Below are 72,089 nucleotides of genomic sequence, written 5' to 3'. Positions count from 1 at the left end.
TTCCAAAGATGTGGTAATAACTGGGTGCGAGGTCTGGATGTGAAAGAATATCAAGGTGCAGGTCACCGATGGTTGCAAGAGTTGCACGGTCGAGCATTGTCGTGTTGCAAAATGACACCTGCAGTCAGAAGTCCACGTCGCTTTGATATTACTGCAGGCCGAAGCTGATTTTTTAACCTATTGGATTATGACTCACTGGAGACGGTGTTTCTCCTAGTCTTGTAGTGTTCAAAGTCAATGCCTCGTTCATACCAAAAGTGTGTCTGCAAACTTTCCCTGCACGTGGCTGCGTCCGGAATTTCTTAGGTTTGGTTGGTAAGGAGTGGCGCCATTCCTTTCTTGCTCTCTTTCTTTCGGGTTGGTGGCAGTGTAGACGTGTTCCATCTCCTGCAAAGATTCTCGCGAAAATCCCATCACCACCTGCTTCAAAGCGCCGCAAAAGTTCTTCACAGATGTGGCAGCGTCGCTCTTCCAGTTCTGGAGATAGTTGTGGTGACACACATCTTACAGACACTCTTGCAAAACATAAGCATTTCGTGAATGCCTAGTTGACCTGCGTGAATAACGTGCATTATATCCTGCAGTAATGGAGAAATAAGTAAATGTAAGTATTTATAAATAAAAGGTGTTATATTGCGAACAGCAGTAACAAATATTAGTCTCATCGTAAAAAATAGATATCGTTGTATACAAATGTTAACTGCAAAACGTATAAAAAGCAGATATCTTTCTCAGGTTAATTTTATTTTTTAAAATTTCTTTATTTTATAAAACGTCTTCGAAAGCTTGTTAGCATTTATGATGTGATTATCGTTTACTTTTAGGCTACATGTGTCTTCAGCGCAAACGTAAATATCACTGAATTTGCGAGCTTGTTGAAAAAAATGGTTCAAATGGCTCTGAGCTCTATGGGACTCAACTTCTGTGGTCATCAGTCCCCTAGAAATTAGAACTACTTAAACCTAACTAACCTAAGGACATCACACACATCCATGTCCGAGGCAGGATTCGAACCTGCGACCGTAGCAGTCGCACGGTTCCGGACTGCGCGCCTAGAACCGCGAGACCACCGAGGCCGGCGAGCTTGTTGAAAAAACCACTTACAAATGACCATGTGAAAAAAACACGATCTGGTATATACAGTCCTGCCCTATGCAGCGTCTGACATTCTGCTTTGTTAATGGTCATAGTGAAGGCTACTTTTATTGGTAACTGTTTTATTAGCACTTGGAAAGGCATGTTGGATCGGAAAGGGTAAGATTAATGCGAGCAGTTTTATCGGAGTCAATTAATTTAGCAATGGCCTAAGTAAGCTACCTCTAATATTGAACCATTAATTAATCCATGATTAGCGTCAAGAATTCTACTTAAAATAGTAGCATTTTTCTTTGAAAGCATTGTATCAGACTTGTCGGCGATTGCGCTGAGCTTCTGTATCTTGCCATATTCGAAGTTATCGTTCTTCGTCACTTGGTCTGGCATTTCTTCTTCTGCCGTCTGTAATAGGTTCCAATCTTGTGGAACGCCCTCTGGTTGGAGGTCTGGCTCTCAGTCTGCATGTTGTACCTCGTAGCATCTTCATACCAAACGATGACGTACACTATGTGATCAAAAGTATCCGGACACCCCCAAAACCATACTTTTTCATATTAGGTACATTGTGCTGCCACCTACTGCCAGGTACTCCATATCAGCGACCTCAGTAGTCATTAGACATTGTGAAAAAGCAGAATGGGGCGCTCCGCGGAATTCACGGACTTCGAACGTGGTCAGGTGTCACTCGTATCATACGTCTGTATTCCTAAACATCCCTAGGTCCACGGTTTCCGATGTGATAGTAAAGTGGAAACGTTAAGGGACACGTACAGCACAGTAGCGCACAGGCCTACCTCGTCTGTTGACTGACAGAGACCGCTGACAGTTGAAGAGGGTCGTAATGTGTAATAGGCAGACATCTATCCAGACCATCACATAGGAATTCCAAACTGCATCAGGATCCACTGAAAGTACTATGACAGTTAGGCGGGAGGTGAGAAAACTTGGATTTCATGGCCGAGTGGGTGCTCAAAAGCCACTCATCACGCCGGTAAATGCCAAACGACGCCTCGCTTGGTGTAAGGAGCGTTACATTGGACGATTGAACAGTGGAAGAACGTTGCGTGGAGTGACGAATCACGGTACACAATGTGGCGATCCGACGGCAGGATGTGGGTATGGCGAATGCCCGGTGAACCTCATCTGCCAGCGTGTGTAGTGCACACAGTAAAATTCGGAGGCTGCGGTGTTACGGTGTGGTCGTGTATTTCATGCAGGGGGCTTGCACCCCTTGTTGTTTTGCGTGGCACTATCGCAGCACAGGCCTACATTGATGTTTTAAGTACCTTCTGGCTTCCCACTGGTTTTGGGGAGGCGGGTAGTAGCAGTCTACAGATTATTACTGCTACTTTCTGGCGTTTCTATACCAGTATGGTGCTGACTGTTGTTGTATGAAGTGGTTTGCACATGTGGGGTTTCTGTTTCCACTTAGCACTGCCTTAGGTGTTCAGCTTGCCTTATTCTAGGCTTCATATTTGTTTTTCAAACGTTGCTGAATGGCAGTCATTGAGGGTCAGTTGACGAGTGTGTCTTCGGAACTTCAAATAAATACAGCAGAATAGTGTGTTTGTTATCTTGTTGTTCATGAATCATCTCGAGTGTGTAACAGGACGTTTCTCCCTCAATTTCATACATTCGAAAAAACTTTTCTGGTTATTGCGGTAACTGAGTGCAGTGCCTCCTGCGTTATTTTCGAGACAGCTGTAGTTCTCTCAGATGGGTTCGGCGTCTTTTAATAACAAAAGCCGTAGTGCAGCACTCGTCTCCAAGCACGGAGACGTCGTGGTGTCCATCTCATCCTAGCAGCTGAAAATCCAACCTAATTCACACACAGAACAGATTCTATTCTACATCTACATCTACATTTATACTCCGCAAGCCACCCGACGGTGTGTGGTAGAGGGCACTTTACGTGCCACTGTCATTACCTCCCTTTCCTGTTCCAGTCGCGTATGGTTCGCGGGAAGAACGACTGTCTGAAAGCCTCCGTGCGCGCTCGAATCTCTCTAATTTTACATTCGTGATCTCCTCGGGAGGTATAAGTAGGAGGAAGCAATATATTCGATACCTCATCCAGAAATGCACCCTCTCGAAACGTGGACAACAAGCTACACCGCGATGCACAGCGCCTCTCTTGCAGAGTCTGCCACTTTGTTAAACATCTCCGTAACGCTATCACGCTTGCCTAATAACTCTGTGACGAAACGCGCCGGTCTTCTTTGGATCTTCTCTATCTGCTCTGTCAACCCGACTTGGTACGGATCCCACACCGATGAGCAATACTCAAGTGTAGGTCGAACGAGTGTTTTGTAAGCCACCTCCTTTGTTGATGGACTACATTTTCTAAGTACTCTCCCAATTAATCTCAACCTTGCACCCGCCTTACCAACAATTAATTTTATATGATCATTCCACTTCAAATCGTTCCGTACGCATACTCCCAGATATTTTACAGAAGTAACTGCTCCCAGTGTTTGTTCCGCTATCATGTTGTTGTTGTTGTTGTGGTCTTCAGTCCTGAGACTGGTTTGATGCAGCTCTCCATGCTACTCTATCCTGTGCAAGCTTCTTAATCTCCCAGTACCTACTGCAGCCTACATCCTTCTGAATCTGGTTAGTGTATTGGTTCAAATGCCTCTGAGCACTATGCGACTTAACTTCTGAGGTCATCAGTCGCCTAGAACTTAGAACTAATTAAACGTAACTAACCTAAGGACAGCACACACATCCATGCCCGAGGCAGGTTTCGAACCTGCGACCGTAGCGGTCGCTCGGCTCCAGACTGTAGCTCCCGGAACCGCACGGCCATTCCGGCCGGCGGTTAGTGTATTCATCTCTTGGTCTTCCTCTACGCTGCCCTCCAGTACTAAAGTGGTGATCCCTTGATGCCTCAGAACATGTCCTACCAACCGATCCCTTCTTCTAGTCAAGTTGTGCCACGAACTCCTCTTCTCCCCATTTCTATTCAATACCTCCTCATTAGTTATGTGATCTACCCATCTGATCTTCAGCATTCTTCTGTAGCACCACATTTCTAAAGCTTCTATTCTCTTCTTGTTCAAACTATTTATCGTCCGTGTTTCACTTCTATACATGGCTACACTCCATACAAATACTTTCAGAAACGACTTCCTGACACTGACATCAATACTCGATGTTAACAACTTTCTCTTCTTCAGAAACGCTATCGTTGCCATTTCCTCCGCTATCATATAATCATACAATAAAGGATCCTTCTTTCTATGTATTCGCAATACATTACATTTGTCTATGTTAAGGGTCAGTTGCCACTCCCTGCACCAAGTGCCTATCCTCTGCAGATTTTCCTGCATTTCGCTAACCTAACCTCCGTGACCCACCAAAAGAAAAACTGACGAAGGGGATGGGACGTACTGTAACCACGCTGTCGGCCGGTGCTACCGGACGACCTCTGGCGACGGCGTCTGGCAACTGTTATCGGTGCCACTGCGAATGGAGCCTAAAAACGGAAACAGTTACTCGGCAGAACAGCCTGAAGCACGCCACTTGCAACCTCCCCCTCTCTTATCGACCTTAATGACAGTAAAAAATTAAACCGCGTGGTCCGCAGCTCGTGGTCGTGCGGTAGCGTTCTCGCTTCCCGCGCCCGGGTTCCCGGGTTCGATTCCCGGCGGGGTCAGGGATTTTCTCTGCCTCGTGATGACTGGGTGTTGTGTGATGTCCTTAGGTTAGTTAGGTTTAAGTAGTTCTAAGTTCTGGGGGACTGATGACCATAGATGTTAAGTCCCATAGTGCTCAGAGCCATAAACCGCGTGTACCTAATGGAAATTTGGGAAAAGCAATCGTCACCGAAGTTAATCTGTCGGTGAAGAGAGAGGAAAGGGTTACATCTAAATGAAAGGAAAAATGCAAATGAAACTGGTGGAAATTAATTCTGAAAAGGGGTAAAGTTAATAAATAAAGTAAATGTGCGGTCGTTACGTTAACAATTAACTGGCGTTAATTAAATATTTGAGATTTGGGGAAAATTACGGTCGCCAGTCCTACGGACAACTACTATAATAACTGAAAATAAAAGATTAATGCACATATAATTAGCACTAAAAACGTGGCAACTGAAGGTTGACACGTGCTGTGTGAAAACTGAATGTTTGTCAGAAGTAATAAATTTCGCTACACTCTGACTTAATTTAGCAAAAGAATTAATAAAACCGGAAAATTGAAAGTTAATTTAGTGACTGAAATTAATAGTGAACTTTGTTTCTGAAGCACTACGAAATTCAATAAAATAAGGTTAGTCTTGGGCTACCTCAACAATCATTTCAAAACCTACTTGAATCTACGCAATTTAGAAATAAGAGATTTAACTTTGAACTTGAATTAAATGATTCTGAACAATTAACAATAGTAAAATTTAGTACGTACCAAACTGAGCTGCAGTCACAGGTAAGCTAAAATATGGTAACAAAACTCGCAGTCTTAATTTGTGCTTGTGTAATCTAAATATTGTAGCCAGCTCATGCTAAATTGCTGTAATTTGGTGACACAAATTGACCAATTTGAAAAGCTGAGGCCTGCCTTGTTGGTTGATTGAAGGTTTGCAATCGTCGATCGGGGAGGTGGCGACAGTCACTCATTTGTCGGCCGTCGCTGTTGCAGAAGCTGGATGTTGGCGGGCCTTCTTCTCGACACGGTCATCAGGTGAAAAGGGCTCTCGATGTGCGCCAGCTAATGCTTCCCGTCCGCGACACCGTGTCAGAAACTATCATAGCAAGTCGAGCGCAATTACATGCTGCCAAACCCCGAAAGCGCGGCAACTCGCGGGAGCGTCACACAACACACCTGCTCCACTGCACTACTCCAGCCAGACTCCCCTCTGGCCGCGCTCCACGCGACAGACTTAACACTACCAAAGATCCTAAACACTTTGGTTCTCCACACGACCTGTCGATGTAATCGTTCGATAGCATGGTTTTACCTAGGCCAGACTCAGCGTAAAAATACAAATAATATTTACAAAACAAACCAATTATGCATCGACATAAATGCATAAATATACACACACAGTAGAACAATTACAATATATAAAGACACAGAAATGTCATATCTTCAGGTAACAAAATAAGGAAAAAAAATTATAGTACAATAGATGGAAATAGTAGGATATGCATTTCCGGCGTTAGACACTAAGGAACAGTAAGGCTGGAGATGACAACGCCAGTACAGATTCGTCATCTGGATCACGGTGACGCGCGACACGTGAATAGCGGCGCTCGTCCCAGACGCTGTGGCGTGCCCGCGTCGGCGCCTCTCGCTGACGTAACGTGCAGAGCGATACACGGGGGGAGCTGGCAGCTGGCAGCGCTCAGTCAGCCGCGGGCCGCGATGGCGGGAGCGCGCAAGCTGGTGATCGCGCGCCCATTCGGCGCCGAGCCGCTGCCCGAAGACTTCTGCCTGCAGGAGGAGCAGGAGCTGCCGCCGCTGCGCGACGGGCAAATCCTGGTCGAGGCGCTATACATCAGCCTCGACCCGTTCGAGTGGGCCTTCAAGCATCTGCACAAGGTCGGCGCCACCATGATCGGCTCACAGGTACCGCACTCGATTCGACCGTTCGCTTCGAAAGCAAAAACAGTCAACTTACGAAATAATAAATACTTAAGTAATGTTTACTACCGCGTTTCGGCAGTATGCCGCCATCGTCAGAGGTATTGAAGTTACATGTGCATTACATTAATTTGAAGTATGACGAGGACCGAGTGAGGTTATTTATTTATTTATTTATTGTTCCGTGGGACCAAATTAAGCAGAAGTCTCCATGGTCATGGAACGAGTCAATACATGAAATCATAACACGATATTAGAAACAGATAAAATGAAATATAAAAAAAACATATTCAGGTGACAAGTCGTAAGTTTAAATAAAGAAAATCAACAATGTAACACTGGAATTTGCTTAATTTTTTAGCTCTTCCAGGAGCTCCTCGACAGAATAGAAGGAGTGAGCTATGAGGAAACTCTTCAGTTTAGACTTAAAGGAGTTTGGGCTACTGCTAACATTTTTGAGTCCTCGTGGTAGCTTATTGAAAATGGATGCAGCAGAATACTGTACTCCTTTCTGCACAAGAGTCAAGGAAGTGCATTCCACATGCAGATTGGATTTCTGCCTAGTATTAACTGAGTGAAAGCTGCTAACTCTTGGGAATAGGCTAATATTGCTAACAACAAACGACATTAAAGAAAATATATACTGTGAGGGCAATGTCAGAATTCCCAGACTACTGAATAGGGGTCGACAAGAGGTTCTCGAACTTACACCACATATAGCTCGAACAGCCCGTTTTTGAGCCAAAAATACCCTTTTTGAATCAGAAGAATTACCCCAAAAAATAGTACCATACGACATAAGCGTATGAAAATATGCGAAGTAGACTACTTTTCGTGTTGAAGTGTCACTTATTTCAGATACTGTTCTAATGGTAAATAAAGAAGCATTTAGTTTCTGAACAAGACCCTGGACATGGGCTTTCCACAACAGCTTACTATCAATCCGAACGCCTAGGAACTTGAACTGTTCCGTCTCGCTTTTAATATGCCCATTCTGTCTGATCAAAATATCGGTTCTTGTTGAATTGTGAGTTAGAAACTGTAAAAACTGAGTCTTACTGTGATTTAGCATCAAATTATTTTCCACTAGCCACGAACTTATTTCATGAACTACATTATTTGATACTGTTTCAATATTACACACTAGATCCTTCACTAACAAGCTGGTGTCATCAGCAAACAGAAGTATTTTTGGAACATCTGTAATACTAGAAGGCATATCATTTATATAAATAAGAAACAGCAGTGGGATGGTTCCTTTGAAATGGAACGGCCGATTTCCTTTCCCATCCTTCCCTAATCCAATGGGACCAGCGACCTCCCTATTTGGCGCCCTCTCCCCCACACCAACCAGCCGAGTATGATGAGGGATGAGGTGAAGCAGTGGTTAGCACACTGGGCTCACATTCGGGAGGACAACGTGAAACGTCACCTTAGAAAAATTCATGAATGATGGTGCTGATAAACCTCTTACGTTATTTGATTTTCAAACAGCCGAGCAGAACTGAACGTACTCAGACATTTCTCTCTTTACTTATTCTGATCAACACTAAACTGACACACAATACTTTTAGCGCAACGCAATCTGACTTTCAAAAATCCCTACAAAAGAATGGCCCTGACTAACAATAACCTATGCCTTTCATGAATCACTTACCTCACAAAAATCTTAGTTTCTCGAACTACTGCAATACAGCGAGCGCCAATACTGCCGGCTAAATAAAATATTCTAACTACTGAAGGCACTAACTACTGATAGGCATAGTTAGCAAATGACAGATTTTGATAGAGAACAAACAATGTATTTACCTTAATAGTGTTCAAAATTCATTATATATATATATATATATATATATATATATATATATATATATATATATATCAGTTCATGACATCCAGTCTTACAAAAAAATGGTTCAAATGGCTCTGAGCACTATGCGACTCAACTTCTGAGGTCATCAGTCGCTCATCAGTCGCCTAGCACTTAGAACTAATTAAACCTAACTAACCTAAGGACATCACACACATCCATGCCCGAGGCAGGATTCGAACCTGCGACCGTAGCGGTCACGCGATTCCAGACTGAAGCGCCTTTAACCGCACGGCCACACCGGCCGGCCCCAGTCTTACAAATTTACTCTTTCTGATGGACACACGTCCAGATCATCCGCTCTCAAAATTCCGCCATCTCACTCCCCACATCCACCACTGCTGGCGGCTCGCCTCCAACTGCGCAACGCTACGCGCTGTTTTCTTTTCTTATCTTTTATTTTGCCTTTGAGTGTGTACTCAATTTAGCCATCGACAACACATAGTGATAATGTACACATAATTGAATAAACAAATACAGAAATGCATATTTACAAGAATAAAAAGCTTAACTGTTACAGTTTTGTACATAATGTTTTAAAAATTGAATTGAATTGAATTGGAAAATAATTAAAAGTGTCTTGGCTTACAATTCACACCAATTCTGAAATATCTTCATCAGGAAGACATATTTATAATTGATGTACACCATTAAACCCTACAGATTGTAACCAGTACTCATGATGAAGTTAACTATCACATTATATAGACGAACGTCTGTAGTACACAAAAAAGAAGAAGCTGATTGAGGAAGATGATAGCCCATACTCAGCAATGTCTTCAGAAAGACCATCCGTTCACGGTCAAATTTGGGGCACATAAATAAGATGTGGTTGACATCAGCTTCCGATTCAGGATCACACTCACATGCTGGTGAACTGTAAACGTTGATCCGATGTAGATGTTGTGGGAAAGAGGCATGATTGAGGCGGAGTCTTATGGTGGTAGAAATCGTAGATCGGTCCAGATGTGTCCTCATGAACCACGGCTGTGAAGGAATCCGAGGTTGGAGCACTGCGTAATAACCGCCTTTTGTCTGTTGAGAAACGTTCCACATTTCCTGCCATTGTTGTCTTGCGTGATCCTTGACTTCACGTAAGTAGTCTGTATAAGGAAGGTGCAGATCCAGGACGGTGCCTAAGGTTGCCGCTTGTTTGGCTAATGCATCAACTTCATCATTATAGAGGATACCAGAGTGGGAAGGTACCCACAACAAATGGATCGTCCGGCCCGTGGGTGTACAGCGAATATATTCAGATATCACATGCAAGATATAATTGTTGGTTGTTTTGTTCCATCGACTGTACTGAATGTTTTTAAGAACGCTTTGCGAGTCAGATACTATTAATATCTTGGGGAAGGAAGTGCTCTACGCGCTGTTAACAGCCAACTGCCCAACACTACAATAGCAAATGCCAAAAATGCAAACCAGCCACAGACTGCACACAGCACAGTCAGTGATTTTCATACCGAGCGCTACATGACGTTACCAACATAGAAACCTAAACAGCCTACTTACAAACGTTTCAAAACCTGATTCAGGTTCCCGTGATTTCCCTAAATCGCTTCAGGCAAATACTGGGATGGTCCCTTTGAAAGGGCACGGCAGATTTCCTTCCCCATCCTTCCCTAATCCAATGGGACCAGTGGCCTCGCTATTTGGTTCAAAAATGGTTCAAATGCCTCTGAGCACTATGGGACTTAACATCTATGGTCATCAGTCCCCTAGAACTTAGAACTACTTAAACCTAACTAACCTAAGGACAGCACACAACACCCAGTCATCACGAGGCAGAGAATACCCCTGACCCCGCCGGGAATCGAACCCAGGAACCCGGGCGCGGGAAGCGAGAACGCTACCACACGACCACGAGCTGCGGACTTCTGCTATTTGGTGCCCTCCCCCAAACCAACCAATCGAGTATGATGAGGGATGAAGGAACCCACCCCGTTGTCCTTAGAATCCAGTATGCTGTCCTCGGTGGAGTGTGCAGGGACAAAAAAATAAGCAGAATATACAAACTGAGTAGTCCATGGGAAAGATAGACAACATCAAGGAGAGGGTGAGCTCAGGAGCGCCGTGGTTAGCGTGAGCAGCTGTGGAACGAGAGGTCCTTGCTTCAAGTCTTCCGTCGAGTGGAAAGTTTATTTTTTTATTTTCAGACAATTATTAAAGTTCAGGCACTCACACATAATCAACTTAGCTCTCCAAAATTCCAGGACATGTTCAGATTTGCTTGGACATATGCAGGATTTGACGGTCTACACATGGAAAAATTTGAAAACGTTAAAAACATACGTTTTGGCACAGCACAGGGAAAACTGTGCGACTGTGAAACTGTTGCATTCATTTGTTGAGGTCAGATATCCTTGATGTTGCCTATCTTGCGCATGGACTACTCAGTTTATATATTTTGCTTATTTTTTTCATAGTTCCACACAACTTCTTCCTGTTTTCTCGATTGATCTGTGTTCAGTTTTTCAAGGCCTATCCACTGTGCCAACTTATAACTAAATCTGAGGGGGGGGGTACGATGGGGAGGTTCCCTTGTTAGTGTTTTCACTGTCCCCGTTAATACATATTGATAAAACTAACATCAGGCTAGGCTAATTTGCGAGCGCTCTGTCGAATGGGCACCTAAAATCCCGGTTTAAAAATTGTTTAATTTGTAACCAAAAACAAACGAACGCTTTCTGTTATCGCTGGCCACCGCATGAGAGAGATGATTAGGAGGCATTATTTGGGCTCACTGCAACCACACAATTCAAAATAAATGGAAGTTTGCAACAACATGGAGAAACAAAGAACGAAACTACACTACTGGCCACCGTAAATGCAACACCAAGAAAGACAAGAGGTAGCACAACAAGATTTATTTTGTAGATAACATGTTGACCAAGTATCAAATGATTACGTTTACAGACGTCTGTGACATGTGGTTCCTGCCAGAATCAGTAGCCAGAGTAGCCACCATTGTTGGAGATCACCGCTGCCACACGTCTCGGCATTGAGTCAAAGAGACGTTGGATGTGTTCCTGGGGTACAGCAGCCCAAGCAGCTTCCACACGTTGCCAAAGATCATCTGGTGTGGCAGCTGGGGATGTAATCTGGGACACTCGTTGAGCAACCACGGACCACATGTTTTCTATCGGCGAAAGATCCGGAGAGCGAGCCGGCCAGGGAAGCAATTCAATCTGGTTATTGACGAAGAACCTTTGGACAATGTGTGCCACGTGTGGCGCGCATTATCCTGATGAAATATGACTGTGGCCGAGCCCTGAAGGCAAGGAAGGACAACTGGCTCCAGCACCTCGGATATGTAGCGCCGGCTATTTAAAGTACCGGCAATGCGTACTAGAGGCGTGCGAGAGTAATATCCAATACCGCCCCATACCATAATACCCGGTGCAAGACCAGTGTGGCGGTGCATAATACAGCTGTCCAGCATCCTCTCTCCACGGTGTCTCCACACTCGAATCCGACCATCGTGGTGCTGCAGACAGAAGCGTGCCTCGTCAGTAAAGACAACATTCCATTCTACCGTCCACATCCGTCTGTCATCACACCATTGGCGACGGAGACGTCTGTGGTTCTGTGTCAATGGTAGACGAAGCAATGGACGTCTTGCGGACAGACCACTCTGCTGTAAACGGCGTCGAATGGTACGCGCAGACACTGGATGATGCGTTACAGACGCATGTGCTGTGCTATGGTTCGGGATGTCACTGAGCGATCCGTCACTGCCATGCGCACAATTTGCCTATCAGCACGTGCAGTGGTGCACCGAGGTGAATGCGATCGACCACGTCGGTCCGTCGTACCCTCCTGCATCCAACGGTCACATATCCGCATTACAGTTGTTTGGTTTCGTCCAACACGACTAGCGATTTCTCTGTATGATAATCCACAATCTCGGTAAGCCACTATCCTTCCTCTGTCGAACTCGGATACTTGATCAAAAGATGTTCGCTGTTGTCTAAGAGGCATAACTGATCGTCTTGTGAAACAACCACAAGGTAAATACACGTGCCAAACGTACACTCGTCGAAATCGCCAAGCCTTAAATGGCGCTATGAGGTGGCGCCACAGGCGCGCGTGATGTGCGTCTGCGCTGAAATTCTAATCAGTTGCATATCTCATCGCTGCAAACCCATGGTGTAAATTTCACTTGATTCGGATGCTTCCTTCACGGTGTTGCATTTACGGTGGCCAGCAGTGTAGTTAGCGTCGAAAGTTCACTGCAGCTGACGACCCACCAATACAAATCAGAAAAGCACAGTAGAATAGACAGCATTTTCAGCGTCCACTGTCGATATAACATTGTGTTCTCTGGAATTAGCGACACCACGTTGATGTTGCAGTATGCAGTCCGAAGAGTGGTATGATACTGCTCTCTGTCTGTGTGATATAGAGTGCTTCGATCCCACATGAATGCTTACAAAACAATCGTTCTGTCCGTGAACCACTTGCGATTGGAATAGGAAAGGGGAAACAGAGTGGCAAAGAATTGGGTGGATTGCGGATTATGTGGATCGTAGATGATGCTAACGATGCGGCTGTTATGCAGGAATGATGAGTGTAGCTGCCTAATTCCACAACTTGACAACTGCATCAATCCTGCCTTGTTAGAGTCGGTGACCGAAACAATAACAGTGGTCCATATTAAGACCCACGTAGCATTTGAGAACGAAAAACGAATATGATGCGTAAATTGTCACATAATTCCATCCTGTTCTTAAACATCTTTTGCTGTCATTTGTAAAAAAAGAAAGGTCTTCCCTCCAATTGATGTTATACGATTGTTAAATTAGTACCCGTGAATATATCGTATGTTCGGTTTTCTTTAAACTTTCCACTTATATAATGTCAGCAATACTGAACAGTTAATTTGCCTCTCCTGACCCAACTGCTATAACATCATGGCGAGGCGACAAAAATACAGACCCACAGTATCAGCGACGAATGTTTGTTAAAATTACAGACCTCATAAAATAACCCCTACATCGATAATCGTGATCACCAAATCGCGTGATTCTGGAGGTACTACACACTATTGTTCTCTCGATGGATAAGTTATCTGCTATCCACAGGGAGGGAAGAAATTCTCACAAACTTCAGGCAAGCGTACGTCGAAATCACGGCCTTCTCCGGCTAACACGCTTTGTCATTTCCGTTCTCATTGTTCTTTAGCTACTAACACCAACGTCTCTCTCGCAAGCTCTGCCAAGCAAACACAAAAATAGAAATTAAATTCCTCTGTGCCGTGATGACACACAAGAAACATTAAGATTCTGTACCATTAGTCATCTATAATTACAAATGTCATCACGAAGTCCACTCAGGATCTCTTGAGTTATCTCCTCTCAGTTCTCGCAGATAAGAGGTCCGCCTACAGCTTTCACACAATCTTATCGCACAGGCAGCAGTCTTGCATACTAATCACGGCGTCGTTGTCTTTCCAACTTCTGTTTCAGATGTAAAGTCAAAATTTCGCATTTTTAATTCTCTTGCTAGCAATTCTTTATCACATGTTTGGAACACGTAGCTCTGCAAACAAAGCAAAACGTAACACTCACGTGTACAACAAAATTTTGTAGGCATGTCATTCCATTAATGATACACATTAGGTTTAAACGGCCAAACCATCCACAGTCTGGTGTTTCCATAAGAACTGGAAATTTTTTCCTGTTGTTGCCATTTAAGTAATGCAGTCATCAATCCGTGTGTTTATAGGAAGAACACCGTGTTTTACTAACAAGGGAACCTCCCCATCGCACCCCCCTCAGATTTAGTTATAAGTTGGCACGGTGGGTAGGCCTTGAAAAACTGAACAGAGATCAATCGAGAAGACAGAAAGAAGTTGTGTGGAACTATGAAAAAAAAAATAAGCAAAATGTACAAACTGAGTAGTCCATGCGCAAGATAGGCAACATCAAGGATAGTGTGATCTCAGGAGCGCCGTGGTCACGTGGTAAGCGTGAGCAGCTGCGGAACGAGAGGTCCGTGGTTCAAGTCTTCCCTCGCGTGAATAGTTTAATTTTTTATTTTCAGACAATTATTATTTGTCCGTCCCGTCCGATGCGAGGTAACTGCGCCGTAGTATTGGGACGCTACACCTAAACAAACATCGAAACGCACGACGTCAGTCGACTATAGCGCACGGAAGAGAGAGTATTCCTGCTAACGAGGCTCCCTGCCTGGCAGTTGACTGTTCGCTACTTTCGACGAGAGTGCATTAAATACGTGAGATGTATTCCGTGGGCAATATGAATCCAGCAAATATAGCTCGCGACTTCAATTACAAAGTCAATGAATATTTTCCGAACTGTAAGGAATCGGTTGACCTATGACCTTGCGATCAAATATTTTCGGTTCCCATTGGAGAGGCACGTCCTTTCGTCTACTAATGGCACGGTTTTGCGGTGCGGTCGTAAAACACACCCTAAACATATTACAGTGAACAGAGACGTCAATGAACGAACGGACAAATGGTAACTTTGCGAAAATAAAGAAAGTAAACTTTTCGCTCGAGGGAGGACTTGAACCAAGGACCTGTCGTTTCGCAGCTGCTCACGTCAACCACGGAACCACGGCGTTCCTGAGATCACACTATACTTCATGTTGCCTATCTTGCGCATGGACTACTCTGTGTATTTTGCTTTTTTTTTTTTTTTCATAGTTCCACACAACTTCTTCGTGTTTTCTCGATTGATCTGTGTTCAGTTTTTCAAGGCCAATCCACTGTGCCAACTTATAACTAAATCTGAGGGGGGTGCGATGGGGAGGTTCCCTTGTGAGTATGATGCTAACTGATGTGATATGCTTCTGCCGTCCCGCGATGTACGAACTGCTTCGGCCGTCTACTGATAGGGTGAACTACAGCCTAAACTGCGGTCCGAACAACGATGGAAATCTATTTTCTCATAGAAAATATAAACTGCTAGAAGAAAATAATCCTAGAACCAGACGAGAACCTAATCTTGGACCTGTGGCGGTGCCTGACAATTCTCTCATTCCACGAAGTGTGTTAAATGTTTCGAAAGTAAACAAAGGGCATTCCATATACACCCAAGTTCATATCGAGTCGCCTTCCTTATGTAAAGTAATTATTCGACTGTTCATCTTCTGTAATGGTAAAAAATAATCTTTTCTCTCAGATATATTATCCGTGTAGAAATTAATAGGATGTAATTTTATTTGTGAAGCCAAGCAATCACCTCTCAAGTCTCAATGATTGTTTGGCGGGCTGGCATTCTCTGTGCTGAATAATGGGGATGGTGTACTCTCTTCAGTCGGATAAGAAACAGCAGTAACATTTTTTTTCCTTTTACCTCTTGAAAACACTTCGAATCCTAGTAAATGAATGTTCTTTGTTATCAGAATGACCGGAATATAGTAGAAAAACACGGTCTAGTCGCATAATGGGACCACCACCTAATTTCGAAGTCAAGGTGGAATAATCATTCCAGGTGGCAGGTGGTAGCACGAGCTGTGGGATGTATACAAAGCGTGCAGGGAGGGGGGGGGGGACGCCGAAAACAGTGCAGTCGCTGTAGTACGAGGGTAATCCCAAAAGTACAGTCTCCTATTTTTTTGTAAGTACATAGACCTGTTTATTCCTACAATGGTTTACATCAGTTTACAGCTTGAACATTTAGCCATTTTTCGACATAATCACCATTTCTGTCGAAGCATTTTGTTGTAGACGCTGTGGCAGTTTCTGTATGCCCATGTCATACCATCTCACCGCCATGCTGTTCGAAAAGTTATGAGCTGAATCGCTTTCCGGCCAAATGTTCTTTTAACTTAGGGAACAGGTGATAGTCACTGGGCGTCAAGTCAGGACTATAGGGTGGGAGGGTGATTATGTTCCATTGAAACTGTTGCAGGAGAGCAACGGTTTGCCGAGCGATGTGTGGGCGAGCGTTGTTATGGAGAATGTGTACGCCCTTGCTCAACTTTCCTCTTCTCCGGTTCTGAATTGCCCGTTTGAGTTTTTTCAGTTCCTCATAGCACCCGTCAGCGTTAATTGTGGTCCCAGTGGGCATAAAATCGACCAACAATACCCCTTTCCGATCCCAAAAAACGGTTGTCATGACTTTACCGACAGACTGTGTTTGCTCGAATTTCCGCAGCTTTGGCGAAGAAGTATGCCGCCACTGGTGTGATTGTTGCTTGGTCTCAGGTGTAAAGTGGTATGCCCAGGTTTCGTCACCCGTGACAATTGAGTCCAGAAAGTAGTCCTGTTCGGCTGCAAGGCTGTGAAGAAATGCGCGAGAAGCATCAACTCGTTGCAAGTGGTCCTCAGTCAGCATGCGTGGCACCCACTAGCGCATACCTTCCGGTAGTTCAATGTTTCCGTTAAAATTCTGTGAGCGGTGCTTCGGGAAACCTCAGGAACCAATGTGCAGAGATCATCCAGGGTGATCCGCCGATCTTCACGCATGCTTTGCTCAACCTTCAACACTGTCTCCTCAAAAATTGACGGTCTCCCGCTCCTTTGTTTGTCGTGAATTTCGGTCCGACCAGCTGCAAACTCTCTACACCACTTACGAACATTTTTGACATCCATGCACGACTCACCATACAATTCCATCAATTGGCGGTGGATTTCAATCGGCGCAGTGCCCTTTGCGTTCAAAAACCGAATAACTGTGCACAATTCGCACTTGGCGGTAACATGCAACGGGAGCTCCATTCTCAACGGCTGCCAAGCCAAGACTGAGCGCCTCAGAGCGGCGTGCGCATGTTTACACACAGCGCGTGAAGCACTCTTCATAACAGTGTGACCAACTGCCACACAAACAGAGTTCTGTACTTATAAAAAAAATAGGAGACCTTACTTTTTGGATTACCCTTTTAATGCGGACACGGAGTGTCCAAAGGGCGTGATCGTTGGCTTTCGGCACAAGGGTGGAACCATTTCCGAAACGGCTAGGTTTGTAAACTATTGGAGTGCCGTCGCGGTTAAAGCATACCGTGCATGGCAAAAGGGCGCTATCCAAAACCGGTACCGAAGCAACTGTGGTGCACCACGGGCGATAGAGGACGGGGGTCAACGACGGCTGCAGAGATGTGTACTGGCGAACAGACGTGCAACATCTGAGCATCTGACCGCCCAGATGAACCATGGGGGCTATTAACAGTATCTCCTTAGCGAACGTTCAGCGAACGTTTCTGCACTGGGTCTAGGGTTCATGCACCCATGGTGATCGATGTTCGGTGGCGACGAAGGATCGGGATTGCACGCCAATACCCCAACTGGACGTCCACTGAATGGCGACAGGTTGGGTTTTGAGAAGACTCACGTTTTATGCTCCACCGGACAGATGGCTGTCGGCGTGTACAGCGTGAAACGTCTGAAAGCAAATACCCTGCAACAGTCGTCGGAAGGGTCCAGGCCGGAGGAGGGAGCATTATGGGATGGCGAATGTTTTCCTGGCACTATCTGAGCGATATCCTCACGAAGGCACAATGGATCAATGCAAGTATGCGTCCATTCTTGGGCCCCATGTCAACGCCTGCATGCAGTTTGCTTTTTCCTCGGTGCGACGGCATCTACCAGCGGGATAATGTAACGCATCACACAGCTTGCAATGTTTGTGTGTGGTTCAAAGAGGTCTGGACGAGTTATCGTACTCCCCTGACCACCAAATTCCCCGTACTTAAACCCAACCTTAGCCGGCCGAAGTGGCCGTGCGGTTAAAGGCGCTGCAGTCTGGAACCGCAAGGCCGCTACGGTCGCAGGTTCGAATCCTGCCTCGGGCATGGGTGTTTGTGATGTCCTTAGGTTAGTTAGGTTTAACTAGTTCTAAGTTCTAGGGGACTAATAACCTCAGCAGTTGAGTCCCATAGTGCTCAGAGCCATTTGAACCATTTTTTAAACCCAACCGAGAATTTGTGCGACCACCTCGATCGCGCTGTTCGCTCCATGGATGATCCTCAACCGAGAAACCTAGCGCAATTGGCCACGGCATCGGAGTTGGCGTGACTCCCATCCCTGTCGGTACGGTCCAAAACCTCACTGAGTGTCTTCCTGCCATAAAGAGGTGCACATGTCACAACACATGCTTCTACATCTACATGATTAATCTGCAATTCACATTTAAGTGCTTGGCAGAGGGTTCATCGGATCACAATCATACTATCTCCCTACCATTCCACTCCCGAACAGCGCGCGGGAAAAACAAACACTTAAACCTTTCTGTTCGAGCTCTGACTTCTCTTATTTTATTTCGATGATCATTCCTACCTATGTAGGTTGGGCTCAACAAAATATTTTCGCTTTTGGAAGAGAAAGTTGGTGACTGAAATGTCGTAAATAGATCTCGCCGCGACGAAAAACGTCTTTGCTTTAATGACTTCCATCCCAACTCGCGTATCATATCTGCCACACTCTCTCCCCTATTACGTGATAATACAAAACGAGCAGCTCTTTTTTGCACCCTTTCGATGTCCTCCGTCAATCCCACCTGGTAAGGATCCCACACCACGCAGCAATATTCTAACAGAGGACGAACGAGTGTAGTGTAAGCTGTCTCTTTAGTGGACTTGTTGCATCTTCTAAGTGTCCTGCCAATGAAACGCTACCTTTGGCTCGCCTTCCCCACAATATGTGGTCTTTCCAACTGAAGTTGTTCGTAATTTTAACACCCAGGTACTTAGTTGACTTGAAAGCCTTGAGAATTGTACTATTTATCGAGTAATCGAAATCCAACGGATTTCTTTTGGAACTCATGTGGATCATCTCACACTTTTCGTTATTTAGCGTCAACTGCTACCCGCCACACCATACAGTAATCTTTTTTAAATCGCTTTGCAACTGATACTGGTCTTCGGATGACCTTACTAGACGGTAAATTACAGCATCATCTGCGAACAGCCTAAGAGAACTGCTCAGATTGTCACCCAGGTCATTTATATAGATCAGGAACAGCAGAGGTCCCAGGACGCTTCCCTGGGGAACACCTGATATCACTTCAGTTTTACTCGATGATTTGCCGTCTATTACTACGAACTGCGACCTTCCTGACAGGAAATCACGAAATAAACTTCACCGCAATTGTAAATATGTAAATATTAAGCAACACCACCATGTCAAACAAGTAGTCAGTAGCATCAGAAAAGTAACTTAAAGTGTGAAACGTCCCCTTGGAAAATTAATGAATTACTGAGCTGATAAACCTCTTACGTTATTTGATTTTCAAACAGCTGAGAAGAACTGAACGTACTCAGACAACTCTCTCTTTACTTATCCTGATCAACACTAAACTGACACACAATATTTTTAGCGCAACGCAATCTGACTTTCAATAATCTCTACAAAAGAATGGCCCTGACTAACAATAATCTGTACCTTTCATGAATCACTTACCTCACAAAAAGCTTCGTTACTCAAACTACTGCAATACAGCTAGCGCCAATGCTGCCAGCTAAATAAAATATTCTAACTACTGAAGGCACTAACTACTGATAGGCATAGTTAGCAAATGAAAGATTTTGATAGAGAACAAACATTGTATTTACCTTAATAGTGTTCAAAAGTCATTTTATATATATATATATATATATATATATATATATATATATATATATATATATATGACATCCAGTCTTACAAATTTACTCTCTAATGGACACACGTCCAGATCGTCCGCGCTCAAAATTCTGCCATCTCTCTCCCCACATCCACCACTGCTGGCGGCTCACCTCCAACTGCGCAATGCTACGCGCTGTTCACATCCAACTGCCCAACACTACAATAGCGAATATGTCAGCAATGCCAAACAGCCACAGACCGCACGCAGCACAGTCAGTGATTTTCATACAGAGCGCTACGTGGCGTTACCAACATAAAAACCTAAACAGCCTACTTACAAAAGATAGGCAACCAGTGAAGGATCTACGTCTCCTGGTGGGCAGCAACGCACGGCCCGGGCAGAAGGATCGTAATTGTGGTCCCTCGCACCAGAGCCCATCCCGACAGATACTCTACTGTATATCGGGGAAAACCACTTTCCGGGCTGGGTGTGGTTGCTTGTGTAACCGGGAGGCGCTAATCCCCCGACTGCTGACAAGAACAAACAACAATGACATGGGGTGCCTTTTGTTGTTTCTTTCTTTGGCACTATGTTAGTTTAAGTATGGTAGTCATATAAAAGGAATCTGTGAGTGGCGGCCAGTGACTTGGAATGACCTTCAAGACCCTGGCCGCCACTCACATACAAGGTGAAGCGAACTTCTCATTCTCTGTAACTTCCTACCCTCTTTTTAAATTCTTCTTAAATTCCAAATGATTTGTATTTCACTTTCCCATTTCCATTATGTTACTCGTATTTGTAACTTTATTATAATGCTGCACAACAAAGAAAAACAACCGAACATATCAAACAAACAGAGCGCGCCTCCACATGGCGGGACACTGGCAACGGTGTGAGGAGTGGGTCGGGGTCAGGGTGGTGTCCCGACAGCCATTCCTGGCCCCGAACCCAGTCACAGCGGCCAAGTGGCACATTGCGACCCACCATAAGAAATCAGAAGGTGGGTCAGAAAACACAAGCAGCAAGTGAAAAAAAAAGTGAAAGTGGTCCACGCTGCAAATGGTCTTTTTCAGCCTTTTGGCAGGTAGTCACGTTAATGTGACTGGACAGTGCATCAGTAAAGCCACATCCTGTGCAGCTAGTGATTGTGGGACAAAGCTTTCAAGAAGTGTCGAGGAGCCCTTTCAAGTTTCAAAGAAAGGTGTTCTGGAAGTCACATCCCTAATGTCTTAACGAATAACTAATGAAGACGACAACCCAGGAGCCGGCCGGAGTGGCAGGGCGGTTCTAGGCGCTACAGTCTGGAACCGCGCGACCGCTACGGTCGGCCGGCCGGTGTGGCCGAGCGGTTCTAGGCGCTACAGTCTGGATCCGCGCGACCGCTACGGTCGCAGGTTCGAATCCTGTCTCGGGCATGGATGTGTGTGATGTCCTTAGGTTAGTTAGGTTTAAGTAGTTCTAAGTTCAAGGGACTGATGACCTCAGAAGTTAAGTCCCATAGTGCTCATAGCCATTTGAACCATTTTTGACAACCCAGGAGGGACAACCGGATCTGTAACAAGGACGGGTAGGTCTTACGGAACTGTTGTCCTTGATAGTCCAGCACCAGTCATCTCAATTTTTTCCTTTTAAACATCTCCAATCCCTTCCAATTTTATTTTCTCCAATCCCTTACCTTCGTCTTAGTTATCTTCTACTTATTACATTATACTATGTATTCTTCCACGTGTGCTGAAACCTCATTGGATTTCGTTACAGTGGAACAGAAGCCAAGCTGTCTCTGTTACATAAGTACGATAATAAAGAATATTGTTTACGCTGTGCGTTACGCGCACAACGACTCAGCGATGATAAGGGGCAACAGCTTTACCGCCGCATTTGACGTGGACAGCACTGGACAACCAACTAGTCCAGACACCCTGGAGTGATGTGAACAGTTGCAGTTACGAAATTAAAAGCGAAGAGCAGAAAAACAATATAGCTTCTAATGTCATTTAATTTTTGAGCACAATGAAATAACATACGGCAAAACTCTGGCAATACGTTTCTTAGGTGACCACACGGAAAACAAATTACTATCGTTCTTAGCTAAAACAGTATAGTAAATAAAAACAATAGTGATGAAAATCCCTAGCTTAAACAAAGAGCAATTGTTCTGCGTGAGGTGTGAGTGACATAAAAGTGTACTGCAGGGACTTCACCATATAGCTGAATACTGAAGCCACCGCAGATACTATTTACAATTACTCCTCTCGTAGTCTCTGAAAACCTTCCACATCCGCATCCGAGGAATACATTTCAGTACTGGAACTGTCATCTGCTACGTTGATAACGTGGCGATCAACAACAGATTGCAGCAAGCTACCCAAAAGACCGCGTTTTCTCTTCTTCTTTCAAGACGTGCTATTGCGTCCGCATTTCGCCATTGTTCGGCAGTGACGTGTGACAGAGCTTCGCGTATTAGTTCCGGTACGTCTGGAACCTTAAATGATTTGTCATTTCTCGCGACAAATCCCTTAACTTGGCTCCAGATCAGTTCTAAACGGTTCAGATGGCAATGGTACGGCGGCAGTTGCTGAAATGCAGTGCAATGTGCAGTGTGTTCGATGCTGTGAAAATTGTTTGTCATGTTTCTACGACGCTTGTAACTGTGGCTCGTGTGAGACCATATACACTCCTGGAAATTGAAATAAGAACACCGTGAATTCATTGTCCCAGGAAGGGGAAACTTTATTGACACATTCCTGGGGTCAGATACATCACATGATCACACTGACAGAACCACAGGCACATAGACACAGGCAACAGAGCATGCACAATGTCGGCACTAGTACAGTGTATATCCACCTTGCGCAGCAATGCAGGCTGCTATTCTCCCATGGAGACGATCGTAGAGATGCTGGATGTAGTCCTGTGGAACGGCTTGCCATGCCATTTCCACCTGGCGCCTCAGTTGGACCAGCGTTCGTGCTGGACGTGCAGACCGCGTGAGACGACGCTTCATCCAGTCCCAAACATGCTCAATGGGGAACAGATCCGGAGATCTTGCTGGCCAGGGTAGTTGACTTACACCTTCTAGAGCACGTTGGGTGGCACGGGATACATGCGGACGTGCATTTTCCTGTTGGAACAGCAAGTTCCCTTGCCGGTCTAGGAATGGTAGAACGATGGGTTCGATGACGGTTTGGATGTACCGTGCACTATTCAGTGTCCCCTCGACGATCACCAGTGGTGTATGGCCAGTGTAGGAGATCGCTCCCCACACCATGATGCCGGGTGTTGGCCCTGTGTGCCTCGGTCGTATGCAGTCCTGATTGTGGCGCTCACCTGCACGGCGCCAAACACGCATACGACCATCATTGGCACCAAGGCAGAAGCGACTCTCATCGCTGAAGACGACACGTCTCCATTCGTCCCTCCATTCACGCCTGTCGCGACACCACTGGAGGCGGGCTGCACGATGTTGGGGCGTGAGCGGAAGACGGCCTAACGGTGTGCGGGACTGTAGCCCAGCTTCATGGAGACGGTTGCGAATGGTCCTCGCCGATACCCCAGGAGCAACAGTGTCCCTAATTTGCTGGGAAGTGGCGGTGCGGTCCCCTACGGCACTGCGTAGGATCCTACGGTCTTGGCGTGCATCCGTGCGTCGCTGCGGTCCGGTCCCAGGTCGACGGGCACGTGCACCTTCCGCCGACCACTGGCGACAACATCGATGTACTGTGGAGACCTCACGCCCCACGTGTTGAGCAATTCGGCGGTACGTCCACCCGGCCTCCCGCATGCCCACTATACGCCCTCGCTCAAAGTCCGTCAACTGCACATACGGTTCACGTCCACGCTGTCGCGGCATGCTACCAGTGTTAAAGACTGCGATGGAGCTCCGTATGCCACGGCAAACTGGCTGACACTGACGGCGGCGGTGCACAAATGCTGCGCAGCTAGCGCCATTCGACGGCCAACACCGCGGTTCCTGGTGTGTCCGCTGTGCCGTGCGTGTGATCATTGCTTGTACAGCCCTCTCGCAGTGTCCGGAGCAAGTATGGTGGGTCTGACACACCGGTGTCAATGTGTTCTTTTTTCCATTTCCAGGAGTGTATATGGTATAAAACAATAGCACAAATAAAAAGTATTTTATTTCCCATATTCCGTCCAAAAATTTGTGTAATGTTTTCTTAACTTAATCCCTGTCAACATTCTTTCATAAAGCACTCATATTTAACAATTAATATTTGCAATGAAAACCGAAATTTTGCGTGCGGCTTGTAATTAGAAACAAAAAGACAGGCAATTTTCATAAAATAATTATAATCAAGTATGTGTTAATTGTCATACAGTTGCTGAATTTCATATTGATTTGATGTAGGTATTCGAAGTGAACGAAAAAGGTCATAGCAGGATTCGAAACAGCGACCCATAGAATTCACGATTACCGGATTCCAATGTCCAGATTAACACACACATTTGCAGATGCCTTATATTTAGTAAACACAGTTTCTCAAAAAACTTCAAAGCCAATTTTCTCTGTAATCTTGCGAAAAACAAAGAACGACCCGTTTCTCGCCACTTTTTACTGTGTCCCGCGCCCAAGTTTCACTACGAAGCAGAAAGCAGCGTCAGGCATTTTCACTTTACGTCTCAACATCGCGACAAACACAGCACAACTAGTCTTTGCACAGGCTACCATCGTATACGATTTTTTAAAGAAAAACTATGTAGCTAAACTATGATTAACAAAACTTTGATGGCTCTTAATGCATTAGTATACGAGGGGCATTCAGTAAGTAATACAACACTTTTTTCCTGAAAACAGATTAGTGTCATTCAGGATTCCAATACACGATATTATTCCCCCACTCTTTTGGCTACAAAACACTATTTTTCTAATTATCTCCGTACAATGCGACGGCCTTACGCCACCTGACTGGGTGGGGCTGTAAGCCCGCATGGTACCACTCTACTGGTCGACGTCGGAGCCAACGTCTTCCTCCAGCAATAACCTCCCTATCATCCATGTACTGCTTCTGACGGAATGAATCGTACACTGGGCCAAACAGATGGAAGGTGCGAGATCTGGGCTTTGAGGCTGGTGATGAAAATAATCCAATAAAGTTTTTTGAGCTCCTCTCTGGAGCGCAGACTTGTGCGAGGCCTTGCGATGTCTTGGAGAAGAAGTTCCTTTGCATTTCTGTGACGACGAAGACGCTGAAGTTGTTTCTTCAGTGTCCTGAGAGTAGCACAACACCCTCCAGAGCTAATCGTTGCACCACGAGGGAGGACATAAAACAGAACAACCCGTTCAGAGTACCAGAAGACCATCGTCATGACGTTACCGGCTGAGGGTGCAGCTTTGAACCTTTTCTGCAAAGGAGAGGTGAAGTGGCGCCACAGCATGGATTTCCGTTGTGTTTCTGGTCCGAAGTGATGAATCCATGTTCCATCGCCCGTGACGATGTACGACAAAAGATTGTTACGATCAGCTTCGTAACGCGCAAGCAATTCCGCACACATGGTCCCTCATTGTTCTGTATGGTCTTCTATTGGGCGGCGAAGAACCCTGCGAGCCTTCACCTTTGAGTACACACAACTGGTGGACGAGTGTGTCAGTACTACCAACAGAGATGTCCAGTTGAGCAATGAGGTGTTTCTTTGTGATCCGTCGTTCATATGCAACGAGAATGTCCGTATGTCCCAACATTGCAGGAGTCACAGCTGTGTGCGGCCGGCCGGCACGAGAGAAATGATGATGATGATTGGTTTGTTGGTCGCTCAACTGCGGGGTTATCAGCGCCCGTACAAATTTCTAACCTTTGCTCAGTCCAACTTCGCCACTTTCATGAATGATGATGAAATGATGAGGGCAACAAAAACACCCAGTCATCTCGAGGCAGGTGAAAATCCCCGACCCCGCCGGGAATCGAACCCGGGACCCTGTGCTCGGGAAGCGAGAACGCGACCGCGCGACGAGAGAAATCGAACATGTTGCGATGATGACAGACCCCTCACACAACGACTCGCCGTGCTTTTGTTCACTGCCAGACCTCCATAGCCATCCTGCAAGCATCGATTAATATCTGCGATGCTCGGTTTTCCGGCTAAAGAAACTGAATGACAGCTCACTGCTTGGAACGCATCTTCATTACAGACGCCATTTTGAAAATCACGTATAGCACCGCCAGCCATCGAACTTCCTGAAACTACATGAGTCCAAGCGGTAATATTCCAAGATGTGCCGCAACAAATTCCGCATTTTTTCAGTCGAAATTTGCGACGAAAAAAATTTGTTGCAATACTTATTGAACGTCCCTCTGATCTTAAAGTTCCATTTACAGTAATATACACTGAAGAGCCAAATGAACTGGTAGACCTGGCTAATATCGTGTACGGCCCCCGCGAGCACTCAGAATTGCCGCAACACACCGTCGCATGGACTCGACTAATGTCTCAAGTAGTGCTGGAGGGAATTTACACTATGAATCTTGCAGTGCTGTCCATAAGAGTACGAGGGAGTGGACATCTCTTGTGAAGAGCACGTCGCAAGACATCACAGATATGCTTAATAATGTTCATGTCCGGAGAGCCTGGAGGCCAGCGGAAGTGTTTATTCAGAAGAGTGTTCCTGGAACCACTCTGTAGCAATTCTGGAAGTGTGGGGTGTCGCACTGTCCTACTGGAATTGACCAAATCCGTCGGAATGCACAATGGACATGAATGAATGCAGCTGATCAGACAGAATTCTTACGTACGACTCACCTGTCAGAGTCGTATCTAGACGTATCAGAGGTTCCAGTCACTCCAACTGCACACGCCCCACACAATTCCAAAAAAAATGGTTCAAATGGCTCTGAGCACTATGGGACTTAACAGCTATGGTCATCAGTCCCCTAGAACTTAGAACTACTTAAACCTAACTAACCTAAGTACAGCACACAACACCCAGCCATCACGAGGCAGAGAAAATCCCTGACCCCGCCGGGAATCACACAATTCCAGAGCCTCCACCAGCTTGAACAGTCCCCTGCTGACATTCAGATCCATGGACTCATGAGGTTGTCTCCATACTCGAACACGTCCATCTGCTAGATAAAATTTTAAAACGAGACTCGTCCGACCAGGCAATATGTTTCCAGTCATCAGCAGTCCAATAGCGGTGTTCACAGGCCGAGCTGAGGCGTAAAGCTTTGTGCAGTGCAGTCATCAAGGGCACACGAGTGGGCGTTCCGCTCTGGAAGCCCATATCGATGAGGTTTCGTTGAGTGGTTCGCACGCTGACACTTGAAGTCCCAGTATTTAAATCTGCAGCAATATGCGGAAGGGTTTCACTTCTGTCAGGTTAAACGATTATCTTCAGCCGTCGTCGATCCCGTTCTTGCAGGCTCTTCTTCCGGCCGCAACAATTTGATGTTCTACCGGGTTCCTGATATTCACGCTACAGTCGTGAAACTGTCATACGGGGAAATCCGCACTTCATCGCTACCTCGGAGATGCTGTGTCCCATCGCTCGTGCGCCGGCTATAACACTGCATTCAAACTTATTTGAAACTTGATAACCTGCCTGTAATCTGGTTTCGCAGGATATAGCGGACCAGGTTATGGTTGTGAAGGGGCCCGTAATTAGTTACCGTTAGTTGCACAAAACACACAAACTTTTATTTTCCTAAGAACCACTTAATTACACATTGCCTTAAAAGTATCAAATTAAAACAATACGGCTGAAGGGCTAGTTAAGAAAACTTGTGACACCTCCTGGGCTGAAGGCCCAAAACCACACCAAAAAACAAGAATGGCTGAAGGCCTGAACACAAGTTATAAAAAAAATTGCTTTAAAGAATACAGGCGGCTGAAGGCCTTACTTTAAAAAAAAATATTTCGCGTAAATACTCGGCTGAAGGCCACACACAAGACATTGAAGAACTCAGGGCTTAGGGCCTGGATAACAAGAATTTCAGACAGAAGAAACTTTGAAAATTTTAGTTATTAAACAAATAAATTTTCAAATTTTTAAGTTAAGTCGGCTGAAGGCCTTATATAAAAATAAAACTAACTATATTAACAGACGGCTGAAGGCCTTGCACAGTACAGTAGACTAAAATGAAAATCACAATCTGAAATCAGCAGAACAGTGGTGTTCAGAAGTGTTCTGACGGTCGTTCTGAGGAGGTTTGCTCTAACATAAGGTGGGGTGAGATAGGCAGTCAAGAGTAAGGTTACGTGATCGGATGGCAACCCGACCCAGGGACGGCTGAACGACCGACCAGCAACTTAATCAATTCCATTCCGCCCGATCAACGGTACGACAACGGAAAATATGAGCCGAGGACGAAGATACCATCAGCATTACGTCTTCCAAAGTGGCGTCTAAGAGCAGCCAAGGCATATTAACAACTTTTAAGAAAAAAATATGAAAGAACAACTAAAAGGCTGTCAAACTACATGCCGTGCCAGACAGCATCAACATAGTGAGGAAAAACACACTGCCGGAAAACTACGCTAGCGATCAGGGCAGGTTACTGGGGCGTTAACGGCCAGAAGGCAGAAAATGCCGCTGGTGCACTTCACTGATAAGCAACAACCAATTTAATAGTTAAAGACCACACAGGAAGACAGCTGCAAAATTTCGCTGACTCCAACACACCATACATTGCTGCTAGCCGGAACGGCCCAGGAGGCAACAACCTGCACTGAACGAAGAGATGTCATACCGGTTGAGGTTTCATAACAGGTTAACTGATCACTCAACTTCAGTGTCCAGGTTCGGTGGGCAACGAACTTTGTAGCTCTCGCAGCCAGCGCCTCAGAATCCGACCGCGCGGGCACGGAGCCAGCGGTTCCTCCCTGCTCTGTCCCAACCGACCAACTGCCACACACAGCGCTATGTGGAAATATAGCGGTCACACCAAAGATGGTACAGCAGTACTAGTATCGATAAGCGCTGCTGCAGCCACTGACACAGGCAAGTCAGCAACTCGTTACGGTAGGAATTCAGCGACACCACTCGATTGCGACAAAATGCCAAAGAACAAACGGCATCAACACGAGCCGGGCACAGCTCACTGCCATTGTAAGCAGCAGTAACCTATCTACCAAATGCACCAGACAATTGTTGTCTTATATAGGCGTTGCCAACCGCAGCACCATATTCTGCCTGTTTACATACACTACTGGCTATTAAAATTGGTACACCACGAAGATGACGTGCTACAGACGCTAAATTTAACCGACAGGAAGAAGATGCTGTGATATGCAAATCATTTGCTTCTCAGAGCATTCACACAAGGTTAGCGCCGGTGGCGACACCTACAACGTGCTGACATGAGGAAAGTTTCGAACAGGTTTCTCATACACAAACAGCAGTTGACCGCCGTTGCATGGTGAAACGTTGTTGTGATGCCTCGTGTAAGGAGGAGAAATGCGTACCATCACGTTTCCGACTTTGATAAAGGTCGGATTGTAGCCAATCGCGATTGCGGTTTATCGTATCGCGACATTGCTGCTCGCGTTGGTCGAGATCCGATGACTGTTAGCAGAATACGGAATCGGTGGGTTCAGGAGGGTAATACGGAACGCCGTGCTGGATCCCAACGGCCTCAGCCGGCCGCGGTGGTCTCGCGGTTCTAGGCGCGCAGTCCGGAACCGCGTGACTGCTACGGTCGCAGGTTCGAATCCTGCCTTGGGCATGGATGTGTGTGATGTCCTTAGGTTAGTTAGGTTTAAGTAGTTCTAAGTTCTAGGGGACTGACGACCGCAGATGTTAAGTCCCATAGTGCTCAGAGCCATTTGAACCAACCCAACGGCCTCATATCACTAGCAGTCGAGATGACAGGCATCTTATCCACATGGCTATAACGGATCGTCCAACCAGTTCTCGATCCCTGAGTCAACAGATGGGGACGTTTGCAAGACAACAACCATCTGCACGAACAGTTCGATGACGTTTGCAGCAGGACGAACTATCAGCTCGGAGACCATGGCTGCGGTTACGCTTGACGATGCATCAAAGACAGAAGCGCCTGCGATGGAGTACTCAACGACGAACCTGGGTGCACGAATGGCAAAACATCATTTTTTCGGATGAATCCAGGTTCTGTTTACAGCATCATGATGGTCGAATCCGTGTTTGGCGACATCGCGGTGAACGCACATTGGAAACGTGTATTCGTCATCGCCAGACTGGCGTATCACCCCACGTGACGGTATGGGGTGCCATTGGTTACACGTCTCTGTCACCTCTTGTACGCACTGACTGCACTTTGAACAGTGGACGTTACATTTCAGATGTGTTACGACCCGTGGCTCTACCCTCCATTCGATCCCTGGGAAACCCTACATTTCAGCAGGATAATGCACGACCGCATGTTTCAGTCCTCTATGGGCCTTTCTCGATACAGAAAATGTTCGACTGCTGCCCTGGCCAGCACATTCTCCAGATCTCTCACCAACTGAAAACGTCTGGTCAATGGTGGCCGAGCAACTGGCTCGGCACAATACGCCAGTCACTACTCTTGATGAACTGTGGTATCGTGTTGAAGCTGCATGGGCAGCTGTACATGTACACGCCATCCAAGCTCTGTCTGACTCAATGCCCAGGCGTATCAAGGCCGTTATTACGGCCAGAGGTGGTTGTTCTGAGTACTGATTTTCTCATGATCTATGCACCCAAATTGCATGAAAATGTAATCACATGTCAGTTCTAGTATAATATATTTGTCCAATGAATACCCGTTTATCAACTGCATTTCTTCATGGTGTAGCAATTGTAATGACCAGTAGTGTATATCTGTGTTTGAATTCAGTGTAGTAATAAGATATCTATTAGGTAAGTTGGAACTACTTCCAAGCGCGTAAAACGCGTGTTGAACTGCTGCTGACTAGTGATCGCGTTTGTGTTTGTTAACATTGGGCTTATGATGAAGGCAGTACAGCTGGCACAGCTCTGGCCTTCCCGCAGCTGGCGCGCATCGTGGAGAGCCGGTCGGCGGCCTTCCCGGCGGGCCGGCTGGTGGTGGGCTGCTTCGGCTGGCGCGACCGCACCGTGGCGGACGTGGGCCCGCGGGCGCACCACCCGCTGTGGCCGCCCGCGCTGCTGCCGCGCGACCTGGGCGGGCTGCCGCCGTCGCTGGCGCTGGGCGCGCTCGGGATGCCCGGCTACGCCGCCTACTTCGGCCTGCTCGACGTGTGCGACCCCCGGCCGGGAGACGTGGTCGTCGTCAGCGGCGCCGGCGGGGCCGTGGGGTCGCTCGCCGGACAGATCGCCCGCATCCACGGCTGCACCGCCGTCGGGCTCGTCCGCTCCGACGAGAAGGTGAGGCGTCGGCGGGGGCCGTGCGCGACTCGTGTGGCGAGCCACCGAGTGAGCGGCGACTCCTGGCCCCGTGTCGTGTGTGAGAGACGACTCCTGGCCCCGTGTCGTGTGAGAGATTACTGGTACTTGCAACAACTCCCCCACTGGTACTAAATGTCTCAGTTTTGCCGGTAACCAGATAGACATGGAAATAAGTCTCCAAGGAATAGAAACGCAACTGAAATAACTCAACAAAGTCCACTCGACCTGATGCCATACCAATTCGATTCTACACACAGTAAGCGAAAGAATTTGCCCCCCTTCTAACAGCCGTGTACCGCAAGTCTCTAGACTAACGGCAGGTTCCAAATGATTGGAAAAGAGCACAGGTAGTTCCAGTTTTCAAGAAGGGTCGTCGAGCAGATGTGCAAAACTATACGCCTCTATCTCTGAGATCGATCTGTTGTAAGATTTTAGAACATGTTTTTTGCTCGCGTATCATGTCATTTCTGGAAACCCAGAATCTACTCTGTAGGAATCTACATGGATTCCGGAAACAGCGATCGTGTGAGACCCAACTCGCTTTATTTCTTCATGAGACCCAGAAAATATTAGATACAGGCTCCCAGGTAGATGCTATTTTCCTTGACTTCCGGAAGGCGTTCGATACAGTTCCGCACTGTCGCCCGATAGACAAAGTAAGAGCCTACGGAATATCAGATCAGCTGTGTGGCTGGATTGAAGAGTTTTTAGCAAAGTCCACTCGACCTGATGCCATACCAATTCGATTCTACACACAGTAAGCGAAAGAATTTGCCCCCCTTCTAACAGCCGTGTACCGCAAGCCGTGTACCGCCGTGTTCTCAATGGGAGACGTCTACAGACGTTAAAGTAACCTCCGCCGTGCCACAGGGGAGTGTTATGGGACCATTGCTTTTCACAATATATATAAATGACCTAGTAGATAGTGTCCGAAGTTCCATGAGGCTTATCGCGGATGATGCTCTAGTATACAGAGAAGTTGCAGCATTAGAAAATTGCAGCGAAATGCAGGAAGATCTGCAGCGGATAAGCACTTGCTGCATTGAGTGGCAACTGACCTTTAACATAGACAAATGTAATGTATTGCGAATACATAGAAAGAAGGATCCTTTATTGTATGATTATGTGATAGCGAAACAAACACTGGTAGCAGTTACTTCTGTAAAATATCTGGGAGTATGCTGACGGAACGATCTGAAGTGGAATGATCATATAAAATTAATTGTTGGTAAGGCGGGTGCCAGGTTGAGATTCATTGGGAGAGTCCTTAGAAAATGTATTCCATCAACAAAGGAGGTGGCTTACAAAACACTCGTTCGACCTATACTTGAGTATTGCTCATCAGTGTGGGATCCATACCAGGTCGGGTTGACAGAGGAGATAGAGAAGATCCAAAGAAGAGCGGCGCGTTTCGTCACAGGGTTATTTGGTAAGCGTGACAACGTTACGGAGATGTTTGGCAAACTCAAGTGGCAGACTCTGCAAGAGAGGCGCTCTGCATCGCGGTGTAGCTTGCTGTCCAGGTTTCGAGAGGGTGCGTTTCTGGATGAGGTATCGAATATATTGCTTCCCCCTACTTATACCTCCCGAGGAGATCATGAATGTAAAATTAGAGAGATCCGAGCGCGCGTGGAGGCTTTCCGGCAGTCGTTCTTCCCGCGAACCATACGCGACTGGAACAGGAAACGGAGGTAATGACAGTCGCACGTAAAGTGGCTTCCGCCACATACCGTTGGGTGGCTCGCGGAGTATAAATGTAGACGTAGATGTAGATGGCCGTATAAGGGGCCCACAATAAAACTGACCCCGCTTTCCCACCCCAATTTTGCGATAGTTAAGTCATTCCGTCCTTGAGCTGACTAAGTGAGCCGACGCGTAGGAATTCTTCCTACCTGCTATGTGGCGATGCGTTCTAGTTTTATGAGTGCTTCCAGAGCAGTAGCATTGCTGCCGGTTTCTCAAAGTGCTATTCTACTGACTATGTTTTACGTAATGAAGCGGGGAGAACTTTTTGTGTAATTTATTTTTACACGGCATGCCATTACGGTGAATTTTTTGATTTGCGGGAAGCATTTGCCATTGGTGTCCAACTGCAGACTGTTAACGAAGGGCCGGCCGCAGTGGCCGTGCGGTTAAAGGCGCTGCAGTCTGGAACCGCAAGACCGCCGCTACGGTCGCAGGTTCGAATCCTGCCTCGGGCATGGCTGTTTGTGATGTCCTTAGGTTAGTTAGGTTTAAGTAGTTCTAAGTTCTAGGGGACTAATAACCTCAGCAGTTGAGTCCCATAGTGCTCAGAGCCATTTGAACCATTTTTTTTTTTTTTTTTTTTTTAACGAAGGTACGAGCGTATGGTATAAGGTCACAGGTAAGTGAATCGCTCGAACACTTCTTAAGTATTGAGGGTTGAACAAAACTTAGACGGTTTTTTGTTCTACTGATTTTTATTTGTATGAACTAGTTTTCGGCTTATTAGGCCATCTTCAGATAACTACTGGCTGTTGTTTACAAGGAGCTAGTGTTTTACGAACCAAACACTCTGGACTAAGATACAACGCACTTACATGCGATCTTTAGCTGTGGTATTGTCTTTGGAATTGTCAAACGGGTGTTTTGACTTTTTGTTCTGTAAAGCCGTTCTTTAACATAAAAGGAGAGTATAAGATGAACATCAACAAAAGCAAAACGAGGATAATGGAATGTAGTCGAATTAAGTCGGGTGATGCTGAGGGAATTACACTCCTGGAAATTGAAATAAGAACACCGTGAATTCATTGTCCCAGGAAGGGGAAACTTTATTGACACATTCCTGGGGTCAGATACATCACATGATCACACTGACAGAACCACAGGCACATAGACACAGGCAACAGAGCATGCACAATGTCGGCACTAGTACAGTGTATATCCACCTTTCGCAGCAATGCAGGCTGATATTCTCCCATGGAGACGATCGTAGAGATGCTGGATGTAGTCCTGTGGAACGGCTTGCCATGCCATTTCCACCTGGCGCCTCAGTTGGACCAGCGTTCGTGCTGGACGTGCAGACCGCGTGAGACGACGCTTCATCCAGTCCCGAACATGCTCAATGGGGGACAGATCCGGAGATCTTGCTGGCCAGGGTAGTTGACTTACACCTTCTAGAGCACGTTGGGTGGCACGGGATACATGCGGACGTGCATTGTCCTGTTGGAACAGCAAGTTCCCTTGCCGGTCTAGGAATGGTAGAACGATGGGTTCGATGACGGTTTGGATGTACCGTGCACTATTCAGTGTCCCCTCGACGATCACCAGTGGTGTACGGCCAGTGTAGGAGATCGCTCCCCACACCATGACGCCGGGTGTTGGCCCTGTGTGCCTCGGTCGTATGCAGTCCTGATTGTGGCGCTCACCTGCACGGCGCCAAACACGCATACGACCATCATTGGCACCAAGGCAGAAGCGACTCTCATCGCTGAAGACGACACGTCTCCATTCGTCCCTCCATTCACGCCTGTCGCGACACCACTGGAGGCGGGCTGCACGATGTTGGGGCGTGAGCGGAAGACGGCCTAACGGTGTGCGGGACCGTAGCCCAGCTTCATGGAGACGGTTGCGAATGGTCCTCGCCGATACCCCAGGAGCAACAGTGTCCCTAATTTGCTGGGAAGTGGCGGTGCGGTCCCCTACGGCACTGCGTAGGATCCTACGGTCTTGGCGTGCATCCGTGCGTCGCTGCGGTCCGGTCCCAGGTCGACGGGCACGTGCACCTTCCGCCGACCACTGGCGACAACATCGATGTACTGTGGAGACCTCACGCCCCACGTGTTGAGCAATTCGGCGGTACGTCCACCCGGCCTCCCGCATGCCCACTATACGCCCTCGCTCAAAGTCCGTCAACTGCACATACGGTTCACGTCCACGCTGTCGCGGCATGCTACCAGTGTTAAAGACTGCGATGGAGCTCCGTATGCCACGGCAAACTGGCTGACACTGACGGCGGCGGTGCACAAATGCTGCGCAGCTAGCGCCATTCGACGGCCAACACCGCGGTTCCTGGTGTGTCCGCTGTGCCGTGCGTGTGATCATTGCTTGTACAGCCCTCTCGCAGTGTCCGGAGCAAGTATGGTGGGTCTGACACACCGGTGTCAATGTGTTCTTTTTTCCATTTCCAGGAGTGTAGATTAGGAAATGAGACACTTAAAGTAGTAAAGGAGTTTTGCTATTTGGGGAGCAAAATAACTGATGATGGTCGAAGTAGAGAGGATATAAAATGTAGACTGGCAATGGCAAGGAAAGCGTTTCTGAAGATGAGAAATTTGTTAACATCGAGTATAGATTTAAATGTCAGGAAGTCGTTTCTTAAAGTATTTGTATGGAGTGTAGCCATGTATGGAAGTGAAACGTGGACGATAAATAGTTTGAACAAGAAGAGAATAGAAGCTTTCGAAATGTGGTGCTACAGAAAAATGCTGAAGATTAGATGGGTAGATCACATAACTGATGAGGAGGTATTGAATAGAACTGGGGAGAAGAGGAGTTTGTGGCACAACTTGACAAGAAGAAGGGACCGGTTGGTAGGACATGTTCTGAGGCATCAAGGGATCACAAATTTGGCATTGGAGGGCAGCGTGAAGGGTAAAAATCGTAGAGGGAGACCAAGAGATGAATACACTAAGCAGATTCAGAAGGTTCAAAATGGCTCTGAGCACTATGGGACTTAACATCTATGGTCATCAGTCCCCTAGAACTTAGAACTACTTAAACCTAACTAACCTAAAGACAGCACACAACACTCAGCCATCACGAGGCAGAGAAAATCCCTGACCCCGCCGGGAATCGAACCCGGGAACCCGGGCGTGGGAAGCGAGAACGCTACCGCACGACCACGAGATGCGGTCAGAAGGTTCAAATGGTTCAAATGGCTCTGAGCACTATGGGACTCAACTGCTGTGGTCATTAGTCCCCTAGAACTTAGAACTACTTAAACCTACCTAACCTAAGGACATCACACACATCCATGCCCGAGGCAGGATTCGAACCGGCGACCGTAGCAGTCGCACGGTTCCGGACTGCGCGCCTAGAACCGCGAGACCACCGCGGCCGGCAGATTCAGAAGGGTGTAGGTTGCAGTAAGTGCTCGGAGATGAAGACGCTTGCACAGGATAGGATAACATGGAGAGCTGCATCAAACCAGTCTCAAGACTGAAGACCACAACAACAACAACAACAACAACAACAAAACGTGCTGCCTTTCTTTGAACTTTTCAATGTACCCAGTGAGTCGTATCCTATAGGGCGCTTACCGCTTTACACAGAGCAAACGACACTGAGCAACGCAGTGGAAGGATCACTTTTTCGGGATCCAGCACTTGTCTCTCATTGCCACGTATAAGTTCGAAATTTGGCTCAAAGGTGTCTACAACCGCTTCAAACAGCAAGGTGTCGACACGTGAGAAATAAAGGGCCAGAGCCCAGAACTTCCTATGAGCTGTCAAGTGGGTTAATATCACATTGGCACTAAACCCAGTTCTACCCAACATCATTGTGGATGTATCACACGATGTAAAGGTCATCACACCCCCTTTTACCCACATGTCACTTTTTTTTTTTAAAAAAAAAGCCTCTGCGCTGAAGATCAAAACCGCAAGTCCCAGCGTTTAAAATCACGCAGCTTTCGTGTGGGTGCGGGGAAAACATTTCAGACACACCGCCGCACAAAATCGACACGAAAAGGCCTCAGGGGTCGACATAGAGGGCGTCGAAGAAACCACCACTTCCTCTGGAGCGTTCATTCCCACTAGAATTGTAAAAGTACTGTAAGGCTACCGTAGACTTTCCTAAGCAAGCTTAGATAACAATAGTTATCCACTTTTCTGGAGACTAGAAATCTACTCTGTCGGAATCAGCATGGGTTTCGAAAAAGACGATCGAGTGAAACCCAGCTCGCGCTATTCGTCCACGAGCCTCGGAGGGCCATAGACACAGGTTCCCAGGTAGATGCCGTGTTTCTTGACTTCCGCAAGGCGTTCGATACAGTTCCCCACAGTCGTTTAATGAACAAAGTAGGAGCATATGGACTATCAGACCAATTGTGTGATTGGATTGAAGAGTTCCTAGATAACAGAACGCAGCGTGTCATTCTCAACGGAGAGAAGTATTCCGAAGTGAGAGTGATTTCAGGTGTGCCGCAGGGGAGTGTCGTAGGACCGTTGCTATTCACAATATACATAAATGGCCTTGTGGGTGACATCGGAAGTTCACTGAGGCTTTTTGCGGATGATGCTATGGTATATCGAGAGGTTGTAACAATGGAAAATTGTACTGAAATGCAGGAGGATCTGCAACGAATTGACGCATGGTGCAGGGAATGGCAATTTAATCTCAATGTAGACAAGTGTAATGTGCTGCGAATACATAGAAAGAAAGATCCTTTATAATTTAGCTACAATATAGCAGGTGAGCTACTGGAAGCAGTTAATTCCATAAATTATCTGGGAGTAGGCATTAGAAGTGATTTAAAATGGAATGATCATATAAAGTTGATCGTCGGTAAAGCAGATGCGAGACAGATTCATCGGAAGAATCCTAAGGAAATGCAATCCGAAAACAAAGGAAGTAGGTTACAGTACAGTTGTTCGCCCACTGCTTGAATATTGTCTGGTCTCGCGGTTCTAGGCGCGCAGTCCGGAACCGTGCGACTGCTACGGTCGCAGGTTCGAATCCTGCCTCGGGCATGGATGTGTGTGATGTCCTTAGGTTAGTTAGGTTTAAGTAGTTCTAAGTTCTAGGGGACTGATAACCACAGCAGTTGAGTCCCATAGTGCTCAGAGCCATTTGAACCATTTTGAATATTGCTCACCAGTGTGGGATCTGTACCAGATAGTGTTGATAGAAGAGACAGAGAAGATCCAACGGAAAGCAGCGGGCTTCGTTACAGGATCATTTAGTAATCGCGAAACCGTTACGGGGTGATAGATAAACTCCAGTGGAAGACTCTGCAGGAGAGACGCTCAGTAACTCGGTACGGGCTTTTGTTGAAGTTTCTGAAAGTATTTGCATGGAATGTAGCCATGTATGGAAGTGAAACATGGACGATAACCAGTTTGGACAAGAAGAGAATAGAAGCTTTTGAAATGTGGTGCTACAGAAGAATGCTGAAGATTAGATGGGTAGATCACATAACTAATGAGGAGGTATTGAATAGAATTGGGGAGAAGAGGAGCTTGTGGCACAACTTTACTAGAAGAGAAGGGATCGGTTGGTAGGACATGTTCGGAGACATCGAGGGATCACCAATTTAGTATTGGAGGGCAGCGTGGAGGGTAAAAATCGTACAGGGAGATCAAGAGATGAATACACTAAGCATATTCAGAAGGTTGTAGACTGCAGTAGGTAGTGGGAGATGAAGAAGCTTGCACAGGGTAGAGTAGCATGGAGAGCTGCATCAAACCAGTCTCAGGACTGAAGACCACAACAACAACAACAATAACAACATAAAAAATCAATTTTTATGGTTTTTCAGTACCATGTGTGCCAACAATTAGAATTATTTAGAATACACATTATTACAAAGTTACAATTTTTTGTTATTTGTTGTGAACACTTGCAATGCACATTAATTGGTGGTTGTACAATAGCTATGTTTTCTTTGGCGGTTACATTTTGTTATTAGAAAATTGTGCATTTAATACATACTAAATATTACACTGTTACAGTTGAGTTACAGTCAGGAATGTAAACACATAAGGGCTATTACATTGTACTGCCGTGTGAATTTATTTCCTATTGGGACACTTCGTGTTTAGTAGCAGGTTTACTTTATTGTGTAAAGTTTAAGAGTGGTGATGTGCTCAGTTGCAATTGGTCATTCAGGACCAGTTGGGGATTTAGGGCCAAGTGTTTGTTGATTTCAAGTGCTTCTAGTAGGCTGAGTTTTCTGCCTTTGTTGGCTTTTTGTAGCACTTCTGTGTGTGTTAGACACTTTTATTCTCCTTTGGGCACATGTTCAGCAAATGTGGAGTCCGATTTACTTAATCTCCAGCTGCGTTCATGTTCAATCAGCCTTGTTGATATGGCCTGGCCCGTTTGACCAATGTACAGTTTATTGCAGACAGTGCAGGTTATTTTGTAGACCCACTGTTGCTTAGTATATTTTGTCCTTGCTGTTGAATAGTAGATTAGCTGTAGTACCTGTTAAATAAAATGATGTTTTATAGTTCTGGGTTTTCAGTGTTTTGGCTAGTTTGTCTGATGTTGTTGTTGTGGTCTTCAGGCCTGAGACTGGTTTGATGCAGCTCTCCATGCTACTCTATCCTGTGCAAGCTTCTTCATCTCCCAGTACCTATTGCAACCTACATCCTTCTGAATCTGCTTAGTGTATTTATCTCTTGGTCTCCCTCTACGATTTTTACCCTCCACGCTGCCCTCCAATGCTAAATTTGTGATCCCCTGATGCCTCAAAACATGTCCTACCAACCGATCCCTTTTTCTAGTCAAGTTGTGCCACAAACTCCTCTTCTCCCCAATCCTATTCAATACCTCCTCATTAGTTACGTGATCTACCCACCTTATCTTCAGCATTCTTCTGTAGCACCACATTTCGAAAGCTTCTATTCTCTTCTTGTCCAAACTGGTTATCGTCCATGTTTCACTTCCATACATGGCTACACTCCATACAAATACTTTCAGAAACGACTTCCTGACACTTAAATCTATACTAGATGTTAACAAATTTCTCATCTTCAGAAACGATTTCCTTGCCATTGCCAGTCTACATTTTATATCCTCTCTACTTCGACCATCATCAGTTATTTTACTCCCTAAATAGCAAAACTCCTTTACTACTTTAAGTGTCTCATTTCCTAATCTAATCCCCTCAGCATCACCCGATTTAATTTGACTACATTCCATTATCCTCGTTTTGCTTTTGTTGATGTTCATCTTATATCCTCCCTTCAAGACACTGTCCATTCCGTTCAACTGCTCATCCAAGTCCTTTGCTGTCTCTGACAGAATTACAATGTCATCGGCGAACCTCAAAGTTTTTACTTCTTCTCCATGAATTTTAATAACTACTCCGAATTTTTCTTTTGTTTCCTTTACTGCTTGCTCAATATACAGATTGAATTACGTCGGGGAGAGGCTACAACCCTGTCTCACTCCTTTCCCAACCACTGCTTCCCTTTCATGCCCCTCGACTCTTATAACTGCCATCTGGTTTCTGTACAAATTGTAAATAGCCTTTCGCTCCTTGTATTTTACCCCTGCCACCTTCAGAATTTGAAAGAGAGTATTCCAGTTAACGTTGTCAAAAGCTTTCTCTAAGTCTACAAATGCTAGAAACGTAGGTTTGCCTTTTCTTAATCTTTCTTGTAAGATAAGTCGTAAGGTTAGTATTGCCTCACGTGTTCCAACATTTCTACGGAATCCAAACTGATCTTCCCCGAGGTCCGCTTCTACCAGTTTTTCCATTCGTCTGTAAATAATTCGCGTTAGTATTTTGCAGCTGTGACTTATTAAACTGATAGTTCGGTAATTTTCACATCTGTCAACACCTGCTTTCTTTGGGATAGGAATTATTGTATTCTTCTTGAAGTCTGTGGGTATTTCGCCTGTTTCATACATCTTGCTCACCAGATGGTAGAGTTTTGTCAGGACTGGCTCTCGCAAGGCCGTCAGTAGTTCCAATGGAATGTTGTCTACTCCGGGGGCCTTGTTTCGACTCAGGTCTTTCAGTGCTCTGTCAAACTCTTCACGAAGTATCGTATCTCCCATTTCATCTTCATCTACATCCTCTTCCATTTCCATAATATTGTCCTCAAGTACATCGCCCTTGTATAGATCCTCTATATACTCCTTCCACCTTTCTGCTTTCCCTTTTTTGCTTAGAACTGGGTTTCCATCTGAGCTCTTGATATTCATACAACTGGTTCTCTTTTCTCCAAAGGTCTCTTTAATTTTCCTGTAGGCAGTATCTATCTTACCCCTAGTGAGATACCCCTCTATATCCTTACATTTGTCCTCTAGCCATCCCTGCTTAGCCATTTTGCGCTTCCTGTCGATCTCATTTTTGAGACGTTTGTATTCCTTTTTGCCTGCTTCATTTACTGCATTTTTATATTTTCTCCTTTCATCAATTAAATTCAATATTTCTTCTGTTACCCAAGGATTTCTATTAGCCCTCGTCTTTTTACCTACTTGATCCTCTGCTGCCTTCACTACTTCATCCCTCAGAGCTACCCATTCTTGTCTGATAGCTTACCTATATATGGTATAGTACACCAGTTGGTTTTTGGTGTAGCAAAGTAATAGAACCTAGTATGTTGTCCTCGACGGCGAGTGTTCATGAGGGACGAGGGTATCGTCAGGAGTGCCCCAGGGAAGTGTGACAGGACCACCATTGTTCTCTACATACATAAATGATTTGGCGGACAGGATGGGCAGCAATATGCGGTTGCTTGCTGATGATGCCGTGCTTTACAATAAGGTGTAGAAGTTGAGTGGCTGTAGGAAGATACAAGACGACTGAGACAAAATTTCTAGTTGGTGTGATGAACAGCAGCTAGCCCTAAATGTGGAAAAAATGTAAATTAACGCGGAACAGTAGGAAAAAAATCTATAGTGTTCGGATACAGCTTTACTGGTATGCTGCTTGACACAGTCAAGTCGTTTAAATATCTGGGAGTAACGTTTCAAAGCGATGTGAGGTGGAACCAGCATGTGAGGACTGTGGTAGGGAAGGCGAATGGCAGACTTCGGTTTGTTGGGATGATTTTATGAAAGAATGGTTCACCTGTAAGAAAACCGCATATAAGACGCTGCTGCCACCTATTCTTCACTACTGCTCGAGTGTTTGGGATCCGCACATCGGACTGAAGGAAGACATCGTAGCAATTCAGAGGCCGGTTGCTAGACTTGTTACCGGTAGGTTTGATCAATACGTAAGTGTTACAGAGATGCTTTAGCAACTCACATGGGAATCCCTGGAGGAAAGGTGACGTTCTTTTCGAGAAAGACTGTTGGGAAAATTTAGAGAACTGATATTTAAAGCTGACTACCGAACGATTCTACTGCCGCCAACAGATAATGCGCTTAAGGACCTAGAAGATAAGATACGAGAAATAAGGTTTCATACAGAGTCATATATACAGTCATTTGTCTCTCGCTCCATTTGCGATTGGAACAGGAAAGGAAATGACAAGTAGTGGTACATGGTACCCTCCTGCATCCACGGTTCCGTGGTTTGCAGAGGATCTATGTAGACGTGGACGAAGATGTAGATGTTTATTTAAGAAACACCGTAAAATGAACTCGTTCATACTGATTTCAAGCCAGATATTAGAGTCCCTGGCGACATGTCTGCAGCAAATCCCAAGAAACGGACAGACAGTGCCTTCAATTCTCACTCGAAATGACAAGGAAGAGTACTGCAAAAACCTGAGCAACAGGTGGGACGTCGTCATAGGAGGCGCGATGGCGCCATGGAAATTGCAACCAACGATATTATAATACATTCGAATGTCTCTAGTGACGATTCATCTAATACAGACACAGCGGAAAATGAGAGCCCATCTCGCACGGACACAGCTGATAATGAATATTAACGTAACACGGCCAAGAGCGACCCTGGAAGTGACTAACAAATTGTCAACCTTCTCCATCCAGTATGTAAACGCTGTGCACATTTAATTACATTGATCTTCTATCAAACATTCTGTTTCTCTATAATTTCATATTTTTTCTGACAACTGTTACGCACTAAGTAGAAATATATGTTTTCATTGGATTCGGCATTCACTACCAATATGCTTCACATCTACTTTCGCTGAAGTGCAGAACACGTGTGTTAGGCTGGCTGGCTGCCCCCCCCCCCCTCCTCCCCCCGCCCACACACACACCGCTCTTCGCCCTCTACCGCCATTACTTTACGTTTGTTCTCGTCCGCGAGCAGCTTGCACGATACAGTGTTGGAGTACTATTTAGCCACGATATTACTGCAGTTGGCCTCCTGTGCCTATCATCTGAAACAAGTTGTGACATTACAGCAAACAAAAATCATATCCACTTTTCCGACCGTCGTAAACACTGTGAAGTCCGAATAACTTGTGGCCGAGCGGTTCTAGGCGCTACAGTCTGGAACCGCGCGACCGCTACGGTCGCAGGTTCGAATACTTCCTCGGGCATGGATGTGTGTGATGTCCTTAGGTTAGTTAGGTTTAAGTAGTTCTAAGTTCTAGGGGACTGATGACCTCAGAAGTTTAAGTCCCATAGTGCTCAGAGCCATTTTTTGAACCGAATAGCTTCACGAGCAAGTTATCTGGACGTTAGCACAACAGTCCACACACTGATGGGCTTCAAGTGGAAAGGTACAACTCACGCACTGACCGAATCGTCCTCATTTCCAGGTGCAATAACATTGTGGTCGGCAAATAATACACTCCTGGAAATGGAAAAAAGAACACATTGACACCGGTGTGTCAGACCCACCATACTTGCTCCGGACACTGCGAGAGGGCTGTACAAGCAATGATCACACGCACGGCACAGCGGACACACCAGGAACTGCGGTGTTGGCCGTCGAATGGCGCTAGCTGCGCAGCATTTGTGCACCGCCGCCGTCAGTTCAAATGGTTCAAATGGCTCTGAGCACTATGGGACTCAACTGCTGAGGTCATTAGTCCCCTAGAACTTAGAACTAGTTAAACCTAACTAACCTAAGGACATCACAAACAGCCATGCCCGAGGCAGGATTCGAACCTGCGACCGTAGCGGTCTTGCGGTTCCAGACTGCAGCGCCTTTAACCGCACGGCCACTTCGGCCGGCGCCGCCGTCAGTGTCAGCCAGTTTGCCGTGGCATACGGAGCTCCATCGCAGTCTTTAACACTGGTAGCATGCCGCGACAGCGTGGACGTGAACCATATGTGCAGTTGACGGACTTTGAGCGAGGGCGTACAGTGGGCATGCGGGAGGCCGGGTGGACGTACCGCCGAATTGCTCAACACGTGGGGCGTGAGGTCTCCACAGTACATCGATGTTGTCGCCAGTGGTCGGCGGAAGGTGCACGTGCCCGTCGACCTGGGACCGGACCGCAGCGACGCACGGATGCACGCCAAGACCGTAGGATCCTACGCAGTGCCGTAGGGGACCGCACCGCCACTTCCCAGCAAATTAGGGACACTGTTGCTCCTGGGGTATCGGCGAGGACCATTCGCAACCGTCTCCATGAAGCTGGGCTACGGTCCCGCACACCGTTAGGCCGTCTTCCGCTCACGCCCCAACATCGTGCAGCCCGCCTCCAGTGGTGTCGCGACAGGCGTGAATGGAGCGACGAATGGAGACGTGTCGTCTTCAGCGATGAGAGTCGCTTCTGCCTTGGTGCCAATGATGGTCGTATGCGTGTTTGGCGCCGTGCAGGTGAGCGCCACGATCAGGACTGCATACGACCGAGGCACACAGGGCCAACACCCGGCATCATGGTGTGGGGAGCGATCTCCTACACTGGCCGTACACCACTGGTGATCGTCGAGGGGACACTGAATAGTGCACGGTACATCCAAACCGTCATCGAACCCATCGTTCTACCATTCCTAGACCGGCAAGGGAACTTGCTGTTCCAAAAGGACAATGCACGTCCGCATGTATCCCGTGCCACCCAACGTGCTCTAGAAGGTGTAAGTCAACTACCCTGGCCAGCAAGATCTCCGGATCTGTCCCCCATTGAGCATGTTTGGGACTGGATGAAGCGTCGTCTCACGCGGTCTGCACGTCCAGCACGAACGCTGGTCCAACTGAGGCGCCAGGTGGAAATGGCATGGCAAGCCGTTCCACAGGACTACATCCAGCATCTCTACGATCGTCTCCATGGGAGAATAGCAGCCTGCATTGCTGCGAAAGGTGGATATACACTGTACTAGTGCCGACATTGTGCATGCTCTGTTGCCTGTGTCTATGTGCCTGTGGTTCTGTCAGTGTGATCATGTGATGTATCTGACCCCAGGAATGTGTCAATAAAGTTTCCCCTTCCTGGGACAATGAATTCACGGTGTTCTTATTTCAATTTCCAGGAGTGTATCTTGTTGTTGGTTTCTTCAAACGTTCAAATGTGTGTGAATTCCTAAGGGACCAAACTGCTGAGGTCACCGGTCCCCAGACTTACACACTACTTAAACTAACTTATCCTGGGGACAACACACACACACACACACACACACACACACACACACACACACATGCCGAGGGAGGACTCGAACCTCTAGCGGGAGCGGCCGCGCAATCCGTGGCATGACGCCTCAAATCGCGCGGCCACTCCGCGCGGCGTTGTGGTCTTCAGGCCGAAGACTGGTTTGATGCTAGTCTATCCTGTGCAAGCCTCTTCATCTCCGGATAGCTACAGCAGCCTTCAAGGAGCAATCAGATGGAAAAAGGACACCCACCACAACAGGACCATGGAACAGTTCCAATCAAAAGCAGTCACCACACTCGGTGAGACGTTTATCTGACTGGGAGACCAGACGAACAGTTCCTGTCTCGTAGAACGCTGTCGGCCGCTGAAGAATCCACAACCCCTCCATTCTTGCACTTCCTCGTCCGACTGAAACCAACGTCCACGCATGTGTTTCTTCAGGTCGCCAAAGATGTGAAACTCACGGTGATACGTCCAGACCGTACGGAGGATGTTGCGATGTTTTCCTACCAAATCGGTGAAGCATTGCCTCCGTCCGATTGGCACTGAGGTGGCGGGAGTTACCGTGCAACAGGATGATTCCTCTACTCGTAGAGTTCCTCGAACGTGGCACTACAGTCACTGCGCAGCGCTATGAAGACACTTCACAGAAAGTACGACGCGTCAAGGAATGCTGCTGGACGGAATCATCCTGTAGCTTGATAGCGACCGATCCCGCACTGCCGCCGGCCAGTGTGGCCGAGCGGTTCTAGGCGCTACAGTCAGGAACCGCGCGACCCCTACGGTCGCAGGTTCGAATCCTGACTCGGGCATGGATGTGTGTGATGTCCTTAGGTTGGTTAGGTTTAAGTAGTTCTAAGTTATAGGGGACTGATGACCTCAGCAGTTAAGTCCCATAGTGCTCAGAGCCATTTGAACCACACTGCCAATCGGACGGAGGCTACGCTTCGGCAATTTGATTGGTTGGTTGGGAAACACTGCAACATCCTCCCAACAGACCAGAGCTTTCAGCGTGCGATTTTGGCATTTTTCGTGACCTGAAGCAAGACATGCATGGACGTCGTTTTCAGTTGAACAAGGAAGTGCATGTGAGGGTTTGGTTGTGGAACCGCCAGCGGCCGACCGCGTTCTACGAAACAGAAATTGATCGTCTGCCTCCCAGTCGGATAAACGTCTCAACGAGTTTGGTAATTGGTTCTGAATTGAAGTATTCCATGGTGCCGTTGTGGTGGGTGATCGATTTTCATTTGATTGCCCCTCACACAACCATTTGTGGCTGCCTCCCTGCAGTATTTTTACTCACCAAATTTCCCTTCATTACTAAAGTGACGGTCCCTTGATGCCTCGGAATGTGTCATCATTCGATCCCTTTTTTTACTTAAGCTGTGCCATAAGTTTCATTTTTTCCGATTTCGTTTCAGTACCGTACAGGTACATACAAATACCTCCACAAAAGACTTCCTAACACCCAAATTTGTCTATGTAATTGTCCGTCTTGGTAGCTGTTATATCTTTATTTTTTAAAACATACGCTTTGACACGTTTCGGCCACAGGTATCATCAGAATCTGTCAGATAAGCAGAACAAATGAGAAATTTTTGCAATAATGACAATAAAACATTGTATAGAAACAAAATGAAGACACACCTCATTTAAAAACACAGTGCACTGTATTTCGAGAGATCCCACGTACAATTGTACCCTGACTAGTGTTCTTCAGTGGAGCAGCCTCTCGTAAATAATACTCTGTGTCCGTTAGTTGGCGTTAAAAGCAACAGGGCTGATCAATGTTAAATTGCAGTTAACGTCTGCAAATTAAGCATACAGTCGTATCTTAAAACAAAAAATAACGAATTTGAATTGTCATCCTAAGATTGGAAGTAACGTCTAGTGGTCCGCCATGGATTTACAAAATATTTAATAGTCAACTCCTGTCAACAGTAGCCAAGTCAAAAGTTTTTTTGAAAAAGGCTTGTATGCAGTACTTTTAAGAAGACAATCGTGTCATATCCATCTACGGGAAACAAGCGAGGAGAAAACTGAATCAGTTATTTAATTACTGAGGAGCTAAGACTCAACTATGTATGTAGCCTGGTGCAGATCGGCGCGTGAGTGCTGTATTCATCCACCTGCGCAAAGTGGCTTCAAAGTAGGGTCATATTATAATACTCGTCAGTGAAACACGTAGCTTCATAAAAATAGAGAATGAGGTCATAAAGAGAATTACAGACATTTTTCAGGATTCTGATAATTTTATAAACTCATTCCATGTATGAGTAGCTTCAGCTCTCTAGTTCCGACGGTTGAAAAGGTGTGTGAAATCTTATGGGACTTAACTGCTAAGGTCAACAGTCCCAAAGCTTACACATTACTTAACCTAAATTATGCTAAGGACAAACACACACACACCCATGCCCGAGGGAGGACTCGAAACTCCACCGGGACCAGCCGCACAGTCCATGACTGAAGCGCCTTACACCGTTCGGCTAATCCCGCGTAGCGGTTCCGACGGAATCTGAGAAAAATGAAAATGAATAAACTAGCACAAAAGCATAAAAGAGGTATAATGAAGGTGAGAACGACCAATAGATTACTTCAGTACCGATGTACACCACGCGTCGGTCTTATGGAAATCGGGGAAATGCCGCGAATAATGAGTATAGTGGGCAAAGGGGCACTGCATCACTAGTATGTGGATAGGGTGAGAAAAATTGGAAATTTGTGGTAAGTTCCTATGGGACCAAACTGCTGAGGTCATATGTCCCTAGGCTTACACATTACTTAATCTAACTTCGGTTAACTTACGCTAACGACAACACACACACCCATACCCGAGGAAGGACTCTAAGCTCTGAGGAGGAGGGGGGGGGGGGGGGGGGGAGTCGCGCGAACAGTGGCAAGGCACCCGAGGCCGCGCGGTTACCAAATGGTTCAAATGGCTCTGAGCACTATGGGACTCAACTGCTGAGGTCATTAGTCCCCTAGAACTTAGAACTACTTAAACCTAACTAACCTAAGGACATCACAATCATCCATGCCCGAGGCAGGATTCGAACCTGCGACCGTAGCGGTCTTGCGGTTCCAGACTGCAGCGCCTTTAACCGCACGGCCACTTCGGCCGGCGCCGCGCGATTACCCTGCGCGGCAATAAGGTGAGGATTTGGGCCCGACGGGAGCAGTTACGCTGACAGCTGTGTCTGGATGGTGCAGCAGTCAGCACATCTGCCTAGTAAGCAGGGGACCTGGGTTTGAATCCTAGTCCAGCACAAATTTTTAACTTGCCCCATTGACTAAAATCAACGTCCACTGACAGCGAATGTCATTAATTCCCTTGTGTCGTAAAAGAGGTCACTGGAAGTAGAGAGTGCTATATTTTTATTGTGCACACCAAATGGGTCTTGTGGATAAGAACAGTCTACTGTCTCCCTCGATAGCCGGCCTCTGTGACCGAGCGGTCCTAGGCGCTTCAGTACGGAACCACGCGGCTGCTACGGTCGCAGGTTCGAATCCTGTCTCCGGCATGGATGTGTGTGATGACCTTAGGTTATTTAGGTTTAAGTACTTCTAAGTCTAGGGGACTGATGACCTCAGACGTTAAGTCCCATAGTGCTTAGAGCCATTTGAACCATGTTTTTCTCTCTCGATACGATATCTGGCGTCATCGGAAAAGGGCAATCAACATGAGGTAATAGAACCAAAATTATGAAATTTGTTAGTGTACCTACTTTTTGATGCAACGTGTTGGTAAAGCAAGTATGAAGGAGTGCCTGGAAAAAAGCATTTTCTTGAATTGGAAAAAAGTATTGATTCTCCACAGAGTGTGAAATATACTTTCTATGCCAGGAAGCGACACCACAATCTGATACCAATCAGCGAACATTCTGAACCGTTGGCTCATGACAGCATGCATCGCTGCTCCATCTAGACGTCAGACTTATCTGGTGACCGTTGTCACCAATTCACAACCGTAGGTTCGCACCAGAGCAGGTGAAGGTTTGTTTTTTGCCAGCGTTTAGCCTTATCAAGCGACGCAACAGCTGTAGGCACTCATCTTCGTTCGATACCGTTTTTTTTTTTATTATTACTCTTATCTACTACCAAGCAGACGCACTCAGATACTTGCTTTTAAATCTAAAACATTATACTAGTTTCCAAAAATTAAGGAGACGTCGCAACTGCAGTATCAAAATATAAAACAACAAGCTGACATGCCCAGCATTGCCGGGTATTAATTTTGCCACTGTTCTATTAAAGACGAAAACAAGAAAATATACTTTGTTTGTAGCGAAGTGTCGAAAAAATTTCATTTCCATGAATTCGTGAAAACAGCTTTGAAATTATGAAACAGTCGTAAAAAGAAACGTGCATAACGTGCAAATGTATAAGTAGTGTATCCAGGTTAAGACACAAGATCCTGGACACTTTTTGTAAGCTGGGCGCAGGTTTTTCCCGCGTCTACAACGCGATTTTCTAAACCTCTCTATGGTAACGCCTTTTCATAGCTCTATAAAAGACCCCATGAACCATGGACCTTGCCGTTGGTGGGGAGGCTTCCGTGCCTCAGCGATACAGATGGCCGTACCGTAGGTGCAACCACAACGGAGGGGTATCTGTTGAGAGGCCAGACAAACATGTGGTTCCTGAAGAGGGGCAGCAGCTTTTTCAGTAGTTGCAGGGGCAACAGTCTGGATGATTCACTCATCTGGCCTTGTAACATTAACCAAAACGGCCTTGCTGTGCTGGTACTGCGAACGGCTGAAAGCAAGGGGAAACTACAGCCGTAATTTTTCCCGAGGACTTGCAGCTTTACTGTATGATTAAATGATGATGGCGTCCTCTTGGGTAAAATATTCCGGAGGTAAAATAGTCCCCCATTCGGATCTCCGGGCGGGGACTACTCAAGAGGACGTCGTTATCAGGAGAAAGAAAACTGGCGTTCTACGGATCGGAGCGTGGAATGTCAGATCCCTTAATCGGGCAGGTAGGTTAGAAAATTTAAAAAGGGAAATGGATAGGTTAAAGTTAGATATAGTGGGAATTAGTGAAGTTCGGTGGCAGGAGGAACAAGACTTTTGGTCAGGTGATTACAGGGTTATAAATACAAAATCAAATAGGGGTAATGCAGGAGTAGGTTTAATAATGAATAAAAAAATAGGAGTGCGGGTTAGCTACTACAGACAGCATAGTGAACGCATTATTGTGGCCAAGATAGACACAAAGCCCATGCCTACTACAGTAGTACAAGTTTATATGCCAACTAGCTCTGCAGATGATGAAGAAATAGATGAAATGTATGACGAGATAAAAGAAATTATTCAGGTAGTGAAGGGAGACGAAAATTTAATAGTCATGGGTGACTGGAATTCGTTAGTACGAAAAGGGAGAGAAGGAAACATAGTAGGTGAATATGGATTGGGGGGAAGAAATGAAAGAGGAAGCCTCCTTGTAGAATTTTGCACATAGCAAAACTTAATCATAGCTAACACTTGGTTCAAGAATCATAAAAGAAGGTTGTATACCTGGAAGAATCCTGGAGATACTAAAAGGTATCAGATAGATTATATAATGGTAAGACAGAGATTTAGGAACCAGGTTTTAAATTGTAAGACATTTCCAGGGGCAGATGTGGATCCTGACCACAATCTATAGGTTATGAACTGCAGATTGAAACTGAAGAAACTGCAAAAAGGTGGGAGTTTAAGGAGATGGGACCTGGATAAACTGAAAGAACCAGAGGTTGTAGAGGGTTTCAGGGAGAGCATAAGGGAACAATTGACAGGAATGGGGGAAAGAAATACAGTAGAAGAAGAATGGGTAGCTCTGAGGGATGAAGTAGTGAAGGCAGCAGACGATCAAGTAGGTAAAAAGACGAGGGCTAATCGAAATCCTTGGGTAACAGAAGAAATATTGAATTTAATTGATGAAAGGAGAAAATATAAAAATGCAGTAAATGAAGCAGGCAAAAAGGAATACAAACGTCTCAAAAATGATATCGACAGGAAATGTAAAATGGCTAAGCAGGGATGGCTAGAGGACAAATGTAAGGATGTAGAGGCTTATCTCACTAGGGGTAAGATAGATACTGCCTACAGGAAAATTAAAGAGACCTTTGGAGAGAAGAGAACCACTTGTATGAATATCAAGAGCTCAGATGGCAACCCAGTTCTAAGCAAAGAAGGGAAGGCAGAAAGGTGGAAGGAGTATATAGACGGTTTATACAAGGGCGATGTACTTGAGGACAATATTATGGAAATGGAAGAGGATGTAGATGAAGATGAAATGGGAGATATGATAATGCATGAAGAGTTTGACAGAGCACTGAAAGACCTGAGTCGAAACAAGGCCCCGGGAGTAGACAACATTCCATTAGAACTACTGATGGCATTGGGAGAGCCAGTCATGACAAAACTCTACCATCTGGTGAGCAAGATGTATGAGACAAGCGAAATACCCTCAGACTTCAAGAAGAATATAATAATTCCAATCCCAAAGAAAGCAGGTGTTGACAGATGTGAAAATTACCGAACTATCAGTTTAATAAGTCACAGCTGCAAAATACTAACGCGAATTCTTTACAGACGAATGGAAAAACTGGTAGAAGCCGACCTCGGGGAAGATCAGTTTGGATTCCGTAGAAATGTTGGAACACGTGAGGCAATACTGACCTTACGCTTTATCTTAGAAGAAAGATTAAGAAAAGGCAAACCTACGTTTCTAGCATTTGTAGACTTAGAGAAAGCTTTTGACAACGTTAACTGAAATACTCTCTTTCAAACTCTGAAGGTGGCAGGGGTAAAATACAAGGAGCGAAAGGCTATTTACAATTTGTACAGAAACCAGATGGCAGTTATAAGAGTCGAGGGGCATGAAAGGGAAGCAGTGGTTGGGAAAGGAGTGAGACAGGGTTGTAGCCTCTCCCCGATGTTATTCAATCTGTATATTGAGCAAGCAGTAAAGGAAACAAAAGAAAAATTCGGAGTAGGTATTAAAATTCATGGAGAAGAAGTAAAAACTTTGAGGTTCGCCGATGACATTGTAATTCTGTCAGAGACAGCAAAGGACTTGGAAGAGCAGTTGAACGGAATGGACAGTGTCTTGAAAGGAGGATATAAGATGAACATCAACAAAAGCAAAACGAGGATAATGGAATGTAGTCAAATTAAATCGGGTGATGCTGAGGGAATTAGATTAGGAAATGAGACACTTAAAGTAGTAAAGGAGTTTTGCTATTTAGGGAGTAAAATAACTGATGATGGTCGAAGTAGAGAGGATATAAAATGTAGACTGGCAATGGCAGGGAAATCGTTTCTGAAGAAGAGAAATTTAACATCGAGTATAGATTTAAGTGTCAGGAAGTCGTTTCTGAAAGTATTTGTATGGAGTGTAGCCATGTATGGAAGTGAAACATGGACGATAACCAGTTTGGACAAGAAGAGAATAGAAGCTTTAGAAATGTGGTGCAACAAAGGAAGGCTGAAGATAAGGTGGGTAGATCACGTAACTAATGAGGAGGTATTGAATAGGATTGGGGAGAAGAGAAGTTTGTGGCACAACTTGACTAGAAGAAGGGATCGGTTGGTAGGACATGTTTTGAGGCATCAAGGGATCACAAATTTAGCATTGGAGGGCACCGTGGAGGGTAAAAATCGTAGAGGGAGACCAAGAGATGAATACACTAAGCAGATTCAGAAGGATGTAGGTTGCAGTAGGTACTGGGAGATGAAGAAGCTTGCACAGGATAGAGTAGCATGGAGAGCTGCATCAAACCAGTCTCAGGACTGAAGACAACAACAACATAAAAGACTATTGTTTTCGCCTACAGAAGTTTGAGCTTCGCAGCTGAAAGCTATCGAAAGCTCTGCCAGGTGTCAGGGGTTTCCTTAACTTCACTCGCTTAGAGGGGTGTCTTAATAGCAAAGAATAAACGTATTAAAACTTCACGGATGATGCGACATTTTCTCACGTATATCAGTGTTTATGACGTCTTGTCTCTTCAGCTAAGTTACGTACAACGATATATTCTGCGGCATATTCGAGACAGACTAATGTGCAGGGAGGTGGCGGACTGGAGGACCAGACTCTACAGGATATTGAGACGAACAGTAGTACAAGCTCCAGGTAAGTGGCCCGCCAACATGTTGTACGTCAAAGTACGGTCATGTGTATCCTACATGACAACAGCTACTACCCCTGCAACGAGTGAAAGGATTATCAGTAGAGGATTTCTCTCTACGGGAGGATTTTGTCGAAGATTTTTACCCCAGACCATCATAATGAGATTTCTGCTATCAGTCCTCTTTACCACCGAAGAAATCATCACCAGAACTGGCATGATCAATCTGTATGATCGACATCTGTGGGATACAGATAATCCTCGGCGAATGGTTGAGGCATTTATCAGCATCGGTCCAGCGTCAGAGTGTGGTCAGGGATTCTTGGCGACCACATACCTGGACCAGTTATTATTCCACAAAGCCTCATCAAAGGAACTTCCCTGGACTTACGCGGAGTGCTCTTCCTGAGCTGCTTGAGAGTGTGCCTTTAGCAATACGACAGGGTACGTAATTTCTGCACGGGGGAGCGCCACCCCACTTCCACAGTATAGTTCACCGACACCTCCACAACTTCACGGACACTGAGCAGGGCGAGAAGGCCCTGTAGCATGGCCTGCTGGATCATCAGACTTAAATCTCCCAGATTTTTACCTCTGGAGGCATCTGAAAAGCGTTTTGTATACTGAAGCAATTCCTGTCGTCAACAGCGTGTTGACGGTGAGAGAGACCGGAACGTGTAAAAACGTGCGACAATCCACAATGCGACGTGTGAATGCGTGCACTGCACCTCATGGAGGCCACCTGCTGTCACGTCGATGCGATGCAGCTCTGTACTGAGTTCCGCGACGATTTGTTGTTGTTGCACGCACTCCGTCCATTTCCGGTCACACGTTCATATGACATTTATTTCCTCCATTTCCAGCCAGGAATTTCGGTGCTGTTAACGTTCACCCCGTATATTGTATATCATATATTAAAGGAAGAGGTGCGTAAAATCACGCCATTATCAGAATGCAACGTTGGGTCAAAATTTCAAAGCAGTTTTCAAGAACTTTCGCAGATTAACGATTTTTAACAATCGACAGTTTACACTTTTATGAATATAGACTGAAAAACAAATTTTTGCTGTCCCTGGAAGCCGTTAGCTAGGTAACCTGTTTCGGGATAGTGGTTTAGTAATGTTATTTGAACGGCCGACGCAGTCGTGTTCTTCCAGTACCCAGAGTTTTGCTGTTGTGTGTCCTCGCTGCCTAGTTAAGAGTCGATAACAGCAAAAGTTGTAGAACTGGAAAGAGACCACTGTGTTGTTAAGGGATACATTGTGCATAAAATGAAAACACAACTCGGCAGAACACTCGGAACTACACTATTGGCAACTTCAGATTTGAAAGTTGGCCTATGAAACGTCCCCTTAGAAAAATTAGTGAATTACTGTGCTGGTAAATCCCTTACGTTATTTGATTTTCAAACAGCTGAGCAGAACTGAACGTACTCAGACATTTCGCTCTTTACCTATTCTGATCAACACTAAACTGACACACAATATTTTTAGCGCAACGCAATCCGACTTTCAAAAATCCCTACAAAAGAATGGCCCAGACTAACATTAACCTATACCTTTCACAAATCACTTACCTCACAAAATCTTCGTTACTCGAACTACTGCAACACAGCGAGCGCCACTACTGCCAGCTAAATAAAAGATTCTAACTACTGATAGGCATAGTTAGCAAATGAAAGATTTTGATAGAGAAAAAACAATGTATTTACCTTAATAGTGTTCAAAAGTCATAATATATATACCAGTTCATGACATCCATTCTTACAAATGTACTGTTTCTGATGGACACACGTCCAGATCATCCGCTCTCAAAAATCCGCCATGTCACTTCCCCACATCCACCAGAGCTGGCGGCTCACCTCCAACTGCACAACGCTACGCGCTGTTAACAGCCAACAGCCCAACACTACAATAGCGAATATTACAACAATTCCACCCAGCCACAGACTGCACACAGCACAGTCAGTGATTTTCATAGAGAGCGCTACGTGGCGTTACCAATAAAAAACCCTAAACAGCCTACTTACACTACACTATTGGCAACTTCAGATTTGAAAGTTGGCCGGCTGTTATGTACGTGTGCATATCGCTATCCATGACTTGTCACCTCAGTATGTATCAGAACCGCCAAATCTCCAAAGTCCGACGCGATCGCTTGCCTCAATATACGCCATTTGTGCTTCGGCGCCTTTGCAGGTGAAGTGGCTGACGGAAGAGCTGGGCTTCGAGCACGCCTTCAACTACCACACGACGGACGTGGGCGCGGCGCTGCGGCGGGTGGCGCCCGGCGGGGTCGACGTCTACTACGACACGGTGGGCGGCGACCTGAGCTCCGCGGTGGCCGACTGCATGCGCGAGCGGGGGCGCATCGCCGTGTGTGGCTGCGTGTCCACGTACAGCGACCCGCGCCCGCCCAAGATGCTGCTCATCCCGCCCGCCGTCGTCCGCAAGCGGCTGCGCATGGACGGCTTCATGTTCACCCAGTGGCGCGACCGCTGGCCGGAGGCCGACGAGCGGATGGCGCTCTGGATCAGGCAGGGCCGGCTCAAGTGGCGAGAGACCATCACCGACGGCTTCCTCAACACGCCGCGCGCGTTCGCCGCCATGCTCAGGGGCGACGCCATCGGCAAGGCTCTCGTCAAAGTCTGACCACAAACTCCAGCGTCGGACAGTGCTCGAATGTACACGCGGCTGACTGACTGTGGACCTCTCACTTTTCCCACCGAGCAGATTCCCGAATGTGAAAGTGACTTGAGCGTAGACTATCGCAGCCATAGGCATCTCGATCTGAGAGAGTGGCGTCGTGCATAAGGAATGTACTCGAACATGGGGGTACTGCAGGTGGCCTTCAAGGAGAAACTGCAAAGTGATGATCTAATGCCAGTACACCGGTGTATATGAGGGGCGTTCGCTAACTAACGCAACACATTTTTTTCTGATAGTTGGCTTCATTCAGGATTCCAGTACACGAGGCCGGCCGGGGTGGCCGAGCGGTTCTAGGCGCTACAGTCCGGAACCGCGCGGCTGCTATGGTCGCAGGTTCGAATCCTGTCATGGGCATGGATGTGTGTGATGTCCTTAGGTTAGTTAGGTTTAAGTAGTTCTAAGTTCTAGCGAACTGATGACCTCAGAAGTTAAGTCCCATAGTGTTCAGAGCCATCTGAACCAGTACACGATATTATTCCCCACTCTTTTAAAAAGCACTCCGTCTTCAGGCCACGAGTGGCCTACCGGGACCATCCGACCGCCGTGTCATCCTCGGTGGAGGATGCGGATAGGAGGGGCGTTGCGTCAGCACACCGCTCTCCCGGTCGTAAGATGGTATTCTTGAGCAAAGCCGCTACTATTCGGTCGAGTAGCTCCTCAATTGGCATCACGAGGCTGAGTGCACCCCGACAAATGGCAACAGCGCATGGCGGCTTGGATGGTCACCCATCGAAGTGCCGACCACGACCGATAGCGCTTAACTTCGGTGATCTCACGGGAACCGGTGTATCCACTGCGGCAAGGCCGTTGCCATTCTCCACTCTTTTGGCTACAGAAATCTGTTTTTCAACACAATCTCCGTTCAATGCGACGGCCTACGGCACATTACTCGGAGGGCATGGTATCACTCTACGTCGCAACCAATATCATTCTGCATCAACATCCTCTTACATCCAACTTACTGTTTCCTGTGGAGTGCATCCTTCACTGGCCCAAACAGATGGAAGTCAGAAGGTGCGAGATCGTTTCGTAGTGATGAGCCTACGTTCATCACCTGTGACCGTGATCCACAGAAAATTGTCACGATCAGTCTCGCAACGGGCAACCAATTCCACACAAGTGCCCTTTATGGTCCTCTGCTAGGTGGCGAGGAAACCAGCAGTCACACACATAGGAGTAACCCCAAGTGGTGCACTAGTACGTTAGCACTACAAACAGAGACGTACAGTTGAGCAGCGAGGTGTTTCATTGCGATCCGTAGATCACCTCGAATGAGAGTGTCCGCACGTTTCAACATTGCAGGAGTCGCAGCTGCGTGTGCCGCCAGCTGGCACGTGGGAGATCAGACGAGTTTGCGCGGTCTTGTGTCGACGATGACAGGTGCCTCGCCGAACGAATCGCTGTGCTTTTGGTAACTGCCAGGTGTCCGTAGACATTGCGCAAACACCTCTGAATATCTGCGATGATCTGGCTTTCCGCCAAGAGAAACTCACTGTCAGCTCTCTGCTTGCAATGCAACTCCGTTATAGACGCCGTTTTGAGGGCTACACATAACACTGTGCCAGCCGGTGTGGCCGAGCGGTTCTAGGCGCTTCAGTCTGGAACCGCTCGATCGCTACGGTCGCAGGTTCGAATCCTGCCTCTGGCATCGACGTGTGTAATGTCCTTAGGTTGGTCAGGTTTAAGTAGTTCTAAGTTCTAGGGGACTGATGACCTCAGATGTTAAGTCCCATAGTGCTCAGAGCCATTTGAACCATAACGCTGCCACATGCTGGAACTTTACGAGACCGTAGGGGCTGCGACGGAAACATTCCATGATGTCCCACAACAAATTCCGCTTTTATTCAGCGAAAATTTGCCGACAAAAAAGTGTTGCATTACTAACTAAACGCCCCTCATATAGTGAAGGAAGTGGAAAGTGTTACCTCATGAAACACTAGTTCGATATTTATTAAACATTGCGAAGATGGTCATGAAAGAATAGGTGTTAAATGATTAAATTTTCATTCAGTCAGGAAATGAATGCCAACACCAGTGTCAGTACGAGGTTCCATCCCCATGCTGAGGAATACTCCCTCGTAATTTTTATGATATGGAAGCAAAAACGAGGAATTTCTTGCCTAGCGTGAAACGCATGCTGATAAAGTAGAACCGTTGGCAAAGGAGAATGGTGATTTTACTGGACATAAATTTCAAGTCATTTATTGACAGACAGTCAGCATATTGTACATCATGGTAAAAACAATTACACAATTGTTGATCATAACTAATGTTAACGTCCACTTGCATTGCATAATATTTGTTATAAAAAAATCTTTCGTCTTGCGAGTCACTAAAAATATTTAGAATTTAGACCTTTATTTATTTTAAACCCACTCTTCGACACACAACTTTATAAACATACGTAACAAACATATATCAATTGACGTCACATGTATTAAAACCCTCATGCAACCTTAGCGTCACTAGCGCACTAAATTTTAACACAGTTAAATGGTGACAACCTCGCATTGATAGCTCTCATACATTTGATCACCTGTCGCTCAGTCCCGGCGCTAACAGCGCAGTAAATATTTAAGAGCAACCAAATGGTGGCACCCTTCGTAAACTAAACTTTCAATGGAACATGAGAGTGCTTTCAATTACTTAACAGACACACAGGTACAATATATGTAACAACTACAAGCCAAACTTAATACTAATCTTACAAAGGGAAGAATGAGGAACAATCTTGGCAACCAAAACAAAGCCCTCATTTGTGCTAGCGACAAATAAACTAACATATGCAGTTTAATAAGACACAAGCTCATGCTAGCAGGCAACACTAAAGTGACGCAACGCATGATACTAACACGGCGCAAAAGCCGCAACAAAAAGGAAGTCGCCATAATAAACCACAACACCAAATCCATGTCGCTCATACACCGATCAGCCATACTGTCTGCCAAACAGTGTCACTCAGCAACTAATCAACAACAATCACTGCAAAGCAAACACTAACGATCAACACTATGTCCACGTCACACTGCTGTAGTAGCAAACAGCAATAAAGAGGAAAGCAGACTAAATAGAACTTGTTGTTGTTGTTGTGGTCTTCAGTCCTGAGACTGGTTTGATGCAGCTCTCCATGCTACTCTATCCTGTGCAAGCTTCTTCATCTCCCAGTACCTACTGCAACCTACATCCTTCTGAATCTGCTTAGTGTATTCATCTCTTGGTCTCCCTCTACGATTTTTACCCTCCACGGTGCCCTCCAATGCTAAATTTGTGATCCCTTGATGCCTCAAAACATGTCCTACCAACCGATCCCTTCTTCTAGTCAAGTTGTGCCACAAACTTCTCTTCTCCCCAATCCTATTCAATACCTCCTCATTAGTTACGTGATCTACCCACCTTATCTTCAGCCTTCCTTTGTTGCACCACATTTCTAAAGCTTCTATTCTCTTCTTGTCCAAACTGGTTATCGTCCATGTTTCACTTCCATACATGGCTACACTCCAGACAAATACTTTCAGAAACGACTTCCTGACACTTAAATCTATACTCGATGTTAAATTTCTCTTCTTCAGAAACGATTTCCCTGCCATTGCCAGTCTACATTTTATATCCTCTCTACTTCGACCATCATCAGTTATTTTGCTCCCTAAATAGCAAAACTCCTTTACTACTTTAAGTGTCTCATTTCCTAATCTAATCCCCTCAGCATCACCCGATTTAATTTGGCTACATTCCATTATCCTCGTTTTGCTTTTGTTGATGTTCATCTTATATCCTCCTTTCAAGACACTGTCCATTCCGTTCAACTGCTCTTCCAAGTCCTTTGCTGTCTCTGACAGAATTACAATGTCATCGGCGAACCTCAAAGTTTTTACTTCTTCTCCATGAATTTTAATACCTACTCCGAATTTTTCTTTTGTTTCCTTTACTGCTTGCTCAATATACAGATTGAATAACATCGGGGAGAGGCTACAGCCCTGTCTCACTCCTTTCCCAACCACTGCTTCCCTTTCATGCCCCTCGACTCTTATAACTGCCTTCTGGTTTCTGTACAAATTGTAAATAGCCTTTCGCTCCCTGTATTTTACCCCTGCCACCTTCAGAATTTGAAAGAGAGTATTCCAGTTAACGTTGTCAAAAGCTTTCTCTAAGTCTACAAACGCTAGAAACGTAGGTTTGCCTTTTCTTAATCTTTCTTCTAAGATAAGTCGTAAGGTTAGTATTGCCTCACGTGTTCCAACATTTCTACGGAATCCAAACTGATCTTCCCCGAGGTCGGCTTCTACCAGTTTTTCCATTCGTCTGTAAAGAATTCGTGTTAGTATTTTGCAGCTGTGACTTATTAAACTGATAGTTCGGTAATTTTCACATCTGTCAACACCTGCTTTCTTTGGGATTGGAATTATTATATTCTTCTCGAAGTCTGTGGGTATTTCCCCTGTCTCATACATCTTGCTCACCAGATGGTAGAGTTTTGTCAGCGCTGGCTCTCCCAAGGCTATCAGTAGTTCTAATGGAATGTTGTCTACTCCCGGGGCCTTGTTTCGACTCAGGTCCTTCAGTGCTCTGTTAAACTCTTCACGCAGTATCTTATCTCCCATTTCATCTTCATCTACATCCTCTTCCATTTCCATAATATTGTCCTCAAGTACATCGCCCTTGTATAAACCCTCTATATACTCCTTCCACCTTTCTGCCTTCCCTTCTTATCAGAACAGAATGCACGATGATCCACAACAAGCAGACAACAACAACACTCCAGCGATTAATGGCTTGGTGGCTATCTATCCCCTAACAATCATAGGTGAACAGCATGCTGACATGGCCCTGTCACTTTCATGTCCACATTCACCGGAATGCGACAGGCATATCATCTCTCCGGGCGTCGTACTCAATACATGGCAGCAAGAAGATGACAGTCAGCCTCCACTCGTCGCCTGTAACTGCACGGCTTCGACTCAGGTGATGTATTCCATACACGACAGCAAAATGTGGAACACAGATTGTGCACGCTTTGCCTGCAGCTCGGTACAACCGTTGTCGCTGAGCGACCGCACCTCCGTGACATCAATACACAGACTGGTTGCTCCCCAACGCACTACGGCCGACAGTGCGTCCATTTCCTCGTCCTCAGGCAGTCTCGGCGAGACTCCATAGCGGCCGACAGCGCTCAGGCTTCCTCGACAGCCACAGAGAACACCAGTCACACTTCACTCACAGCAAGCCTCTCTGGCAACGACAGGCAGATATGTTCCTGGAACGGGTCAAATGCTGTGATTGTTCATGAAGAGTGCTGGTTAGAGGTTGGTTTTTATGTCTGCCTACAACACCCCCAGAGATCCTCATCAGTGCCAAATCAGCGGATTCGCAAGGCCAGCCACAGTCCCACACATTCCTCAATACATTTTTGGTGTAAACTGCAGTGCAGGCTGTTGCATTATCTGGTGGAATATGCCATTTGGTACCTGGGCACGAATGGGATGACAACAGCGTTTACCTTCCTTGCCACATACTGGCGAGCCTTCAGCCTCACTTCAGAAATTATCGGAAGTCTTGTCATATCCAGTGGCTCCCCACACCGTTATTTCAGAAGTTGGAAAGATCTGGGTCTCGAGAATCGCCGCCTCCTATGATCTTTCACCATGTCACCCACATAATATTGTTAGCATCAATCTGATTGGCAGAGGCAGAAGCGAGCCTCATAGCTGTACAGCACAGAATGCCACTCAGTTTGACTCTGGCTCTATAATGCTCTATTATCTGTGTTACGGTGTCAAATACTAAACGTCACATGGAAACCTAACATGTCAATCTAGGTCCCCAATAACCTCTTTCCATGTTCAAATGTGTGTGAAATCTTATGGGACTTAACTGCTAAGGTCACCAGTCCGTAAGCTTAAACACTACTTAACCTAAATTATCCTAAGGACAAACCTGTCCCGAGGGAGGACTCGAACCTCCGCCGGTACCAGCCGCACTGTCCATGACTGCAGCGCCTTAGACCGCTCGGCTAATCCCGCACGGCGCTCTTTACATGTTTCAGCTATTGTCCTCTACCTGTTCGCCATAGCGAGACGAACAAACGTATGATCGTCTTGTGGTGTAGTTCTTCTATAATGGATAATGCCTTATCTTCTAGCCATTCTGCTCTCCCAACGGTAGTTCGTCACCAATTGATGATTCGACTGTTTTCAAAATCCGAAAGATTCCGGTGAGCTGCAGATGCACGTTGTCTGGGCTTGCTGCGTGGCGATCACTATCTGAAAACTCCCAGTAACGTCGGGGATGCCCAGTAGCCATCATGAGCTCACACCATACTTCATCTGTAGGGATGGCTTTTTTATCTACTGAAAAATAATTTCGCATAAGCATGAAAGTTTAATCGCCTTATCCCACTGAAATGGAAATACTGAAGTATCAGTCCTTTACTGTTCTGTTACGGTTTTCATGGTGTAATACTTCGCATTTCCGCCAGCGTGTTGTTCTTCCTCCACGCCCCAAGGGCGTCACGGAACTGGATGACTGATAGGATGAGGGGCCGAACTGCTTTATTTATGATAACTTTAGTTGTATTTAAAAGACTCGATTATCACTGCAGTCTCTGAAGCTTCTTAAGCCATACTGTTCCATTTGTTAATGAGACTATCAACACTTCTCGCTGTCACAGTTAATATTTGCCTTTACATATGGTAAACAGATTTAAAAGTATTTCATTTTGCACATTAATTTTACAGCTGAAATAACTTTTCTTTTCATAGTACTTTATTGTGTTTATCACACAGTTTATCATATTTTATGTAATAGTGTAGAACTTCACAAAGTTCTGTATATTTCTGCACAGTAAACAGCAGTTATTTTCGTTTTAGAATATGACGAATACTTTTATTTGTAAATACCCTTAAAACCAAAAAATACGAAAGCGTGCTGAAAAGTAATGCCTCCGATTTCATTATTCTGTTCTCAATATCAGTTGACTACGTCATTGTGTGAGAAACAGCGTGTTGTAATCGAGTGTCGAATTCGAAGAGTTCATCCACTCATCTTCAGCATGGCGGTGTGCCGGACCATACAACAGCGCTGCGACATCCACAACAATCGGACACCTTGGATTCTGTGTCATCCATCATCCTTCATACAGTCCCGACTTGGCCCCATGCGATTTTCATCTGTTCCCAAAACATAAACAACACCTTCGAGTACTTCTCTTTGTAGTGGTGAAGCGGTGCTCCCAGAGTGGGGTTGCGGCTCCGTGAACAAAGTCGTACATTCCACAGTGTCGGTATCGGCAAACTCGTCTCTCTCGTTGGAAGAAATTAGTTCATCACAGGGTGACTACTTTGAGAAATAAATAAGCAGACCTGAAAAATAAGGATGTAGAATATCAATAAAGTCAGTTTTATTTAAAAAGCTTTCAAAATTTACACATAAAAAAATCTAAGGCGTTACTTTTCAGCACGCCCTCGTAGTTGCACGTGCCTCTGTGTATCACGTGGCCGTGGCAACTGTCCCTCTGTGGTAGGTAGAGTGTTCTCTTCTAGTAGGTTCTACCCACGGAGCGAAATGGACTGATTAGGACGCCTCGCTTATATTGTGAGTGATCTGGATAAAAGACCTCTCTCCAGCCATCACCGTTTCCCTAAATCACTCAAGGCAAGTGCCCGGAAATTCCTGCAACATCCCATGGTGAAGCCCCTCTGTCAGAGGTTGACAACGCTGTCTGACATTACTTAATAAAAGCAAAGCTTCCGGTCCAGGTTGTATACCAGTCAGGTTCCTCTCAGAGTAAGCTGATACAATAGCTCCATATTTAGCAATTATATACAACCGCTCGCTGACAGAAAGATCCGTACCTAAAGACTGGAAAGTCGCCCAAGTCACACCAATACCCAAAAAGGGAAGCAGGAGTAATCCGTTGAATTACGGGCCCATATCACTAACGTCGATTTGCAGTAGGGTGTTGGAACATATACTGTATTCGAACATTATGAAGTACCTCGAAGAAAACGATTTATTGACACGTAGTCAGCACGGATTCAGAAAATATCGTTCTTGTGAAACACAACTAGCTCTTTATACTCATGAAGTAATGAGTGCTATCGACGAGGGATGTCAAATTGATTCCATATTTTTAGATTTCCAGAAGGCTTTCGACACCGTTCCTCACAAGCGTCTTCTAATCAAACTGAGTGCCTATGGGATATCGCCTCAGTTGTGCGACTGGATTCGTGATTTCCTGTCAGAAAGGTCACAGTTCGTAGTAATAGACGGAAAGTCATCGATTAAAATAGAAATAATATCAGGCGTTCCCCAAGGAAGTATTGTAGGCCTTCTATAGTTCCTGATCTACACTCCTGGAAATTGAAATAAGAACACCGTGAATTCATTGTCCCAGGAAGGGGAAACTTTATTGACACATTCCTGGGGTCAGATACATCACATGATCACACTGACAGAACCACAGGCACATAGACACAGGCAACAGAGCATGCACAATGTCGGCACTAGTACAGTGTATATCCACCTTTCGCAGCAATGCAGGCTGCTATTCTCCCATGGAGACGATCGTAGAGATGCTGGATGTAGTCCTGTGGAACGGCTTGCCATGCCATTTCCACCTGGCGCCTCAGTTGGACCAGCGTTCGTGCTGGACGTGCAGACCGCGTGAGACGACGCTTCATCCAGTCCCAAACATGCTCAATGGGGGACAGATCCGGAGTTCTTGCTGGCCAGGGTAGTTGACTTACACCTTCTAGAGCACGTTGGGTGGCACGGGATACATGCGGACGTGCATTGTCCTGTTGGAACAGCAAGTTCCCTTGCCGGTCTAGGAATGGTAGAACGATGGGTTCGATGACGGTTTGGATGTACCGTGCACTATTCAGTGTCCCCTCGACGATCACCAGTGGTGTACGGCCAGTGTAGGAGATCGCTCCCCACACCATGATGCCGGGTGTTGGCCCTGTGTGCCTCGGTCGTATGCAGTCCTGATTGTGGCGCTCACCTGCACGGCGCCAAACACGCATACGACCATCATTGGCACCAAGGCAGAAGCGACTCTCATCGCTGAAGACGACACGTCTCCATTCGTCCCTCCATTCACGCCTGTCGCGACACCACTGGAGGCGGGCTGCACGATGTTGGGGCGTGAGCGGAAGACGGCCTAACGGTGTGCGGGACCGTAGCCCAGCTTCATGGAGACGGTTGCGAATGGTCCTCGCCGATACCCCAGGAGCAACAGTGTCCCTAATTTGCTGGGAAGTGGCGGTGCGGTCCCCTACGGCACTGCGTAGGATCCTACGGTCTTGGCGTGCATCCGTGCGTCGCTGCGGTCCGGTCCCAGGTCGACGGGCACGTGCACCTTCCGCCGACCACTGGCGACAACATCGATGTACTGTGGAGACCTCACGCCTCACGTGTTGAGCAATTCGGCGGTACGTCCACCCGGCCTCCCGCATGCCCACTATACGCCCTCGCTCAAAGTCCGTCAACTGCACATACGGTTCACGTCCACGCTGTCGCGGCATGCTACCAGTGTTAAAGACTGCGATGGAGCTCCGTATGCCACGGCAAACTGGCTGACACTGACGGCGGCGGTGCACAAATGCTGCGCAGCTAGCGCCATTCGACGGCCAACACCGCGGTTCCTGGTGTGTCCGCTGTGCCGTGCGTGTGATCATTGCTTGTACAGCCCTCTCGCAGTGTCCGGAGCAAGTATGGTGGGTCTGACACACCGGTGTCAATGTGTTCTTTTTTCCATTTCCAGGAGTGTATATTAACGACATACGAGACTATCTCAGTAGCTGTCTTAGGTTGTTTGCAAATGATGCTGTCATTTACCGACTTGTAACGTCATCAGATGACCAAAACGAATTGCAAAATGACTTAGATAATATATCTGTATGGTGCGAAAAGTGGCAATTGAGCGTGAATAAAGAAAAGTGTGAAGTTATTCACATTAGTACTAACAGAAATCCGCTAAATTTCGATTACGAGATAAGTGACCAAATCTGAACGCTGTAAATTCAACAAAATACTTAGGGACTAAAATTACAAGTAACCTAAATTGGAACCATCACATAGATAATGTTGTGAGTAGAGAAAATCAAAGACTGCGATTCATTGGCGAACACTTAGAAGGTGCAACAGGTCTATGAAAGAGACTGCTTACACCACGCTTGTCCGCCCTATTCTGCAGTATTGTTGTGCGGTGTGGAATCCGCATCAGGTGGGCTGACGGAAGGCATCGAAAAAGTACAAAGGGCAGCTCGTTTTGTATTATCGCGAAATAGGGGAGACAGTGCCACAGACATGGTACGTGAATTGGAGTGGCAATCATTAAAACAAGGGCATTTTTCGTTGCGACGGGATCTTCTCATGAAATTTCAATCACCAGTGTTCTCCTCCGATTGCGAAATATTCTATTGGCACCCACCTACACAGGGAGAAATGATCATCACGATAAAATAAGAGAAATCGGGGCTAGCACAGAAAAATTTAAGTGCTCGTTTTTCCCGCGCTCCGTTCGAGAGTGGAACAGTAGAGAGACAGCTTGAAGGTTGTTCATTGAATCCTCTGCCAGGCACTTCATTGTGAATTGCCGAGTAATCACGTAGATGTAGATGTAGACATTAGCACGCGGCATCTCCAAATCCTTCACAGTGATCATTCAATATCTGTCGCTGTTTACGCCGCTTATATATCCTACCAGACCTGGACCGGCCGGTGTAGCTGAGCGGTTCCAGGCGCTTCAGTCTGGATCCGCGTGACCGCTACGGTCGCAGGTTCGAGTCCTGCCTTGGGCATGGATGTGTGTGATGTCCTTAGGTTAGTTAGGTTTAAGTAGTTCTAAGTTCTAGGGGACTGATGACCACAGATGTTAAGTCCCATAGTCCTCAGAGCCATTTGAACAATTTTTTTTTTTAACCAGACCTGGTGAAAACACTAATGCAGTTGTACCTGGCATTGAGAACTGCATCTCTATCATTTACACACTAGTCGGTGGTGTGTACTGTACGAGACGAAGTTACACTGACATCAGGCCGGCCGGAGTGGCCAAGCGGTTAAAGGCGCTACAGTCTGGAACCGCGCGACTTCTACGGTCGCAGGTTCGAATCCTGCCTCGGGCATGGATGTGTGTGATGTCCTTAGATTAGTTAGGTTTAAGTAGTTCTAAGTTCTAGGGGACTGATGACCTTAGAAGTTAAGTCCCATAGTGCTCAGAGCCATTTGAACAATTTTTTTTTTTAACCAGACCTGGTGACAACACTAATGCAGTTGTACCTGGCATTGAGAACTACATCTCTATCATTTACACACTAGTCGGTGGTGTGTACTGTACGAGACGAAGTTACACTGACATCAGGCCGGCCGGAGTGGCCAAGCGGTTAAAGCACCTTTTTTAGATTGAAGTCAGCTGATAGGTATTCCTGCTTAATGGAAGTCTCTCTAACAAGGGAATCACTTTTGACAAAGCTTAGGTATCCGAGTAATGAGGGAATTAGTATATTTCATCAAAATATACAAGGTATTAGGGATAAAGTTAGTGAACTGCTTATAGATGTTGACTCTGAAATTATTGGTATATCTGAACACTTCTTAAATAAGGAGATAATTCAGAGGCTTCCTTTACCAGGATACAGGTTGGCTGGCTGCTTTTCGAGGAGCTCTTTGCGGTGTGGGGGAGTAGCCATGTATGTGAAAAACGGCATCGCATTTGAGTCAATTGATGTTTCAAAGTACTGCACTGAAAAGGTGTTTGAATGTTGTGCAGGTGTGGTTAAATTTAACGGAGTTAAACTTGTAACTGTTGTTATTTATAGATCCCCAGACTCCGATTTCACAGCATTTTTGCTAAAGCTAGAGGAGGTTCTTGGTTCACTTTATAGGAAATACAAAAAGTTAGTTATATGTGGTGACTTCAATATTAATTGTATAAGTGATTGTGCAAGGAAGAGGATGCTGGTAGACCTCTTTAATTCATATAATCTTATGCAAACCGTATTCTTTCCAACGAGAGTGCAAGGGAACAGTAGAACAACCATAGACAACATTTTTGTTCATTCCTCATTACTAGAAGGGCATTCTGTTAGAAAAAAGGTGAATGGCCTTTCAGATCATGATGCGCAAATTTTAACTTTAAAAGATTTTTATGCTGCAACTCGTGTTAAATATAGTCATCAGCTGTTCAGGAAAGCTGATCCGGTTGCTGTAGAGACCTTTGTAAACCTTATAAAGGAACAAGAGTGGCAAGATGTTTATAGCGCTGAGACAGTAAACGATAAATATAATGCTTTTCTAAAGACCTTTCTCATGCTCTTTGAAAGTTGCTTTCCGTTACAACGTTTAAAACAGGGTACTAGCACAAACAGGCAGCCTGGGTGGCTGACTAGAGGGATAAGAATATCTTGTAGAACAAAGTGGCAATTATATCAAAACGTTAGAAACAGTCAAAATCTAAATGCAGCAGCCCATTACAAACAGTATTGTAAGGTGCTTAAAAATGTTATTAGGAAGGCAAAAAGTATGTGGTATGCAGATAGAATAGCTAAGTCTCAGGATAAAATTAAAACCATATGGTCAGTCGTAAAGGAAGTTGCTGGTCTGCAGAGACAGGTCGAGGATATAGAATCAGTGCGTAGTGGGAATGTCCGTGTTACTGATAAGTCGCATATATGTACAGTATTTAATAATCACTTTCTGAATATAGCAGGTGAACTAAATAGAAACCTAATTCCAACAGGGAATCATATAGCGCTCTTAGAAAAAAGTGTTCCGAGACTGTTACCTGAAATGCTCCTCCATGATACTGACAAGAGGGAGATTGAGTTAATAATTAAATCACTAAAGACCAAGAACTCTCATGGATATGACGGGGTATCTAGCAGAATACTGAAGTATTGTTCTATGTATGTTAGCCCAGTACTTAGCCATATCTGTAACTTTTCCTTTAGGAGTGGTCGGTTTCCTGATCGATTAAAATACTCGGTAGTGAAGCCACTTTATAAAAAGGGAGACATTGATAATGTTGACAATTTTAGACCTATTTCTATGCCATCGGTGTTTGCTAAAGTTATCGAGAAGGTTGTATATACAAGGTTACTGGAGCATTTAAATTCACATAATTTGCTGTCAAATGTTCAGTTTGGTTTTAGAAATGGTTTAACAACTGAAAATGCTATATTCTCTTTTCTCTGTGAGGTTTTCGACGGATTAAATAAAAGGTTGCGAACGCTAGGTGTTTTCTTTGATTTAACGAAGGCTTTTGACTGTGTTGACCACAAAATATTACTGCAGAAGTTGGACCATTATGGAGTAAGGGGAGTAGCTTACAATTGGTTCGCCTCTTACTTTAAGAACAGAAAGCAGAGGGTAATTCTCCGCAATATTGAGAGTGGTAGTGATGTTCAGTCCCAGTGGGGCACTGTTAAGTGGGGCGTTCCCCAAGGGTCGGTGCTGGGGCCACTGCTGTTTCTTATTTATATAAATGATATGCCTTCTAGTATTACAGGTGATTCAAAAATATTTCTGTTTGCTGATGACACCAGCTTGATAGTTAAGGATCTTGTGTGTAATATTGAAACAGTAACAAATAATTTAGTTCATGAAATAAGTTCGTGGCTTGTGGAAAATAATTTGATGCTAAATCACAGTAAGACTCAGTTTTTACAGTTTCTAACTCACAATTCAACAAGAACTGACATTTTAATCAGACAGAATGGGCATGTTATAAGCGAGACGGAACAGTTCAAGTTCCTAGGCGTATGGATAGATAGTAAGCTGTTGTGGAAAGCCCATGTTCAGGATCTTGTTCAGAAACTAAATGCTGCTTTATTTACCATTAGAACAGTATCTGAAATAAGTGACACTTCAACACGAAAAGTAGTCTACTTCGCATATTTTCATACGCTTATGTCGTATGGTATTATTTTTTGGGGTAATTCTTCTGATTCAAAAAGGGTATTTTTGGCTCAAAAACGGGCTGTTCGAGCTATATGTGGTGTAAGTTCGAGAACCTCTTGTCGACCCCTATTCAAAAATCTGGGAATTCTGACATTGCCCTCACAGTATATATTTTCTTTAATGTCGTTTGTTGTTAGCAATATTAGCCTATTCCCAAGAGTTAGCAGCTTTCACTCAGTTAATACTAGGCAGAAATCAAATCTGCATGTAGAATGCAGTTCCTTGACTCTTGTGCAGAAAGGAGTGCAGTATTCTGCTGCATCCATTTTCAATAAGCTACCACAAGAACTCAAAAATCTTAGCAGTAGCCCAAACTCTTTTAAGTCTAAACTGAAGAGTTTCCTCATGGCTCACTCCTTCTATTCTGTCGAGGAGCTCCTGGAAGAGCTAAAAAATTAAGCAAATTCCAGTGTTACATTGTTGATTGTCTTCATTTAAACTTATGACTTGTCACCTGAATATGTTTCTTTTTTCTATATTTCATTTTACCTGTTTCTAATATCGTGTTATAATTTCATGTATTGACTCGTTCCATGACCATGGAGATTTCTCCTTATTTTGGTCCCACGGAACAATAAATAAATAAATAAATAAATAAATAAAAGGCGCTACAGTCTGGAACCGCGCGACTTCTACGGTCGCAGGTTCGAATCCTGCCTCGGGCATGGATGTGTGTGATGTCCTTAGGTTAGTTAGGTTTAAGTAGTTCTAAGTTCTAGGGGACTGATGACCTTAGAAGTTAAGTCCCATAGTGCTCAGAGCCATTTGAACAATTTTTTTTTTTTTTTTAACCAGACCTGGTGACAACACTAATGCAGTTGTACCTGGCATTGAGAACTACATCTCTATCATTTACACACTAGTCGGTGGTGTGTACTGTACGAGACGAAGTTACACTGACATCAGGCCGGCCGGAGTGGCCAAGCGGTTAAAGGCGCTACAGTCTGGAACCGCGCGACTTCTACGGTCGCAGGTTCGAATCCTGCCTCGGGCATGGATGTGTGTGATGTCCTTAGGTTAGTTAGGTTTAAGTAGTTCTAAGTTCTAGGGGACTGATGACCTTAGAAGTTAAGTCCCATAGTGCTCAGAGCCATTTGAACATTTTTTTTTTTTTTTAACCAGACCTGGTGACAACACTAATGCAGTTGTACCTGGCATTGAGAACTACATCTCTATCATTTACACACTAGTCGGTGGTGTGTACTGTACGAGACGAAGTTACACTGACATCAGGCCGGCCGGAGTGGCCAAGCGGTTAAAGGCGCTACAATGTGGAACCGCGCGACTTCTACGGTCGCAGGTTCGAATCCTGCCTCGGGCATGGTTGTGTGTGATGTCCTTAGATTAGTTAGGTTTAAGTAGTTCTAAGTTATAGGGGACTGATGACCTTAGAAGTTAAGTCCCATAGTGCTCAGAGCCATTTGAACAATTTTTTTTTTTAACCAGACCTGGTGACAACACTAATGCAGTTGTACCTGGCATTGAGAACTACATCTCTATCATTTACACACTAGTCGGTGGTGTGTACTGTACGAGACGAAGTTACACTGACATCAGGCCGGCCGGATTGGCCAAGCGGTTAAAGGCGCTACAGTCTGGAACCGCGCGACTTCTACGGTCGCAGGTTCGAATCCTGCCTCGGGCATGGATGTGTGTGATGTCCTTAGGTTAGTTAGGTTTAAGTAGTTCTAAGTTCTAGGGGACTTATGACCACAGCAGTTGAGTCCCATAGTGCTCAGAGC

General features: G+C 45.7%; 1 protein-coding gene across 1 annotated transcript; it reads left to right on the top strand.

Moving 5' to 3' along the window:
- Positions 1–31,220: 31,220 nt before the first annotated feature.
- On the top strand, positions 31,221–58,714 carry LOC126242937 (putative NADP-dependent oxidoreductase YfmJ). Its single transcript, XM_049948127.1, has 2 exons — positions 31,221–31,387; positions 55,882–58,714. The coding sequence occupies exons 1-2, from the start codon at positions 31,223–31,225 to the stop codon at positions 56,332–56,334; spliced, it is 618 nt and encodes a 205-aa protein (XP_049804084.1). The 5' UTR covers positions 31,221–31,222; the 3' UTR covers positions 56,335–58,714.
- Positions 58,715–72,089: the final 13,375 nt, after the last annotated feature.

The sequence above is a fragment of the Schistocerca nitens genome, chromosome 1, assembly GCF_023898315.1.
Source record: "Schistocerca nitens isolate TAMUIC-IGC-003100 chromosome 1, iqSchNite1.1, whole genome shotgun sequence".
NCBI lineage: Eukaryota > Metazoa > Arthropoda > Insecta > Orthoptera > Acrididae > Schistocerca > Schistocerca nitens.
This window is presented reverse-complemented; position numbering and strand designations above follow the sequence as displayed.

Coding starts and splice junctions, on each gene's coding strand:
- LOC126242937 (XM_049948127.1), top strand. CDS start 31,223: ATGCCCGGCTACGCCGCCTACTTCGGCCTGCTCGACGTGTGCGACCCC. Junction 31,388..55,881: donor TCGTCCGCTCCGACGAGAAG/GTGAGGCGTCGG, acceptor GCGCCTTTGCAG/GTGAAGTGGCTGACGGAAGA.